Genomic DNA, 64,136 nt, shown 5'->3' on the forward strand with positions numbered 1-64,136 from the left:
TCCCTCAAGCTACCTTTTCCTGTACATCGCCCCACCACTGAGCATTACCACAAGAGATATTCCCTGAGCTCATGCAGCCTCTCATCCCCTTTTCAGCCCTGCCCTTGAGCCTTTTCTTCCTTTTTAAATAAATGAATAATATAGCAAGTAATATAGGCTAGGGGGTAGCTAAATTAAGCTAATGAATAAATTTATGGTTCACTTATGGTGAGAACACTTAAAATGTACTATTAGCATTTTTTTCTGGTATATGGTACGAATACAATGCGTATTATTGCCTGTAGTTACCAGGCTTCACTGTGGCAGAACAATTCCTACTCTCAAAAAAAAAAAAAAAAAAAAAAAAAGCCTTGTGTCCTTTGACCCTATTCTCACCCCTAGTACCCACCATTTTACACTCTAAGGGATTCTGTGACCTTGTTTTCTTTAGCTTCCACATACAAGTGAAAGCATGTGATACTTTCCTTTCTGTGCCTGACTTTTTTCATTTAGCATAACGTCCCTGGGCTCATGCCTTATGTTGCAAATGGTAGGATTTCCTTGTTTTGTGACAAATTAATATTTTGTTTTATATATACACCACAATCCTGATAACATGTTTTGGCAAGGACAGGGAGAAAATGGACCCTTTGCACAGTGTAGATGGTAATATGAATTAGCACAACTGTTGCTGAATCAATGTAAAAGTTGCTCAAAAAGTTGAAAACAGAATATCCTCCATAGCATATAATGATACTGTGAGTACACACAAAAGAGATACTTGTAATTCTATATTTACCGAAGCACTATTTACAATGGCCAAGAAGTAGAAACCCATACACTTCTAATTGAATATCTATTATGTATAAATCAAAGTGTCTGCTTTCTTCCATTCTGGTTGTAAAATACAATGCATCTTTAATTTTTATGGCTATCTCGGCTTTCAAATAAGCCTGGAAGACATTGTAGGGATGCATAGTTTCCACTTTCACCTACCACCTGCCTTTGGTATATTACAAACAAGTTCTGTTTCTCTTGACAAAGTAGAATAAATGGGCTTAAGAAGCAAGGAAGTCTCTGGGAGCTCTGAGGAGTCAGGGTTAGTTGATATTGTTGATATTCCTATAGGGTTGCAATCCCCTTCAACTCCTTCAGTCCTTCCCCTAACTCCATTGGGGTCCCCAACCTCAGTCCAATGGTTGGCTAGATTATCTGCATCTGGCTCAGTCAGCTGCTGGCAGAGCCTCTCAGAGGACAGCCATGCTAAGCTCCTGTCTGCAAGCACAACACTGCATCAGTAATAGTGTCAGGGTTTGGTGCTTGTGCAAGAGATAGATCCCAAGCTAGGCGAGTCACTGGATGGCTGTTCCTTCAGTCTCTGCTCCATTTTTGTCCCTGCATTTCCTTTAGACAGGAATAATTCAGAATCAAAAATTTTGAAGATGGGTGGGTGCCCCCATGACTCAACTGAAGGTCATGTCTATCTACTGAAGGTGGTCTTTTCAGATTCCATCTCCCCACAGTTGGACATTTTGACTAAGGTCATCCCCACTGAGTCCTGGGAGTCTCTCATATCCCAGATCTCTGGGACTTTCTAGAGGTTGCCTGTGTCCTCACGTGGACGGATCCATGGTTTCTGGCATATATGTAGCCAAGGACTGCCTTGTCTGGCCTCAATGGGAGAGGATGTGCCTAATTCTATACAGACTTGATGCCTCAAGGAAGGGGGATGCTGGGGGCAGTAAAATGTGTAGAGGAGGGAGCATCCTATCAGAAACAAAGGAGAGGGAGGATGAGGTGAAGAACTATGGGAGGGAGGACCAGGATGGGAGCAATATTTGAAATGTAAATAAATAAAATAACTTAAAGAATAAAAAGAAGCAAGGAAGTAGAAATTGTGGTGTTAGTGTTATTAAGTCAACTTATGCCTCTCTCAGGCCCTACTGTACAGTCTTTCAGCAACTTCTTCTACCCACACATAGCCTATGGTAGTCCTTAAGAAGCCTCCATCTGAGGGACTAAGGCCCTGAGAGTCCAGGGACATCTGTAGAATGACTCAAGACTGGAGGCTTGACCTTCTAAAAGAAGGAAAAAAAATTCTTTGGTAGGTTTGCCTGACTTTTACTGGATGATCATTATCCTTTGCCTACCTGCTCTATTTGAGTATAAAGAAGCCAGTAAACTAGCACTTGCCAGACACTGGAATGCACAGAAGTCTCCCAGGTTACTTTCAATGAGGCTTCTTTCTTTGTCTCAGTGCCCTCTACCCATCTCCCTGCATCCCCCTCCCTCTCCCCACCTCAGGATATGTCTTTTTCTCTGTCTCTTGCAAACTTATTCTTTTCTATCTGAGCCATCAAAATTTTTGCTAGCTGGTACATACCTGTAGTCTCAGCATATCAGAGATTGAGGCAGGAAGATTACAAAGACTTGAAGACTGCCTTGGATATCAAACACACAAAATACGAAGAAAACCAAATGAACTTCCAATGGCCCAAAATGGCAACTTTAAGAGTGAAGTGACTGGTGACAGACTTGAGAGGTCCTACACAAGGTCAGTACCTCCTGGAAGCCCACAAGCCTGTCTCTTCTGTTGGGAATTAGTCAGGTCAAGGTATCTCACACATGTGTCTCTTGAGCCTCCACTAAGGAGAGATATGCTCATGATGCTAAGAACAAAGCAATAGGCTAAGAACACTGAAGACTGTACCTTCAGGGCTGTCACAAGAAGGGAAACAGATGACATTAGTAATTATAAACGATTTTTAAAAGAAGCTGTGAATTTGGGAGAGAGCAAGGGAAGTGCATGAGAAAGATCAGAAGGAGAAAGAGGAAGAAATGAATGATGAAATTATATTATAATTTCAAAAATTCAAGTGGAAATATTTATATCACATAGTATTAAGTATCATCTAGGGCAGCAAGATGGGTCACAAGGTAAAGTTATTTGCTACACAGGCCTAGAGTTCTGAGCTCAATCTCTGAAGCCCATATAAAGAGCATACGAGAATAAAATAAAATTCAAATTAAAAAGCCCTGACAAAAACCTGTAATATCAATACACATTTTTTTCATACAAACACACAAAAATTAATTGTAAACTATTTATTCTAATATTAACTTTGTGATTTCATGGTGATTTGTGATTTTGGGAGGTGTTAATCTGGCCTTTGGATAATTGCCCTGAAAGATACAATCTTTCCCTAATGTGGAAATCCTGGAATTTTTGCACACTAATTCGACATTGCGATAATTCACCTTCGACACATCAAATTTGAAAAAATAGCACAACAGAAATTAGGGGTCGCTGGAAGTCCTTCTATAGTTTATACTTCAAATAGTGGGAATAATGAAAAATGAAATATACAACATAGTGTTGCATAAACTAACATTTACTATTTAAAACAGCAGAAACAAGGAAAATGTGGTAGAGTGTATTACAGAGACAAAAAAAGGACAACTGTGCGGAAGCAGGCCAAAGGGGCAGATGACTCACAATCCTTTCCTGCACTGTGAAGAGCTCCTAACTTTTCGTTTGCTCGCTAACTGCATGCCCTCTTCTTTTTTCACCACTGTGTACAGTTAATTTTGTTGGTATGTGCATGGGTTTGAAACTGTCCATTGAAGCATGGGTAACTACCATGGTTCACACTCCTGAAGAAAATGTACTCTCCCTCCTCCAGTCATCAACTGACAATTGCTTCTGAGGTAGGTATGGACCTTGTTAGTACCTCCTAAATCCATATGGAGATACAAAATGCTGACTGTTATGTTTTAAACAACAACTACAGTTAAAAAATGTATAACAAAACAATAAACAAACAAAAAAACCCTAATGCCTAGAATTGTTAGCCTGGTTAAGAACTCATGGACAAGGAGATTATAGGACCTAAGGAAAAATCCACCACTATTATTTTGCTAAATAGTCATAGTATCAAGCTGTCTTGAAATGCCCATCCTCCTACCTAGGTAAGTGCCTCTCCCAGCCCTCACCACCGAAGTTTCTTTTTGCAGTGAACTATGACAGTTAGTGCAGGATGCTCTCTGATGAGAACTGAGAGGGGTGAATTAATCGATGGGAGAATCTGTTAAGAGGACATGGGAAGATTGTAACAGTTAAAGGTCAGAGAGGACTGCTGCCTAAAGGTCAGACAGGACCTTTGCACTGTGAATGTAAGCAGCTGTGGTTGTCAGGCACTGTTCTTTTTGGAAATTTTTCTGTGAATACATATGCTTGGACTTGAGTATTCTCTATTAAGGTTTTCAATCTTGTGAGCAGTGTTGAAGTGCTGCTTGACACAGATTTAGCATAAACATTACTGGTACTGAGGTAAGGAAGAGGGAAGGGAGGGAGAGAGGAAGGGATGGAGGAAAGAATGAAGGAAAAGAAAAGAAAGGTAGGGAAGATCTAACTCCCTCTTCTGACTTCTTTGGGCACCAAGCATGTGTGTGGTGCACAGACTTGCACACAGCAAAACATACAAATACATCAAATAATAGAAGAAAGAAAGAAAAAGACAGACAGACAGACAGACAGACAGACAGACAGACAGACAGACAAAAAGAAAGAGCAGCAGGAAGGAAGGAAGGAAGGAAGGAAGGAAGGAAGGAAGGAAGGAAGGAAGGAAGGAAGGAAGGAAGGAAGGAAGGAAGGAAAAACAGTGCTACTAGCGGAGAGATATAATGTTCAGTTATTATACACGAGACCTGTTCTCAATCAACAGCACACCACAAGGAATAAGTTGATTTCATTGGTGAGCACACAAATGTCTTTCAACAAATTCTTAAATGAGCTCTGCTCACCACTTCATGGACTTTGAATCATTGGATTCAGCTTAGCCGATTCATGTCACTCTTAAGGGGAATGATCTTTTGTTTTGCTTTGTTTTGACCAGTATGATATTTCCATGATCCTTTCTGTGGAGGGACAAAGTAGTCCCCCATTGAATTATTTGGAAATTATTCTGTATAAAATGGAAAATACAGTCCTTATCTCTCTGAAATTCAGCTGTCAACATTTCTAATATAGTTAATATAGCTGTTATTTAAAACCTGCAAGGATTGTAGTTTTCAGGGTTTCTGCTTTCAGGATCTCAGCATCCAAGATGCTTAACCTTTCAGGACTATGATGTGAGACTGAACTACACAGCAAGACCCTGTCTTAACAACTCTCCAATATATAAGTATATCTCCTTTCTGTCAAGCTCTTAATGGACCTTTGTATTTTTCCCAGTGTTTTTTTTTAATAACAATTTTTTATACTTTTTATTAGGTATTTTCCTCACAATTTTTTACTTTAATTTTTTCTACTTATTCACTTTACATCCCTCTCACTGCCCTGTTCCCAGTAACCCCCTCCCACACTCCTTCCCTCATTCCCCCTCTCCTTCTCCTCTGAGCAGGTGGGGGCCCTCTAGGTATTCCCCCACCCTGGCACATCAAGTCTCTGTGAGGCTAGGTGCTTCCTCTCTCACTGAGGCCAGACAAGGCAGCCCAGCTAGTAGAACATATCCCACAGACAGGCAACATTTTCCAAGCCTTATTTAAAGTCCTTCACTAAACTTTCTAGTGTAAAAAGATTTTCTAGAATGTATATGTATATACATACATTCATATGTTTTCCACAATTGTGAATAAGATTTCTTAGCTATCTCTGGTTTCTGAGAAACATGCTAATTTTTGTAAAAATATTCTATACTCATCTTTGGTTCTGGTTATTGAAAATATCATAGAATCTGCAAATAATAACAATGTTCCTCATCTCTACTAAAAGATCATGTATATACATAATCTAATTTAATTTAATACTACTAATAAATTTAAAGTATTTTATTGTAGGAGGTAAGATGAGGGTTTGTGGAGGGGAAACCAGGGAGGGGGATAACATTTGAAATGTAAATAAATAAAATAGCCAATAAAATATTTTAAAAGGTATTTTATTAAATGATTCTAGTTATGTTAAGGATTTTGCTTTTAACTTATAAATTATGTTCAATACTCTACTAATTATATAAACCATTGGGTTATTCAAGACTATTTTCATATAAGTATACTCTGTACTTTGAGAATATTTTCTGATTTTGAAAGATTTTCAAAATGCTTATAAACTATTTGTATGGAGGCTTCAAATTTTCCAAGTAACTGGTATTTCCATTTTCAATTACTGTTCATGATGATGCACAGGAAATATGCATTTTCCTCTTAAAACTGGAATATGAATCATTTGGATAAAAATTCCTAAGTTAAAGAATCTAAGTTGTTTCTTTTTTTTAATATTTTGTCCATATGTCACACCCTTTGACTTCCTTTCTTTTTCAGTATGTTTTTGTTAGTTACTTTAATGTAACTAATGTAAAACTGCTTTGTTTTTCCACAGCGAGTGTTTACATTTGTATTAAATATAGAAAGTCTTCTCTTTCCCTCCAAGGATCAGAAAGATGTTTGCTAACTGCCTTTATAGTTGGAAAAAACAGCCAATTCAAAGGCATACCAGCTCAAAGAGCATGACGGCTTCACAGTGCTTTCAAAGCTCCTGGGCCCTCACTGAAATTGCTTCTTCTTCTAATGTCCACCTTGCTTCTTTACCTTGTGATATTGATATTGAATCTAAATCCAGGAAAAGCCTGCAAAAGCTAGCTAGAAATGGCCTTTCCATCATATTTACCTTCACTTTAAAGCTACTATGTGCTGCCATTAGAGTTTTATGTCTTTCATTCTTTTTGTTAAAAAATAAACATGTAACAATGGTCTACTTTGTTCTCTGGAATCTAGAAAGAGGAAAGTCCAATCTCTACCCTCACTTTATAATGCTTTTCATTTAGAATGTGCTAATAAACTACATAGTTACATATTGAACCTGCTTTAAGTGCATTTATTTGTTTACTTATTCAAAACCAAAACATATGTGCAAATAAATATGATGGGGTTGAGAGGCCAAACCTACTCCATCTTGGGACTGGCCTCTATCTTTAAAGAAAAAAAGTCTGAGAACTTGACCTGCAGCTGAACCTAAGCTGCACCCAGGTACCAGGGAAAACCCCATGGCTTGTCCTTGACCCATCCCCCAGAGTTACTCCCTAGCTACTTCCTAGCAACACTTAATCAAAGATTAGTCTGATTGTTTCAGATGTACTTTCAGCCCATTTGTGATTGTTCACAGTCTTGCTTCAGGACACCCACCTGTCATTCTGTTAGATGCTTGCCAGGCTGGACAGCCTCTCACTCACTCCCATTCCCTATAAAACCTTGTCCTGCTGAGGGTTCGAGGTTGCTCTGCCTTCCCATTTTGCTGTGTCAGGGTTGGTCAGCCAAATATTAGGTAGAGCCTGGGGAATCCTGCAGAAGAGGAGTAGGAAAGATTGGAGGAGCCAAAGAGAACAAAGAGAACAGGAGAGCCCAAACCCGAGCTTGTAATAAAGAGATACAGATGGGATTACATCCAAAATGTCTTCTTGGGTGGTCCTTTGGGGTTCACAAATGCTTCCAGGCACAACATTCATGCTCTTTGATCAGGGAAGGAACCATACTGGATATGACAAAACTTCACCAGGGATATTTTTGTTTTGTTTTGTCTTAAAGAAAAGTTCTAGCAAGATAGATGTACTCAAACCAGTGGTTTTTAAAAACACCTTTCTTATATATTATCAACAACCAGTTAGTATGACACAATGCTGTGGAGAGTTTTAAACAAGAGAATGATACGATACGCTTCATAGAGATCACATTGGGTGCTGTATAGACGATGGGACTATAAAGCTCACTAAGGCCATGAAAAGGGCTTCATCCAACAAATTATAGGTGCAGATGCAGAGACCCACAGCCAAATATTAGGTAGAGCCTGGGGAATCCTGCAGAAGAGGAGTAGGAAAGATTGGAGGAGCCAAAGAGAACAAGGACACCACAAGAAAGCCCATAGGATCAACTAACATGGACTCATAAGGGCTCACAGAGACTGAACCACCAACCAGGGAGCCTGACTAGATCTGACTTAACCCTCCGCGCACATGTAGCAGTTCTGTGACTTGATCTTCATGTGGGACATCTAACAGTGCGAGCAGGAGTCATCTCTGACTCTTTTGCCTGCTTTCTTCCTGCTAGATTGTCTCCTCCAGCCTCAATAGGAGGAGAGGTGCCTAGTCTTACTGCAACTTGATATTCCAGAGTTGGGATATCTGCCCTTTTCTGAAGATAAAGGAGAAAGAAGGAAGGAAGGGGAATAGGAAAAGTGGAGAGCACTGGGAGGAGAGAAGGGAGGAGGAACTGAGATGGAGATGAAAAATAGAAATATACAAAGAAAGAAGAAAAAAAGAAACAAGACCAGTTTTAAAGGTGAGAAAAAGTTGCTGTAGTACAGGGTTTTAATCCCAGCACTCCAGTGGAGGCAGAGGCAAGAGGATCTCTATGAGTTCCAGGACAGCCTGGTCTACATATGAGTTCCAGAACAGCTAAGGTTATACAAAAAATTGTTGCAAAAATAACAGGACACTTACACTTACAAAGGATAGTAATGGCTCTTTGGAGATACACTACAGAAGGATTCTAGATGGAATTTGGAGGCAGAACTAAAAGGATATGTCTTATGGTTGGCTGTTTGAAGTTAAGAAAAAGGAAAGTAGGTAGAGATATCCTAGGTATATTACTTCCTGCAAGTCACCAACTGACTATCTGAATTTATTAGTTGGGGCCACTTAATAAAATGCCATAAACAATAGTAATATGCTTTCTTGCATTGCTGAATGCTAGAATTCTATGGTCACAATGTCTACAGATATCATTCCTGATTAGAACTAGAGTTTGTAGCCAGCATCAAATTTCTGTATTAGCATGGCTTCTTTTGTATACACCCTACTTACTGCATTAAGACCTTCTCATATGACATCATTTAACTTTAGTTACCTCCTCAAAGATCCTCTTCTGAATACAGTAGCATTAAAAGTTTTGACATATAAATGAGAGGTTCACAATTTAGCTCATGGCTTGTGCAAGAGAAATGTTCTAGAGGATAGTCATGGGTCAAGCTTCCCATCATGCTGGTCGTTCTGAGTGTAAACGATACTCGACTTTATGCTCTGTCACACAATTCGTAAGTCTTGATTTGTGTGTTATTCTGAATATTTTGAAAAAATTCTCATGATTTTTTGTGCAAGATTGGAATGATCCCTTTGTCAGTCATATTTACACTATCCATGCTACCTGCCAAAGCAACAGGAATCATGACACAAAGAGGCACCAAGACATAGAATATAGAAAGACAGATTGATGCTGGTACTGTATAGCAAAACCTCAGGAACCTAGCTTAACATAGCACACACACACACACACACACACAATTTTCTTTGCTTTCTAAGATTTTATTTATTTACTTATCTATTTATGTATATGTGTATGTATCTTGGTGTGTGTGTGTGTGTGTGTGTGTGTGTGTGTGTGTGTGTGTGTGTATGCATACTGGTAGAACCAGAAACTACTTTCAGATTCCCTGGGGCTGGAGTTATAGGAAGCAAAGGTTAGGAAATGAATGCTTAGCTTGCTGGCAGAGCTTCAAGGATGAAGGGATGACATGGTAAGAGGTGTGGAGTAGTCACATTTGACCATATTAACACTGTGCCTCTTCCTTACAAAATTATAATACTCAGCAACAATTGGAACTTTAATGAGTTTATCTAATTCCAGTCACCTCACAAAATCACCTAAATACTATATTCAGATTGGCTTCCATCTTTTATACTTCACAGTGGTGAATACATTTAAACAGAATGAAGCACTGGGGAGCAGAAAAACTACATTGACTCCATAGCAACTTCTGCCCAAGATTTCATGAATACACTGCCATGGATCTTTAGACATTCCCTCGTGGATGAGGGAGAAATGCTGTACAGGTACAGAGGCCTAATTTTCAAATAAGACCAAAATCTGACATACTGGGTCTCAGTATTTCATGCAGGAATATTGTGAAGTTACCATTAAACAATGACACCACATTCCTAGCTAATTTCACTGGAAAGATGGCAATTCTATCTGTGAAAACATGCAGGATAATGGCAGGTATTGAATTTTTCTTCCATGCAAGTTGCAACTAAAAAGCCAGACAGGTATCTATATATTAGGGTAAAAATAAGTAGCTACAAGTAATAGTCTATATCAGGTAAAGAGGTGTGTGTGTGTGTGAGAGAGAGAGAGAGAGAGAGAGAGAGAGAGAGAGAGAGAGAGAGAGAGAGAGATCATCTAGAGTGTAAAAGAATTTAAATAAAACTAAGTTCTAAAATCTAACCCCTTTAAAATAGAGAGAAATAGTCAGCAAGGAAGAGTGACAAGAAGAAGCTTGTGGGGCAAAAATGAGAGGTAATAGAGGCAAGGAGTCACAGAAGCCAGGGGAGGAGAGAAGGGAATGTTTAGCAAATGAATCAACATTGCCAAGGGCCACAGAAAGTGGGAGTAAATGGGGGATTTGGCAACTTGTTGATTTGTATTTTCTTTGGTAAGAGCTGGTTCCATAAAGTGGTACTGAGGCTGCACATGTGTGTGTTAAGGAGTATTGTGAGCAGGAAGAGAGAAAAATGAATGAAGACGGGGCTTAGAAATGGAGTAGAGAACTGTCTAGTTAGAGGAAAGCACATGGATGTCGAAGAATGTTGTATTTTAAGGTAAGGGACATGAACACCATGCTTGCATACTGACTGGACTGGTGAAATAGGAAGGGGGATTATGGTGCTGCAGAGGAAGTTAAATAGAATAGACTGAGATCCAGAATGTATATAAAGATATTACTGTTAGGAAGAAAACTTCTTTTAGCATGAGGAATGATTGAGTACAAAAGAAGGTCAAAAGGAAAAAAAAGAAAAAAATAGTCCCACTAAAGAGATTCTGAAGCAACTCCTGTCCCATACTTCTGACTTCTAAATTGAACATAAGAAATGGAAGGCACAGGGACTGGAAAGACTCAACACATGAATATCTTGGGCAAAGAAGAGTGCCTACTTGAGACTATAGGCTATGTGATTTGTTCATCAAGATTTGCAATTCTCTCTCTTCACATGGAGACTCTGAGAGCAGACTGCTGGTTTCATCCAATGCTGGATATTTGCTTATCAACTGGAGCACAAGCAAGGAGGGCAAATGACTGACTGTGGTAAAAGAACAGAATGTCTGAAAAGGCTGAGAGCAGAACACATGGGAAATGTTACCTGAAAAGGTCACAAGGGAGGCCACTGAAGAGCTGCAATTCCGATACTGTACACAAGGGGGCAAAAGATGACCAGAAATGAGTCTGGCCACACCCTATTTTGGGGAATCTTTTATCCAGAGCATTTCCGGTCCTACTGGCCACTCTAAACATCCCTTGAACTTCAAGGTGCATGGAGATGCTTACTAACCTGGATTCATTGCTGATACCACCCAATGGCTGATATTTGGTGTGGTGTGGTGTGGTGTGTTGTGCTGTGCTGTGCTGTGTTGTGCTGTGCTGTGCTATGATGTGTTGTGCAGTGGTATGCTGTGGTAGTGTAATGGTATGGTGTGGTAGGCAAGAACAGAATAAGGTATGAGCATCAAGAAACAATAGGAACCTTCATCTGTGCCTGTCGTGAGCTCTTTGCCCATGTGTGGGCTATTCCTAGACTCTAACTGTAAAATAACCACAGAAAGCACACAATGAGTGTTCTTAAACACCTCAAGCTATGGGAAGTTGGTGTGAAGATGAAACTTAATTTATATGCTGGTCTTAAAAAGCCATCAGACCTATTACGTAAGGCTGAGACCATGGTATATAGCATCATGGGCTGGACCTAACTCAGAGCACTCCTGGAACCAAATGTACAAAGCCCTTCAAATGTGTTCTTGCAGAAGAAGGGAGCCACTAGCTAGTAAATCTTCCCTAATGTCTTGTTGCCAGGCCTAAGATGAACATAGGCTGATGAGGCAACGTAAAATCTACTTCTCATTTTTGCCTTTATTGCTCATTCATTTACTATTTACCTATTCCTTCATGCATGACAGGAGAGGAGGCAAACGGGCATGTCCTAGGTCAGTGATTCTCAACCTTCCTAATGTAGTGACCCCCAACCAAAAATTATTTTTGTAATTTTGATACTGTTGTGAATGGTAATGTAAATATCTTATATGCACATGGTCTTAGACAACCCCTGTAAAAGGGTTGTTCTACTCCCAAAGAGGTCATAACCCAGAAAGTTGAGAAGCACTGTCCTAGGTGATAGATGGGAGAAAATGGAGGAGTATTGGTAACTGAGAGACTGGGAAAGGCTGTTTCTGAGAAAAGAAAGTACAATGGTTAGAGGAGGGAACCAAGAGAGAAGATCCAATTGGATCAAGAAAAATAGAGGCGACTGTGTGACCAATTAGGAGGGGCTGGTCTCACAGCAGCTCAGGAGGCTGCAGGCTAACTTCAAGATGACAAACATTTGTTTGTTCATTAGTTCCTAGGATCCTGGAGTCCTTTGGAATACCGATAAAGCCCCTGCTGTCTGTTATCCTTTCCCCTGTGATCCCATGAATCAACAAAGAGATTCTCAGGTGGTCCAGGTCAAAAGTCCAAGTATTGTTCTCCTAAATCTAGAATGGACTTGGTGGGCACCAACTATCAGTAGGTGAGGAATGTGGAATAGCATAGCAGCACTAAGCCAGATAAACCACACCACCTGTCCTGGGAAATTTACTATGCACAAGGACTCCACACAGACTTGCCTAGCAGACCCAAACGCTCAGGTTTAAATCACTCCATGATATTGGCCCTCTCCTTAAACCTAGATCCTATTTCCTTGCTGTAGTCATACCCCATGCCAAGTCAGATGAATTTCCAGCTGCTCTCTCACCTACTTGTCCCACAGGCTGGAACTTGGATTATACAAACACTTGAATTCACTATTCTAAATACTGCAATTTGTCTGTCCTGTCTGTTGACCTTTGCCTGTCTGCATTTGACATGTTTGATTCTGTAGGGTTGTGGGGTTCGTTTCATCAACAAGGTGGCTATGTGGTTAATTACCCTTTGACTTTTGGGGTCAGGGCCTCCATCTGAGCAGGAAACACCCATGGCTCCAGAAGTTTCAGGCATCTTGTCATTTAACTGTCATTGTCAATCTTTCACCCTTCTATCACCCCCATCTCTTTGCAGTCTCAGGAGTTGTGTGGGCTGTGGAGAAACTTCCAAAGGCTAACTGGAGCCATCAAAGTGTTGGTAATGTGTATGGCTGTCTCATCTACCAAGTCTCAGTAGCTCCCTAGTGTCATCAGATTATACCTATCCCAGGGATCAGAACTCTGATGGTAGGGGTCCCTCCCTGAGGAGGAAACCTGAGCCCTGCTGCTTTAGGTTCACACACTTAGGATGAGTTACACTTGAGCCACATAGACTGGGCAGAGGTGGAACACTTTCTTGTTGAACCTATCAGCTTCTGTCAAGTGGTCTAGACCATTCTTGATTTCTCACTTGCTCTTGACTCAAGTCACTGATTTTCTTTTCTTTTTTTTTTTAATATTTTTATTAGGCATTTTCTTCAATTACATTTCCAATGCTATCCCAAAAGTCCCCCATACGCCCCCACTCCCCTACCCACACACTCCCACTTTTTGGCCCTGGCGTTCCCCTGTACTGGGGCATATAAAGTTTGCATGTCCAAAGGGCCTCTTTCCAGTGATGGCCGACTAGGCCATCTTTTGATACATATGCAGTTAGCAAAACACATGAAACTGAAGAACGAAGACACTTTGCCCCTTCTTAGAATTGGGAACAAAACATCCATGGAAGGAGTTACAGAGACAAAGTTTGGAGCTGAGACAAAAGGATGGACCATCTAGAGACTGCCATATCCAGGGATCCATCCCATAATCAGCTTCTAAACGCTGACACCATTGCATACACTAGCAAGATTTTGCTGAAAGGACCCTGATATAGCTGTCTCTTGTGAGACTATGCCGGGGCCTAGCAAACACAGAAGTGGATGCTCACAGTCAGCTATTGGATGGATCACATGCCCCCCAATGGAGGAGCTAGAGAGTGTACCCAAGGAGCTGAAGGGGTCTGCAACCCTATAGGTGGAACAACATTATGAACTAACCAGTACCCCGGAGCTCTTGACTCTAGCTGCCACTGATTTTCTTTGTGAAACATTTTCCTGGTGTCAACTAAGCACTGGGTTCACAAAGACATTCACCTTGAATATTTGTGGAAAGCCAGTTAAGTTCTGCAAGGTCCTAAGTTTTTGGAGCTATGGGAACATCTACAGTCTGATCCAACCTCTCCCCATTGTGGGCGCAGTTTAGAAGAGCAGCTATGCACATACAGCTGAACAGAGTCAGGAGAGTCCAAGAGAGCCAGGGAGCTCTTCCCACCTGGCTTCTGCAGTGTGGGCAAAGGTGCAGTTGTGTTGGATGGTGTTTTGCTGGGGCAAACATGTGAAGGAGTGTTTTCCTGAAGCTGACACAGGTGTGAAAGGCTAAGGCAGACAACTGAAGGAATGTTTCACCTAAGCAGACACAGGAGGAAGGATGATCTGCTAAAACAAGCATGGGAAAGGACACATGATGAAGGATTCTTTGCTAACAGGCATGCATTAGTCTGCCTTACACTGCATAGTTGAGCTGCATTTGACTGGACTCCATAGAGAGAAATACACACACACACACACACACACACACACACACACAAAAAAAAAAAAAAAAAAAAAAAACTTCTGGTGGTGTGCTGCAGTTTCTTGTCTCTTCTGAGGACTCGAGCTGATTGGTAGGGTGATGTCAGCTGAGACAGATATAAAAAGGACTGGACAGTGACAGGAGCTGAGCTTGGCTTGCTTATAGAGAGAGCTAGCTGTGCAACACTTGTGGATCTCCTGTCTTTGCTGATCTTCGCTTACCTGAGAGAGGCACAGCTGAGAACTTCTCCTTGCATCCCTCCAGGTCCCTCCTGCTGACTTGTGCCAAGGCTAAGGCCTGGCTGTCTCATGTCACCACTGTTGCTAACCCTATTCTACCTAACTGGACTTCTGGTGTATCTGTGAAGTATTTGCGAATGAATTGAGCTGCTGCTTCCTGCTAACCTGTGAACTGAACTGCCTATTTCCAGACAGCACAGATGGGAGTTGCTCTAAAGAACTTTTCTAAATCTTTTTTTTTTTCCTTTTCTTTCAAGACAGGATTTCTCTGTGTAGTCCTGGCTGTCTTGGAACTCACTTTGTAGACCAGGCTGGCCTCAAACTCAGAAAACTGCCTGCCTCTGCCTCCCAAGTGCTGGGATTAAAGGCGTATGCTACCATGCCCGGCCAAAGATCCTTTCTAAGCAGGTCCACATGCCCCACTCCATGTATTCTTTCTTTTCCACTACTTCTAGTGGATGTTGGGCTACAAGGGAGGTTAAAGCATTTAAGTTAAAAGTTGGCGTTTGAAAAATTAAAGTTAAAACAACCAATGAAAGTCTGCGTCCCAAGAAAATCAACCCTCCCTCTCCCTCTCCCAGGAGCCATCTGAGTGGTGCCTGAGGTTGAAAGTTTTGGACCCGGAACCACTCAGTGAAGATGTGTAATTACGGTAGCAGTAGTAGTCCCACATCAGCTAGGGCAAGATGTGGCTTCTGACCATACAGATAAAATCCTCTAGCAGACTAGCAGGCTCTCGTTTCAGTTAGTCTGAAGTCAAGTGCCAGAGAGCCTGAGGTGAGGATTACAATAGAGTATAAAACACTCAACATAGACCTTCCTTTGACAGTGTCAGAGTCTCAGCAGGTAGGAGGAGTGAAGAGCTCTCTGGAGCACATCAGGGGTTCAGGAACAAGGCTTGAAATCACAGTGGGTATAATGGTTATTACTATGGAACATGTGCCCAGATCTGTTAGGGTGAACAGTACTTACATGCTAGAATGTTCCAAGGCTACCTTCCCTTTCATTGTTTTAAGATACACTTCAAAATATTGCTCACTACATAATACAATACCCTGGGTGCTGTGTTGGATGGTGTGAAAGGAGTTGAAGCTGATAGTTTTAATAACACTTTATTATTATAAAATGCATTTGGGAATAGGGATGCTTATGAATGTTTAATGCCAGAGAAAACTGTTAAATATGCAGCCATAAAACTGTGCGTACTTAATGTTCCATTATATACAAGTCAAGCCTTGTCTTGTGTATGGGGGATTGAGTAGGTAGGGAAGTAACACTGACGGTCTGGAAGCTCGGCTCTGCTTCATCTTTTCACCTGCACAAGCCACACAGAAGTGCAATGCTTGACCTTTCCCAGATAGCTGAATTGAACTTGGTCCCCTGTTGAAAAGGTAAACAAATTCAAAGTGATCCAACTTGGGGCCACCTTATTGTCATTGTTGCTAAGAACAAAGACCCAGAGGGGATCAGAGCTGCCTGCTTTGAATCTTGGGGCTACTGACTACCACTCTGAAGACAGTAGAGGAAGGCTAGGGCTTCCTCTCCACTTTCTCCAATCTAGAGGGGTTTGCAGCCTTTCCTGTGGTGTGGAAAGGAGGATCAGCATGTCAGGCCAGCTCAAGCTGTTGACTCCAGTGCTCACAAGCTTCTACTTCCCCTCGGCTGGTATGAGCTGGGCAGATGTAGCAAGGGAAACAGCCAAACCAGGAAACTCGACATGTCTCATCATTTACCCAACAACCTAATAATGTGAAGGCAACTGTGCTCAGATGTCCCAGGGCTGTTCCAGGAGGAACCACCAAGAACAGCCACATTCTAAACAGTGAAGGAAAGCAATCATCCCCACAGGTGGCCTCTGGGCTCCTGGAATTCTCATGCCTCTCTCTCTGAGACTTGCTCAATCTGACTGCTGCATTCAGCAGTCCTGTGCTTTGTGAGTAAAGTGTCCTGTTCTTCCATGACCTATTCTGCAGCAGAAGACCAAGTACTAAAGTCACTTTCCAAATACAGAGCTTTACTTATGATTGTGAGAACTATACCTGATGTATAGGAAGCCAACAGGAACTCCAAAGTCACTCTGGTACCAGGGTGGTGGAGTAGCTATCAAAAGCCACTGCCATACTCCTGTCCTCAGAACCATAATCACCTCTCAGAGACCTTATCTCCTAATCCATCACATTGGAGGTTAAGGACCCCAGTGAATTTAGGGAGCACAGAAACATCCCTTTTCTAACACTCTGGTATAAACCATATGCCTGGAGGTGTGTCAGACTACTCTTGGTCGTTTCCTTGGTTTGTTTACTTTAAGAGTAAGGTGGAGACAGCACACACATAAAAACAAACGAACCAAACGAAAAGGCTCCACTCAGGAGAAGTGCCTAGACTCATAGCCACACACAAGAGTAGCAGCCAGTGATATTTGTAAGTGTGGCAAAAAATGCTAATACAATAGGAAAAAGGTATTGCATGAGATGTTTAGCTCTAGAACATGGGCTCTTCATCAGGACATAAGCATGGTCCAGCAAGTCAGTAATATACTTAGGATATCAAAGTCAACCACACAGACACAAGACTTGTGGTGAAGCATAGTTTTTATTAAGTAAAGATGTACACTATTTTGAACAGATATTAGTTTCTCACAATTGGATACCCATTTAACATAGGGTATGAAGTATCACGGAGCTACAGAAGAGAGGTAGAAATAAATCAAAAAACAAGGGCCCAGAATTTGGGGGAAGGGCATGATAGAACAGCTTTTCCCCCATGCATTGTACAGTTTTGTAGTATTTTTAACATTGTCAAGAAAATATATAGGGCCCTGGCATTCTGCCCACTAAAGTCAGCTTGCCACAATGAAAGCACATATGCATATACACAAAGTGGTATTTGGCAAGCAGGGCCAGGGAATACTTGTTATCTATCACACACCAAGTTGGATGTAACAGTCTACTTCTGCAGCACTATTTCCACAAACTATGCTTGAGAATAACCACAACCTTAATTTACAAGTAACGGAATATAACCCACCCACCCTCTCCCAAAGGGACTCTGACCATTTTGTATGTCCCTTTCCCACACAGACCATGGAGGTCTGTCTTAAGCCTCATCTTCCCCTCATGGGCGAGGATTGGTGTCCTCTTCAGCCTGAAAGTAGCCAATGTGATCTTGTCCAGGGGGAAGAAAGCGTGGCCTGTTCTCTCTTCCGTGGTCAGAAGAGGCATTCTGAAATAAAAAAGGGTGGGGGGGGGAGAGTGGTGAACTTAAATACTTGGCTACAGTTCTTCCACTAGGTAATCTATGCTGGGGAAGACAGAAAGTAGGATTTTACTTTAGAACCACCCATCTAGCTCAGTTATATACAGATCCCAGTAGACAATGGCTTTACTCAGCAGTGAGTTCTACATGTGTAACTTCCTCAAATTGATAATGCTTCAAGTCTGCATTTCAAACACAGACTATATTTCTGTGGTGTTTCCCTTATGAAGAAGAGGCCCAGAATCATTCTAAATTCAAAATAAAAAGCTATAGAATATCTCCACTCTATAATATTGATTCTCTCTTTGGCTGTAAACCCAAGAGTGGGCCTTTATTCTATAGATGCATCAAATTTTCTGAGGATTCCAGGCCAGGCATTTTTAAGTCAAGACTGTGAGATGATTGAGAACCCTAACCCTAAGCCTGATGATTGAGAAGTACTTACACGTGGCATTGCTGATGGGTGGCATGCTGCTGCTGATACTTGTGACACTGATACTTGATGTGAAGTTGTCGATGGTTGACGTGTTACTGCAGATGCTTGATGTGATACTGCAGATGCTTGGTATGATGGTAAAGATGCTTGGCATGACGGTAAAGATATTTGACGTGACGGTAAAGATACTTGACATGACGGTAAAGATACTTGACATGATGGTAAAGATGCTTGGTATGATGGTAAAGATGCTTGGTATGATGGTAAAGATGCTTGGCATGATGGGAAAGATACTTGGCATGATGCTTGGCATGATGCTGTCAATGTTTGATGTGATGCTGCCATTTCTTGGCATGATCTTGATGAGTGATGCAGAACTGGAGGAGCATGATCAACAGGATCCTCCCAATGTCTGTAAGAGAAGAAATTTGGAGCAGTGACGTAAGTCAAAGAATGATGGCTCATGAGAAATTGTCCATGCTACATATAATCTGATCCGGGTTTATATATTATTGGCTCTTCACAGCATGTAACAAACATCTTACATCTACCTCCCTAGTTTGCATAGCCAATGCCTTCATTCCAGAAAAGTTAAAGAATGGGCATGAAACTGGGAAGTTACTCAGCTGTGGTTAATAAAGTCTTCTCTACAAACACCCTGTGCTGAGAATCTAAACTTGAGCAATGAAGCCAAATGATTTCAAGGTTTATATTTGAAGTCTCTAGCTTTGAGGTTGTCTTGTCTAGGCTTTATGTGTGAAAGATCCTCCATTCGAGCAGTAGGTTCTCAGATAGGCACTACACAGCCAGGAACAAGGGGGAAATGCAGTGGCCTTCACCCTTCTTCCCATTCAATCTATCTCTTACCTATGCATCTCATTTTGTGAACGCTCAGAGTTATTTCCAAAAAAATTCATGGCGCGTGGCCCCACGTCATCAATAACAGTCACCACCTGTAAAAACCAACATGGTTATTGTGAAAAGATACAGGTGCCATACATCTCCTTCTTGACATCTCAGGCTTGGACCACCCCTGTACCTGCTCTCGTGGACGATATACACGAGGTCCTTGTCCTTGCCCAGTTTGTTGCTGCCCCGGCCGTTCATATGGTAAGTTTCGAAGCAACTCAATACGTTGGGCCAACTCATATTCACATTGTTCTTGCTCTCGGTCCTGCAGGTATTGATGTGTCAAAAAAAAAAAAAACCATAAAAGTAACTCGATGTCTTACAAAGCACCACTATCCCCAAGAAATGAACTTAACATTCAAATGAATTAAAAAATTATATAAGTCTGGTCTCTGTCCTAAGGGCTATTGGAACTACTGACTGCTTCGATAGCACACTATTCACAGACATGCCCCTGGGTTACAGACTTCTAAGAATCCAAAATACCCACACAATCATGTGTATATTATCTAACCTGTATTCAGGTCTACCTGGAACAGATAGTTTTCACTTTCTGGGGCAACTCAACTATAACAGATGGAGTAGGCTAACCAAATAAACCAAGCAATCCAACTTCTTAAGAAAATGAAATCTCCTTTCAGTTATAAAGGTAAAATGAACTTTCCATACCTCCTCTTCGATATCTATGTAAGAAGGCAGCTCATCGTGGAAGGATCGGCTGATACTCAGATCATACACCTGTGTCATTACTCGTGGGCCACTGAGTTGAGCAAACCTTTCCCCCAAAAGTGGACGATGGAATTGATATGTTCTCCTTGGCTGCATTGTAAGGACACAAAATTACAAAGACCTGCTGTTAGTCCTTGCTTTTTCTTTTTCTTTTTCTTTCTTTTCTTTTTTTTTTTTTTGGCTTTTAAATCATATTTATTGTTTCAGTCCTAAGAAGCAACATTTTTATTATTCTTATTTTTATGAATTAAAAAGATATATATACAGTTTGATAGCTTTAAGTAGCTTACCAGAAGTGGGAGTGGGTGGGTAGGGGATTGGTAGGGAGGGTCTGGGGAACTTTTGGGATAGCATTGGAAATGTAGATGAAGAAAATACCTAATTAAAAAGATTTTTAAAAAAAGAAATTCAGCATCATCTTTGGCTGCAAAGAAAGTTCCAGAAAAACTGGCATACATGAGTCCCTGTCTCAAAAATAAAATAAATAAAAGATAAACATATGTATTTGTGCAAATACCAACAAATAAACATAACATCATATATGAGGTTTTTCTTTACAAAACAGGGCTTTTCTGGATACATTATCATCCGACTACAACTTACTCTTGGCACTTAACAAAACAACAGCTACTCTGGTAAACAGCTATACACTAGCATAACCAGAAATCATTCCAGATCTGCTTGCTTTTTCTTAATGCACCAAACACAGTGAACATGGAGAGGGATTGCCTACTCAAGCCCACAGGAAACCCCAGTTATATAGATGCTACATTGGCTTCTGCTAAGACCTGCCTGGACTCTCACCTCCTGTACATAGCTAGATTGCAGACCTATTACTGGTTATTTAAAGAATTTAAAACCATATCTACACTGAGAATTTAACTGTGTACTAATTCAAAACAAAGAAAAAAACCCCAAAACATTTCAGTTTAAGGACTTTTTAAAAAGGATAAATGTATTCACATAAATTTCCTTATAAATAGTTCAAAGAAATTTCATGGTACTCCAAAAAAATCCCTGAAAGGCAAGAGGTCTTTTCAAAAATGAAGACACCAAGGCTCAGGAATTTGCCATCGTCATACTGCTACGGCTAAATTAAAACACCTATCTATATTTTATGTTTTCATTCTATGAAGATTGCTTTGGACATTGGGGATGGGGTACCTGCTTTTTGGACTAGTAAGAGAGACAAACCATTCTCCATAACTGATATAAACTCATTTCCTTGCTTGACCATCCTGTATATTTAAGAACCCTATCTTTAAAAAAAATCATTATCCAACATGGTTATATCCATAATCACAAGGATAGAATAGATGTAGCCCAGAAGAGGGAAATAATCCTAGCTTATGCTGCTGTTTTCTGAGGGGAAGGTTGGTATAAATTTTCAAAAAAGCTGTCTTCTCTTAAGATGGTTAGCATTCATCCACACATGAGGAAAATCAGGACCAGTAGAAATCCAGAATTTTCATACCAGCTCAACTTCCTACTTGCATCAAATATTCTCTGAAGCACAAAACATTCTTGTATATTTGAAAAGTTAGTATATTAGTAACTATAAAGTATTCCTGGGCAAACAAAGTGAATTTAAGCTTGACAATGTTAGACATACCAAAAAATGCATTTTAAAAGACTTTCAGATGTACCTCAGCATTACCGGCCCACAAATTTATACGTACTATGGGTTCCACCACAGCCTCTGGGCGCACAGCCCGCAATGGTGTGGTTGGACATAATGGGACAGCCTCAGGTGCCTTTTGATCTTCTTGTTCTTGGACCTTAATGGCTTCTTGGATCTTCGGGTCATTCTTCTCTTCAGTATCTTCTATTATTATACAGCTGTCATCATCATCGTCTGAAGAAGCATCCTGACGTGCAGAATCTTCATCAATTACATTTTCTTTAATAGTGCAGACCTTTGTCTCTTCCAAGGGTTTCTTCACATCCTCTTCAGTGAATTCTCCTTGTTCTAGAGAGGCCTCTTCTTCTTGGCTGTCAATAAGGAGGAATTCTGGACCCACTTCAAATTCCATGTCCTGGGGCTCGAGCATGTTTTTTGGCTCTATCACATACCCCTGTCCAGATGTAGGGGCTAAGGAAGGAAGCACAGAGGAGATTATGACAAAACAGTAAAATGTGGCAAACAAACAAACAAAAAGCAAGTGAATAATAGGAATTCAATAGGAAGGAGAATTGGCACATTTCTAGTCAGGATTTCTAGAATGTATAAGACTAGTGACTGCTAGCCAGGTGTGGTGGCTCACACCTTTAATCCCAGCACTTGGGAGGCAGAGGCAGGTGGATTTCTGAGTTCGAGGCCAGCCTGGTCTACAGAGTGAGTTCCAGGACAGCCAGGGCTATACAGAGAAACCTTGTCTCAAAAAAACAAAATAGATAAATAAATAAATAATAAAAAAATAAAAAATATGTGATTACTGTTTTGTTTTACAAAGAGTTACCATTAAGACATTGCCTTGAGTCTCAGGGAAAAAAGAAAAAACTTTGGAGTTTTAAACATTATTGAGATAAAAAACAAACAAACAAACAAACAAACAAACAAACTAGTGATTGCTTGAACCTGTAAGGAGATCTTTACTTTTATTGCTCTGAAATCATCTCCAAAACTTTACAGGAAATGAGCAAAGTTGGATTTGATACATATGACCTATGATTTCATACCATTATAAACTGAGCACTATCTCTTTTTTGGCATTTTTATTAGATATTTTCTTCATTTACATTTCAAATGCTAGCCCCAAAGCCCCCTATTCCCTCCCCGTGGTACATTTACACAATGGAGTACTATTCAGCTATTAAAAACAATGAATTTATGAAATTCTTAGGCAAATGGATGGATCTGGAGGATATCATTCTAAGTGAGGTAACCCAATCACAAAAGAACACCTATGATATGCACTCACTGATAAACGGATATTAGTCCAGAAACAGAGGCTATCCAAGATACAATTTGCAAAACACTATCTTTATTTTAAACCTTGACACCACCTTGAAGGTCATCCCATGTCTTTAGACCACATCCCAATAGCTAGTTGTACCTACTTGCTGCTGGTGTAGTTGTAATATCTGTAGATGTTGTAGTATCTGTAGATGGAGTACTTGAACTTGTCCTCACACAGGGGCTTATACTTGTGCTTGCACTTCCGTCTGTGCTTATGCTTGAGTGAGACAGTGGCCTGACCTGTAATTCAAATGGGGTTAGCCAAGTGGCTGGCTGAACATCTACAATCTTGACCTAAATTTCCAACAGAAGATAACACATTTCACTAACAAGATAGAATAAGACAGATATAATAAGAAAAACAGGCAGACCCCCAAACCTTAGACATACTTTAAAATATACTTTAATAATTGAAGAACAAACACAAAATCCTTACACACACACACACACACACACACACACACACCTAAATATCCTTAAAAATATTGTTGGAGGTACTAAGCCTCAAAGAGGCAGTTCCTACAACATGCAAAGTAGGCTTCAAACACACAAAAAAAGTCAAGTATGGGCTACTTAATGTTTTAGGCAGATTAAATGGGAAATATCACTAAGTATTTTGGCTGTAGAATAAAAGAGAAGTGTAGGGCACTAGAACTTCTAGGGTTAAGGCTATAGAGCCTTAAAGAATAAAAGAATCCAATGATGTCAGTTTTTCCCCTAAGGCTGCTTATATTTTAGTCAAATGTTACTTTAAATCACTTATAGATGCTCAACTTAGGATCAGGCGAAGCACAGGGACTATTCTAAGCATGACAATTACAGTAAGAAAAAAATGTCAGAAACTGCCATGCTCATGAGACACTTATTGAAATTAAAGTCTTTCTATCTTGACAATGCACATTAACTAAATAAAAACATTACAGGAATAAAGGCCCATGGTTCTACTCAGTGACTGTCAATGTACATACTTCTGTGCCTGATTCAGGACATTCCTCCACATTCACAACTTCAGTCTGAGCCTGAGCATGTCTTTGCATTTCACTTCTTTGGCGTCGTTTTAGAGGATGTTCCTCCACATTCGCAAATTCAGCCTGAGCCTGAGTACGTCTTTGCATTTCACTTCTTTGGCGTCGTTTTAGAAGCCTTAATAAAGCCATAAAGAAACCATTATTAACATGTGTACTGGAAGGGGACTGAAGAAAGAAATGTTACGAGCAGGCTTACCAGCTGTGAACTCTTTGATCAACAAAATGCCTGGCATGGCAAGACATGCCCATGTTTGCAATCATGGCATTAATGTTATGGGGGCAACCAACCAATTTCTGAATGGATTGATGGCCATACCACAGGAGGAAATACAGAGGAACTGATCTAGGAAGCTTTAGGAAGAGAAGTTGTAGATATCTGATCTAAATAATTGTTTGAAATTCTTTAAGAATTAATAAAATATATTAAAATATATTAAAAATCTACTTTGTATAATGATGTGTATGTATGGAAATGCCAGAAGTAAATCCACTACTTTGTATACCTAACTTTAAAATGTCCTGTGTCTTAGAATTAGAAGTATGATTCTATGGAAAAACACTTAGCCAACATATTTAAAGTCCTGATTTTAAATCTTAATCTTGTCTTGCAAAAGACAAGAACACACAAAACAAGGCTTTTGTTTGGGAGTTCAAGCAACAAAGACACCATTATCAGTACAAAATATGAGAGGCTGAAGTATAGTAATAAGTGAGACTTTTAAAAATAAACAAGTAAGATAACCTAACATTAAATGTGGTAAATGATATCTGTGAGATTCTGATTGCATAAAAGGAGATAAAACAGAAAAAGCCAGGTAATGAATTACTTTATCCATTTGCATATATTACTTGGCATGAAATGTATGACATTTACTCTCACTGGTTTGATTTTCAGTGTGAAATAATTTAAACACGTTATTTACAATAGTTAATACTTAAGAATTCTAAGATAACACACATACACATATATGTATGCATATATTTGCAACACACATGCTGGTTTCCGTTTGGAGGCAAGATCTACGTATCCCAGGCTAGCCTTAAACTCAGTATGTGATCAAGGAAGACCTTAGAGTTTTGCTATTGGGGCGGAACACTGACTTCTCTTTCAGAGGCCCTAGGTTCAATTCCCAGCTCACACATGGACCCTACACCTGTCTGTAAGTCCAGTTCCAGTATCTCACACCACTTTTTAGCCTCCATTTGCACTGCAAATATGTGGTGCACAGACATACATGCAGGCAAAATACAGACACAGAACTGTTTTTAAAATCGGTCTACATGCCTCCACCTCTCAACTCTGATATCACAGGCATATACTACTAGGTTTATGCTAGGCAAGTACTCTGTCAACTGAGCTACATTCCCTGCGTGTGGAGAAATGCTTTTTAAAAAATAAACCAAACTCACATTGCACAGAATTCAATTAAAGCTTTCAATTCAATGACTTCTGGTACATTCAGATCATACAATGATCATAATATTTTTAGTTCCCTTTGAATTTTTAGTCCTTTTATATTTACGTATTTATTTATACGCTGGTGACTGAACTCTGGGCAAGTACTAAGATAAATGTTGCAGTTGCTGGGCAAGCACTAAGATAAATCTCCAACCCCAAGACAGTTTGAGAACATTTTCATAGCCCGAAAAGATAGTCTACTGTTCTAACCATTCCTCGCTGTCCCCATTCACTCTGCACACAATACCTGGCCTGAGGCAACCTCTAATTCACCTTCCGTCTCTGCTGAATTCTCGGTTGTGAATTTTCAGACGAGCAGAATTCAAAGTTAGTCTAGGCAGGCTTCTCAGCCCGCAGGGTTCGCAGCCTGCAGGGTTCGCAGCCTGCGGGCTTCGGAGCCTTCGCCGACTTGCAATTGTACGCTTCGGAGTCTTCGACAAAAGTACAAAACCCGGACTCCTCCTTGTTTTCAATTTGAACCAATCGCTGAAGAGTGAAAACTTCACGTCATCCAGGACTTTTTCTAAATCCCGTGCCTCAGCTGCATAATTTTGTTACTTTTTATCCATCTGTTCCCAGTCGTGGATTTTTTAAGGTAGTAAGGAGCCTGGGACCTCTGGCTCTCCCATGCACCTTAGACGTTTCACCTTAAATTTACTTGGCCTGGCACCTGGCAGAACTACCTTAAAGCCAAGCTTGGGTTTCTTTTGAAAGCTTAAGGCAATTTTTTGCCTTTGAATTGCCGTGCAGGCTGTGTACAGTGGCCTGCTCTTGTAATCCCAGCACTTGGGAGGCAGAGTCAGGAGGATCTCTGTGAGTTTGAAGCCAGCCTGCTTTACATAGTGAGTTCCAGGAAAGCCAGTAATCAGCTTTCTCGCTCTCTCGTGCTCTCTCTCTCTTGCCGAAGCATACAATTGCAAGTCTGCGAAGGCTCCGAAGCCCGCAGGCTGCGAACCCTGCTCTTGCTCATGCTCTCTCTCTTGCTGTCTCTCATTCTCTCACTGTCTTGCTCTAGCTTTCTTGCTCTCTTTCACTCTCTGTCGCTCTCTTACACTCGCTCTTTTGCTTGCTCGCTCTTGCTCTCTCACTCTCTTGCTCTCTTGTGCTTGCTCTCTCTTGCTCTCTCGTTCTTGCTCGTGTTCTCTCGTTCTTTCTCTCTCTCGCTCTCTCTCTTGCTCTCTTGCACTCGTGCTCTCTCTCTCCTCTCTCCCCCCTCTTCCTCCTTCTCTCCCTTTCCTCTACCTCCTCCTCGCCCTTTTCCCTCTACTCTCTCTCACACACACACAAACTGACAGACAAAAAAAGTGACCTTCATTAGACATCTTTATACATGACAGCAAGTGAATGTTTTTGTTCCATTGCCCTATTTTTAAAAATTATTTATTCATTTAGTTATTCATTTAGAGTGGTGTGTGTGTGTGAGTGTGTGGGCGCGCACGCGCATGTGTCCATTAATGTATGTCACTTGTGTGGAGGACAGAGGAAAACTTTCAGGAATCAGGCCTCTCTTTCTGCCGTGTGTGTTCCAAGAATTTGGGCTCACAACCTCCGATGTATATTATATGCTCTTTTCTGTCATTTTTTTCTAGGACCATTATTGAACTAATCTAGGAAATGATGCAACAGACAATAGTTACACGATTCCTTCCATACATTAAAATAGCTGGAAATGGTATTGGTGGTGCATGCAAACACACATACAAATGGGAGGTAGGTAGATGATAGGTAGATAGATAGATAGATAGATAGATAGATAGATAAAAGGGAGATAGGCAGACAGGCAAGGAAAATTCTGTAGTTTTAAACATAATTTGAGTATTTTTAAAAATTAAAAAAAGTCATTAATCTGTGTTTATTCTGTTGGGAACAATGAATTGTATTAAATGATAAGGTAGGTTCCGAACAGCAAATTGGTCATTTTTAGATTCATTAAAATTCCTAGATAATCTTTCTTATTTTGGCTTTATTTAACAACAACAAAAAAAGTTTCAGCACTGTATTACTTACAGCTATGATACCTCTTACCTGCGTTGTCGTATAGGATTCGATTCAACAGCTATAACATTTGTTTGAATCTTAATAGGATGTGCCTGCAAAAATTAGCATATTAGTTGTCATCATTTTGGCATCTCTGAGAATCAAACCTACAGCTTTGAACAGAGTAGAGTTACACCTTCTCCTAGCCCCATAATTGGCAATTAAGTGTATCTATATGCTAGAAAAGCTTGACATTTATAGCATGTATTACATATTCAAGTTACAACTAACCCAAATGTCATGTCAGTGTGAGGAAGATGCTGGGTTTACAAGTATGAAAACAAGGTATGTATGTACAGTGGTTTAGCCCAACACTAGTAAATCTAGCAATTTCACTTTGATTCAAGTTCACTGCTCATTATTTTATACCAGCAGACTCTAAAGACTCATCTGACTGCTATCTCTGTTCTCTTGAAATTTGTTTTCCAAAATATCAACTGGTATAGATACAATGTCCTAGAGGCCCTGAGAGAAAAACTGGAGGAAATCACAACTAGACTTCGTGGTGCCATGATGGAGACTAGTGGAATATGGGTGGACCAAGCAAGGTTTGTTTTCTCTTTCTCAGAAAATGAAACAAAACTTAGGGCTGAGTCCTATGCCTTAGATGTCTACATTCTTGTGGTAAATGATGGAACTCAGATCCCTGAGGGTTAGTATGAAGGAAGAATGAATGGGGCAATCAAATCTGACAACTGCCTTCAGTATTCTCCTCTATACAACTTTCCTCACGTTCTTCAATATGGAGAATAGGTTTATTCTAAAATTGAATCTAGGAGTGATCTACTATGCCATCACAATAGAAACATGGTCCACAGGCCAAATAGAGTTCTTTATCTAGGCTGCAAACACTAACAAGTTTACAATACTAGGCCTATATCCCTTCATTCCAAATCCTGGAGTTTCCATCCCCATGACTACAATCAGTTCAGATTCCTGCCGTTCACATCTGGTTGCCTCCATTCTTGTTTCTTTATGTGTGTTCCACCTACAAAGCAGCCTAGTGATTTCAGTCCAGATCATACTCACCCTCTGATTTCCAGTGTACTTGGCATAAATTCCAATGTATTAATTACTACAGTGAGCAAAGTTCTGTACAATCTATCTCCTGCATGTCTCCATGATCCCCTTCCCTCTTTCCCCTTTTTGCATCACATAACCAATTTTATTCCTTCAACTCTCCAAAATGAGGTCAATTCACTCTCAATATAGATTGCCTTTTTTATCCTTGGGGGTACCCTATTCAAAACAGAAATCACCAACTCACTTCCTTATGACACCTGTCATCAGTGCTTTGTCTATTGGCTGCCTGTATGTATTCCCCTGGTACTTACCACAGTATCTAGGACATGAAAAGTATCATATGTTATTGAAACTATAAACTAAAGGATTTTCAATCTACCACATGCTTTTTAATAACTAGCTTTTCCTTTAAGCTGTAAAAAGCCTTTACAATTAACAACATAAAGGTGTAGGTGGGGGAGGACAGAGCTGTCAATACATGAAAATTTGCTTTATAACAGAAATATACAAGTTGTTCTTTCCTTACTGGATACTGAGTGTATATGTACTGATGCCCAGTAGCTGAAAGTGAAAATGATGTGCCCTTCAATGTGGGCGATAGATACAGCTTACTCACTGACTCATCCGGTGTACGAAGAACAGAAATATTTCCTACAAGATAGTACTGTTGCTCCCATAACAGCCTTGAAGTAGAAGACTGAATGTTTCTGCTGTTATGACCACAATTCCGGAAAAACATGAATGACTCTAGGGGTGACAGACACAATGGCAATTAAATTAGAAGCTATATTGGCTAAGCAAGCTGGCAGACAACTGCCACATCACAATGCTATTTGCCACCTCAGTGACATTTTTCAAGATTCTGAACCATGGGCTTCTCATCTTCTTTCCCTTCCACCTAAGCTCCCCAGATTCCCCAGATGATCACCGCCAAAATATGAGGCATTCATACTGAAAATCAATGTGAGTTTGTGCTGATGTCAATCTTTGGCTGTTGCCCTATGGACTCTTGTGTTAGTCTCTAAAAGAAATGTGTGTGCATGTGTTTGCATGTGCGTGTGTGTACATGCATCTGTCCAAGTGATTTTTAACGATGTTTCAGTTGTAATGTTCAAGAAAGAAACATGAGAAATATTTTAACAAGCATTTGAGTACCTGAAGCACAAAGTATACCTTAATTCTGATTAACTCAGATGTTTTATGGCTCTGAAGCAATTAATTTTAATTGTGTATCTTGATTTCTCAGCTTGTACTTCCTTAACCCTCAACAACTAGGTCCCATAGCACATGTGACATAAATTTTATCTATTGAAATTTTTAGAGAAATGACTTCTTTTCCCAAGTCAGTGTGTAGAGCTTTAGTGTTAGTATTCTATTGAATGGTCCTTGATAGGATGTTAGAATTCTAAACTCCAGTTAATCTAATCTGTGGTGTGGATTGAAAACTACAAAATATATCTATAACTAACTCAAGTTATTCATGAAGTTCCCTTTAAGCTATTCAGTGCATTAAACCTTTTTTTGAATAGGTTTTTAAATTTATTTTGTTTTGTAAAAGGAGACATCCTCTACCAATATAATCATCCATGTTTCTATGTGACCCCACCCTATAAATTTCACTATTATTTTTAAATGATTAATGTAGCCAGAAATTGTGAGTGTAGCAGTATCAGAGATTTTACAAATGACAATAATACAAGAATAAGTATGCTAATAGTCAGGGAATACAAAACTCATGAACATCATGTAAATATCATCAGCTGGATTGCTTACCATCATAAGAATCCTGTAGGTACAAGATGAATTTCACATACTCATATATTTCTCTCCCCTGGTACTTGGCTCTATAACGATGTCTGCCATGGCCACTCTGACCTACATTTTCTTTTTTTATATAACAGCAAAATTCGATTAGACTTCCCACTAAAGAGAGCAAGATACAAATAAAGTTATATAGTCGGATGGAATATTTCAGATGGTAATAGTCTTCCTAGTCAAGACACCATTTTAAAAAACTCAATTTCCTTTCCATGAACGCTGGCACTCACAGAGATATCATTGTTATATCTGTAGAATAAGGCACTAGCCAGAACATAAAACACTGGTATTTATATAGCACTACTAAAATTAGAGAAATGCTGCTGTAGTTAGACTTTAGGGTAAAGGAAAAGACAAGGTGGGAGTAATTTTTCAATAAAATTCTTTGAGAAATTCATATATGCATGTGATATATTTTGATCATATTTATGTCCTGCTCCCTCCGACTTCTCTCAGATTCAGTGCCATCTCCACTCAGTCTTTCCCAACTTTGTGTCCCCCAAAATATACAATTCTAATGTGTGCTACCCATATCCTTCCAATAGAGCAATAGTTCTCAGCCGTTTGGGGGTAGAACAACTTTTTCATAGTAGTCACCTAAGACCATGTACTCATCAGATATTTACATTACCACTCATAACAGTAACAAAATGACAGTTAAGAAGAAGCAATGAAAATGAATGCATGGTTGGGGGTCACCACAGCATGAGGAACTGTATTAGAGGCTCTCAGCATTTGGAAGGTTGAGGAGCACTACTAGAGCATGGTCAGTCTGCCAGGGACCATAGCCTTAAAAAAAACTCACTCATCCTCTCCCAGCATTCATCAGCTCTCTTCAACTCCTTGTCTGAGAGTGAGGGCCCATGAGCTCCTCCCTACTTCTCCAGAGGAAATATTTTTTTTAACTGTTAGAAATGTAGTATTTGAAACTATAGGCCATAAACTTAAATGAATATATTATCAGCAGTTACACTATTTTTTTATTATTATTAAGGGGTAAGAGAGCAAGAAATTGTTCAGCTGAGTATTTATTACTTGCCCCTCAAAAATCAAAAATTAAAAAGAAAACAAAGCCATGTGTACATACCTAGGGCTGTCAATGGAAGATTAAAAATGATCTTCTCAGATACTTCATCCTTTTGCTCATCAAGAACAAAATTTAATAGACTCTTCCCCATAATATCTTCCTAGGGAGAGGGAGAAAGGACAGATTTTTGTTTTCTATACTAATACCAACCAATAGTCTGCCTTGTATCTTTACCATATGAGTTGAGTGCTGCCCATGCCATTTATGGCTATAGGTGCTATGCTTCAGGCAGTTTGCATTGCCCTCTAGCAATTACTCCACGTTACAATCCACTCTGGCTACAGTTCTCCTGTGCATTATCTCCCTCAAGCAGTCGGATCCTTCCCTGCCCATTTCAGAGACCACAGATGCTGGAATCTTCACCCTGCCTTGTTTCCCTCTGTGCTGTGAGCCTAGAAAAAATATCTCAGCTTCTCAGCCATAGTGTTGGGTCCTATCTTGATCCAAGCAAGTGAATGTAGATGGGCAAACGCCACACCACCATGCTTTCCAGTGACTATTCAACTCTGATGGAAAGCCTTTCCCTGACTCTGCACTTTTACACTCTTTGATGTGAATCCTTTCACTTTTGCACATTCTAGTCCCAAGCCCTCTCTACATTTTAACCTGACCTTTTTATTTCTGTGAAAAGTTCAATCCTTCCCCCTGTACCATAAAGAAATACTTATTTTTTCAATAAAAATGTTTTCATTGGTTCATTTATAAAATGGAATGTCCTGAGTCCAAGAACAACCTGGGGCTAAATAAGGAGTTTTAGAGCAGGCTGAACTATAGAATACTACCTTATCTTGCCAAGGAAGGAAGGAAGGAAGGAAGGAAGAAAAAGAAAGAAAGGAAGAAAGAGAGAGAAGAAGGAAGGAAGGAAGGAAGGAAGGAAGGAAGGAAGGAAGGAAGGAAGGAAGGAAGGAAGGAAGGAAGAAAAAAGAAGGAAAGAAAGCCATGGTGAAACCCAACTATTTTGTATGTTATTTTTAAGTTTTTAAATGTACAAAAGGTTAAAAATTAAAAATTCAACAAATTTGATGTGAAATATAAAATAACAAGAGGTGTCACCTAATCTTCCATTGGTAGAACGAAGGGGATATTATTATAAAAAGAATTCAGAGGGCTGGAGATTAGCTCAGTTTGTATATACTCACCTGATATCGACAAGCCCCTGCTTTAAATCAAGCACAAGTACTCAGTTATACAGAAGAAGAAAGGAATTTTCCCTGCTTAGTGAGACTCTTAACAAGAAGCATGTTTTATTTTTCTGCCAGAGACTTCATCTTAATCACATGTCAGAGAAGTGAATAAGGCACAGGAAAAAGTAAAAGCCTTTTCAGGAATCCCAGGTTGTTTTTTTTTTGTTTGTTTTTTTTTTTTTTTGACTTAACACTGAAACTAGTGGAGAAGATGATGTAACAGAGTCATAACTGGACACCAATGAGTTATATGAGGCTAAAAAGAAATTACTCATGAACAATAATCCAGAATGACCCATTTCCCCAAAAGCTGCAAGAACTTACTGGACAGTAGCCAAGAAGAGGTGACACATTCTGGGATACAAAAACAACTTTTCCATGTATGTTCAGTACAATCAAAATATTTTCCAAAGACTAATAAAGACAGAATAATAACATAATTAGAGGAACAATAATAAAATGATAGTTTTATTTAATAGAACACAGAAAATGTATTTCATTTCTTACATGTCAATAAAGTAGGCACATAATTAAAATTCTATTATTCTGCCCCCTACACGGAATCTACTTAACGTTAAGCATGAGATATTTATCAAATGATGTGTCACTTAGACAAACAAATTTCAGTGTGCCCAAAATTAACACTAAACTTTTCATCACATGCTAGGAAGAATCATTTCTGAGTATAGATTGTCATATTTTAGCATGTTTAATATTTAAATGCTAAAAAAATTTTAAAGACACATTCATTTATACTTAGCCTGGTGTTCTACTTGTAAATATGGTTAGTGCTATATGTTATGTTTATTTGTTGGTATTTGCACAAATACATATGTTTATGTTTTATTTTATTCCCCAATCCACCCACTCCCTCTTCCTGGCCCTGGCGTTCCCCTATACTGGGGCATAGAGCCTTCAAAGGACCAAGGGCCTCTCCTCCCATTGATGCCCGACAAGGCCATCCTCTGCTAGATGTGCAGCTGGAGCCATGAGTCCCACATGTGTACTCTTTGGTTGGTGGTTTAATCCCAGGGAGCTCTGGAGGTACTGGTTAGTTCATATTGTTGTTCCTCCTATGGGGCTGCAAACTCCAGCTCCTTAGTTCCTTTCTCTAGGTCCTTCAGTAGGGACCCTGTGGAAAAGCACAAACTTATTTTTTTTTATTTTGTGTGTATAAGTGTTTTTCCCTGCATATATGTCTGTGCATGATGGGTATGCCTGGTACCCATACAGGCCAGAAGAAGGCATCAGATCCTCTGAACCTGGAGATACAGACAATTGTAAACTGGTGAGTGATGGGAATTAAACCCATGTCTTCTGCAAGAACAGCTAGTACTCTTAAGTGGTTATCCATAGCTCTATAACATAATCATTAATTAACCAAATGATTAGTGTCAAATATTCTCTTATTACCTGTTGTGGTTTGGAACTGGTTTGAGTGTATCCTCACCCAAAAGTTCATTAAAAAGTGAAGATATTTTAGCACATAAATAGCAACTGACCAGCTCCTAGAATCATTATGTGTTAATCAAAAAATTTATGCTTCTTTTCCTGGTGTCAGGGTACTGAATCAAGGATTCCTCATATGCTAGAGAAGTGCTTTTACTGAGCTAATACCCCCAGCTACAATTGGAAAACAAAAACTTCAACTTTTTTTATGAGTCAAAATAATGACTCAAGCTGTCCTTGTTTCTACAGACCATAAAATTATTACTTTTTTTAATTTTGTGCTTAAAAACAGCTGTTATCATACTTATGGCATGAAAAAGTTCTCTAAGAAAAAGTTTTCCAGGGAAACTTACTAACACCTGCCAGAAGCTAAAACACAGTAGAGGAGCGATTTACCAGTTTCACAGCATACAGCCTGCACATGTGCCTACAACTATCCCTGCAGTTTATAGTCAGCTTCTAGAATAGTTTAAATATGCATTTGGTTTCATAAACTATTGACAGATTTCAAATGGTATATCTTGGAACCTCTTCACAACACAAACTTCACTATATGATACCTACCTTTTTTTGTAAAAGGGCTTGAAAGGATAAAAGATGTCTTCATGTGACTTAGGTTTCCATCTAAGAATGTGTATTGTTATAACATTTGTTGTATTATTGTTTGAAGACCTGTGCTTTTCCAACTGTGCTTTGAAAAGTGATGTAGTGCATCTTGCATTTTATGTGATCCACATGTAAACAACGTAAAAAAAACAACTAAAAGGACCCTTACCTGAAGAGCCATCTTATGGTATTCCTCATAGGTATTAAAAACAGGAACTTCGTTATATTCATAACTTGCTTGTACACTTAATGTTCCTTTGCATAAAAGAAATGACAGGTGTTATATTAAAATAATTATTGATATTAGATTCCTCAAGCTTATGGTCTAGAGAAATATTTTATTATTTTGTAAGTGGGTGCTTATGTGTTCCATAGCTCATGTGTAGAGACTCAAAGACAACTTTTGGGGTTGATTCTCTCCTTCCATCTTTATGTAGGCTCTGTGGATTGAACTCAGGTCATCAGGCTTGCATGTCATGTGCATTTAACCACTGAACCAGTTCTCATAAAGCAATGATGAAATTGAAAATCACCTAACAACTTATCGTGTTCCTTTTGCTTCTATCAAAACTCAGGATCTACAATATGGCAGACGAGGTTAAGAACTCTTCATAGACCCATACTTCCAGTCCATAGCTGAAAGTTAAAATTGTACTCTTTTCATTTCTGGACAAAGGTCTTTCACTGGAGGATCTTCAATCCTCAACAACCATCATAGTCCTTCCTCCTGTTCCCCAGGTCTGCTCAGTGTGCAGCACACCTAAGCTTGTCCTCTGCCTGTCCTCACAGCCCTCTTCATTGACCTGAATCAGTAAAGGGATTCAGTAATACAGCCTCCCACTTCAATGCTTTCATCTAAATAGGAATTTGCTCCTCTACTCACAAGAAAAAGAGATTCCTCTTGTTCTGGGTGATTCTGATCTGAGGGAAGGGGTTTCATAGCATGCCCTCAGACTGTTGTCTTTTGGGCGGAGGAGTTCAAGTGTCTTCACTAATGAGGCAATGAGAACAGAGAGTGTGTAGAATTGGTGCAGTAGGATGAAGAGTGCTAGCAGCTATAGCCTTTTTGAAGGGTTGAAGAAGAAATGCAATGTGAGGGAATGGACATGGCCTAGAAAATATTTTGAAAAGGTTAGCCACAAAGAGGGCATAGAATCAGGGAAAGTTCTAGAGGAATAATGAAGTTAAGAAAATAGTTGTTTCATCTAAGATTAAGACAGTATGATTATATATTTATGGGCATCACATGTCCTTAGCTAAATGTGTTCCATTGACTTATAAGTCCACATAGACATTACTATTGTCCATTTATGCTTCTAGTAAGTTCTATTCTTATAAAAGCTTCAGGAATATTTTATGCATTGAATATATCTCTCTTTCCCCCAAAACCTTGTAAGTGGAGAGAAACAAACCATGTAGCCAAAGATATGTCAAGGTCTCCTCCAACCAATACTCCCTCTCTCCTAAGCCACTTGAAGCATGGTAAGGACTGTGATGCTCTCAAGTCAGCAATGGCACAAGGAAGACATGGACCTAAGTCAAACCTCTTTGAGAAGATCCAGAGGCAATAGCAGACTTATTATATCTTGTGGGAAATGCTCTAGGTCTCTCTCTAGATGGTCCATATCCAAGTCTATCCATCATTTTCTGAAGTTTCTTGAGCAAATTGCAGAGATCTTCATGTGTCGGTCTCTTGCATGGATTAGAGGTACGCCTAATTATCAGAGAAATAAAAGTGAGCTTTATGTATGGTAAAGCTGAGGCTAATTATTCATATGGTGCCCCAATAGGAAGACTAGGATGAGAGAAAGACAGACCTTTTCATTAATTAAACACCCAATGTCTTGATTATACACAAATAACTACTGCGGCAGGATATGTCAGAAAATGGCCTTAATCCCAATACTCAAGTGGGATGGCAGGAGGATTGTGGATTTGATTCGTGTCTTGGGCTAAATATCATGAGCTAGTCTCCAAGATAAATAATAAATGAACAAGCAAACAAATAAGTTCTATTTCTATTAAAACAGTGAAATTAAAGTAAATGTCCCCACCCTCTGACTGTGAGACTGTTAAAAGTAGAGGTCAATCCATTTCCATGTCTTCCCAGTATAGCCCATACAATGTCTGACACTATTGTTTAGCAATCACTTAAATTAAACCCGAAATAGCTTGTGTGAAATGGCAAGGCTTTGCTTCCCTTCTGTTCTCATCTGCTTTAATAGTAATTCTGACTAGGTCTTCCAACGAAATTGGGTCTAGGAGAATAGAAAACCCAAGGAAGAGAGCAAATACCCTTTAGAGAAACAAGTTTCCCTGAGAAAGTTTATTTGTCTAGATCTGAAATAACAACAGAGGTCATGGCAGAAAGCTTTGCGAATTGCATTGTGAATTCCTACCTCCTCATTTTTTGGTGTGTATTTCTCTCCATTTTTTCAAGTCAGGTAAAATGTGGATTCTAAAATCAAATAAGATCAATATTTTACTAAGTAAACATCTTTCTACAATCTATAGTGTCTTCTTGCTATAGCCCTCTTATGTCTATCTAACTATATGCCTGATAAGTATCATATGTCTATTTTTGCGTGTATTTTGTAGTTATCTTGTGTCTATCTTCCATCAATGGATCTCCTACACTGCAGCTATTCTGAGACTATCTTCCATTTATGGATCATCTATCCCCTAGCTATCGTGTGCCCTTGTTCCATCAAGGAATCATCTATGTGCTAGATAGCCTGTGTCTATCTCTGCCATATTCCCTCTACCTATCAGGTGTTTAACTTTCAACTACCAATAGTTCTCATGTGTCTATATTATTTCTATTATTTTCTATCTTCTACACACCCTATGCCTATCATCAATATATCTATTGCCTGTTTCCTTAATAATCTGCTATATGCCTTCTATCCAACTATAATCTATTCCCTAATAATCCTAATGTGTCTATCTTTCATCTATTAATTATCTACATTCCAGCTATCCTGTATCTATGCTGTAGATCGCCTGTCTACTATCTATCCTTTATCTTCTCATTGTGCCACATCTACCAACTATTCCTTAGCTATCTTGTCTTTATTATACTATCAGCTATCCTCTAGCTATCTTGAGTCTCCAGACAATGCATGCATACTTTTAACTACCAGAAAACTCTAATCTCTGTTATCTATCTATCTATCTATCTATCTATCTATCTATCTACTTACCTACCTACCTATCTATTTATCTATCAACAATCTAGCATTCCTGTGTCTATCTTCCATCTATCATCTACTCTCTAGATATCCTTTGCTATCTTCCATATATCTATAATCTATCCTCTAGTATACTGAAACTCCATACCATCAATGTATCATTTATCATCTAGCTACCCTGAATCTCTGTGATCTATCTATCATTTATCCTCTAGCTATCTTCCATCCATAGATTATCATCTATCCTGAAGCTATTCAGGGTCTATATTTCATCCATGGATCATTTATCTTCTAGCTGCCCTGAGTATCTCTCATCTATCTATCTATCTATCTATCTATCTATCTATCTATCTATCTATCTATCTATCATCAATCATCTAGCTTTCCTTTATATATTCCAACTATCTATCATATATCATCTAACTATCCTATGTCTATACTCCATCCATCTATACATCATCTATCCTCTTGCAATCCTGTATCTCTATACCACTGATATAGAACTTATCCTCTATCTTCCCTGAATCCCTATAATCTAACTATCATCTATCTTCTGGGTACACTCTGTCTGGCTTCTAGCCATATATCTAATATCTATCCTCCAGGTATCCTGTGTCTCTATAACATCCATAGATCATGGATCTACTAGCTTCCCTGCATCTGTTTATCTATCTATTTATGTATCTATGTATCTATGTATGTATGTATGTATGTATGTATCTATCTATCTATCTATCTATCTATCTATCTATCTATCTATCTATCTACCTATCTATCTATCTATCTATCTATCTATCTAACAATCTATCTATCTATCTATCTATCTATAATCCACTAGCTCCCCTGTGTATGTATTCCATCTATGAAAAATCCTTTAGCTATCCTGTGTCTTCAATCCTTATATTGATCATCTATTCTTTAGCTATCCTGTATCTCTACACAATTTATATATAACTTTTCCTCTAGCTACACTGAATTTCTTTGATATGTCTATCACTGTTTCTCCATCTATGCTGTGCCTGACTTAAATCCATCTACCATCGATCCTCTAGCCATTCTGTGTATCTATACCATGCATGAATCATTTATCTTCTAATTCCCCTGCACCCTGCTTATCTATCTTTCTTCCATCCTTTCTTCTCTTCTTTCTTCTCTTCTTTCTTTCTTTCTTTCTTTCTTTCTTTCTTTCTTTCTCTCTCTTCCTTCCTTCCTTCCTTCCTTCCTTCCTTTCTTTCTTTCTTTTTCTTCCTTCCTTCCTTCCTTCCTTCCTTTCTATCTTTCTTCCTACCAAACTATGTGCCTACATATCTACCATCAATCCTCTCACATTCCTGTATCTGTCTCACATCCCTCTATCATCTTTATCCTGTAGTTATCCTGTGCTCATCTTCCATCTGTCATTTATTCTCTATCTACACTGTGTCTCTTTACCATTGATGCATCATTTATCATCTAGCAACCCTGAATCACTGTGATATCTATCTATGTATCATTTATACATCTATTTATCTATCTATATACTGATCCATCTATCATCTAGCTATCCTATGTATCTATACTATCCATGAATCATTTATCATTTAGTTACCCTGCATCCTGCTTACCTGTCTATGTATCTATCTATGTATCTATCTATGTATCTATCTATGTATCTATCTATGTATCTATCTATGTATCTATCTATGTATCTATCTATGTATCTATCTATCTATCTATCTATCTATCTATCTATCTATCTATCTATCTATCTATCTATCATCTATTGTCTAGCTATCCTGTGTATCTATACCAACCATGAATCATTTATCATCTAGTTCCCCTGCATCCTGCTTACCTGTCTGTCTGTCTGTCTGTCTGTGTGTCTTTTATCTATTTTTCTTTTTAGCTACCAACCTACGTACCTACCTATCATCAAGACTCTCATTTCCTGTGTCTTTCCCACATCTTTCTATCATTTATCCTCTAACTATCCTGTGCCTCTCCCATCTGTCTGTCAGCTATCCTCTAGCTACCCTGTGTCTCCTTGCCATCGATGCATCATTTATCGTCTAGCTATCCTGAATCTCTGGGTTCTATCTATCATCTATCTATCTATCTATCTATCTATCTATCTATCTATCTATCATCTATCTATCTATGTATCATCTATCGTCTAGCTATCCAGGATAACTATACTATCCATGAATGATTTATCATCTAGTTCCCCTGCATCCTGCTTACCTATCTGTCTGTCTGTCTGTCTGTCTGTCTGTCTCTCTTTTATCTAGTATCTATCTATCTATCTATCTATCTATCTATCTATCTATCTATCTATCTATCTATCTATTTTTCTTTCTAGCTACCAACCTATGTACCTACCTATCATCAAGCCTCTCACTTTCCTGTGTCTGTCCCACATTTTGCTATCATCTATCCTCTAGCTATCCTGTGCCTCTCCCATCTATCTGTCATCCATCCTCTAGCTAGCCTGTGTCTCCTTGCCATCACTGCATCATTTATCATCTAGCTATCCTGAATATCTGAGTTCTATCTATCTATCTATCTATCTATCTATCTATCTATCTATCTATCTATATCATCAATCGTCTAGTTATCCTTGGTATCTATACTATCCATGAATCATTTATCATCTAGTTCCCCTGCATCCTGCTTACCTGTCTGTCTGTCTGTCTGTCTGTCTGTCTGTCTGTCTTTTATCTATTTATCTATCTTTCTATTTTTCTTTCTAGCTACCAACCTATGTACCTACATATCATCAATCCTCTCACTTTCCTGTGTCTGTCCCACATCTTTCTATCATCTATTCTCTAACTATCCTGTGCCTCTCCCATCTATCTGTCATCTATCCTCTAGCGAGCCTGTGTCTCCTTGCCATCAATGCATCATTTATCATCTAGCTATCCTCAATCTCTGTGTTCTATCTATCTATCTATCTATCTATCTATCTATCTATCTATCTATCATCTATCATCTACCTATCCTGGGTATCTACACTATCCATGAATCATTTATCATTTAGTTCCCCTGTATCCTGCTTACCTACCTACCTGTCTGTCTGTCTTTTATCTATCTTTCTATTTTTCTTTCTAGCTACCAACCTATGTACCTACATATCATCAATCCTCTCACTTTCCTGTGTCTGTCCCACATCTTTCTATCATCTATCCTCTAACTATCCTGTGCCTCTCCCATCTATCTGTCATCTATCCTCTAGCTAGCCTGTGTCTCCTTGCCATCAATACATCATTTATCGTCTAGCTATCCTGAATCTCTGGGTTCTATCTATCTATCTATCTATCTATCTATCTATCTATCTATCTATCTATCTATCATCTATCGTCTAGCTATCCTGGGTATCTATACTATCCATGAATGATTTTTCATCTAGTTCCCCTGTATCCTGCTTACCTATCTGTCTGTCTATCTGTCTGACTGTCTTTTATCTATCTTTCTATTTTTCTTTCTAGCTACCAACCTATGTACCTACCTATCATCAAGCCTCTCACTTTCCTTTGTCTTTCCCACACCTTTCTATCATCTATCCTCTAGCTACCCTGTGTCTGCTTGCCATCGATGCATCATTTATCGTCTAGCTATCCTGAATCTCTGGGTTCTATCTATCTATCTATCTATCTATCTATCTATCTATCTATCATCATTCGCCTAGCTATCCTGGGTATCTATACTATCCATAAATGATTTTTCATCTAGTTCCCCTGCATCCTGCTTACCTATCTGTCTGTCTATCTGTCTTTTATCTATCTTTCTATTTTTCTTTCTAGCTACCAACCTATGTACCTACCTATCAAGCCTCTCACTTTCCTTTGTCTTTCCCACACCTTTCTATCATCTATCCTCTAGCTATCCCGTGCCTCTCCCATCTGTCTGTCATCTATCCTCTAGCTACCCTGTGTCTCCTTGCCATCGATGCATCATTTATCGTCTAGCTATCCTGAATCTCTGGGTTCTCTCTCTCTCTCTCTCTCTCTCTCTCTCTCTCTCTCTCTCTCTCTCTCTCTCTCTCTCTCTCTCTCTCTCTCTCTCATCTATCGTCTAGTTATCCTGGGTATCTATACTATGCATGAATGATTTATCATCTAGTTACCCTGCATCCTGCTTACCTGTCTGTCTATCTGTCTGTCTGACTGTCTTTTATCTATCTTTCTATTTTTCTTTCTAGCTACCAACCTATGTACCTACATATCATCAATCCTCTCACTTTCCTGTGTCTGTCCCACATCTTTCTATCATCTATCCTCTAGCTATCCTGTGCCTCTCCCATCTATCTGTCATCTATCCTCTAGCTAGCCTGTGTCTCCTTGCCATCAGCACATCATTTATCGTCTAGCTATCCTGAATCTCTGAGTTCTATCTATCTATCTATCTATCTATCTATCTATCTATCTATCTATCTTTCTTTCTATCATCTATTGTCTAGCTATCCTGGGTATCTATACTATGCATGAATGATTTGTCATCTAGTTCCCCTGCATCCTGCTTACCTATCTGTCTGTCTTCCTCTAACTATCCTGTGCCTCTCCCATCTATCTGTCATTTATCCTCTAGCTAGCCTGTGTCTCCTTGCCATCAATGCATCATTTATCATCTAGCTATCCTCAATCTCTGTGTTCTATCTATCTATCTATCTATCTATCTATCTATCTATCATCTATCATCTACCTATCCTGGGTATCTACACTATCCATGAATCATTTATCATTTAGTTCCCCTGTATCCTGCTTACCTACCTACCTGTCTGTCTGTCTTTTATCTATCTTTCTATTTTTCTTTCTAGCTACCAACCTATGTACCTACATATCATCAATCCTCTCACTTTCCTGTGTCTGTCCCACATCTTTCTATCATCTATCCTCTAACTATCCTGTGCCTCTCCCATCTATCTGTCATCTATCCTCTAGCTAGCCTGTGTCTCCTTGCCATCAATACATCATTTATCGTCTAGCTATCCTGAATCTCTGGGTTCTATCTATCTATCTATCTATCTATCTATCTATCTATCATCTATCGTCTAGCTATCCTGAGTATCTATACTATCCATGAATGATTTTTCATCTAGTTCCCCTGTATCCTGCTTACCTATCTGTCTGTCTATCTGTCTGACTGTCTTTTATCTATCTTTCTATTTTTCTTTCTAGCTACCAACCTATGTACCTACCTATCATCAAGCCTCTCACTTTCCTTTGTCTTTCCCACACCTTTCTATCATCTATCCTCTAGCTACCCTGTGTCTGCTTGCCATCGATGCATCATTTATCGTCTAGCTATCCTGAATCTCTGGGTTCTATCTATCTATCTATCTATCTATCTATCTATCTATCTATCTATCATCATTCGCCTAGCTATCCTGGGTATCTATACTATCCATAAATGATTTTTCATCTAGTTCCCCTGCATCCTGCTTACCTATCTGTCTGTCTATCTGTCTTTTATCTATCTTTCTATTTTTCTTTCTAGCTACCAACCTATGTACCTACCTATCAAGCCTCTCACTTTCCTTTGTCTTTCCCACACCTTTCTATCATCTATCCTCTAGCTATCCCGTGCCTCTCCCATCTGTCTGTCATCTATCCTCTAGCTACCCTGTGTCTCCTTGCCATCGATGCATCATTTATCGTCTAGCTATCCTGAATCTCTGGGTTCTCTCTCTCTCTCTCTCTCTCTCTCTCTCTCTCTCTCTCTCTCTCTCTCTCTCTCTCATCTATCGTCTAGTTATCCTGGGTATCTATACTATGCATGAATGATTTATCATCTAGTTACCCTGCATCCTGCTTACCTGTCTGTCTATCTGTCTGTCTGACTGTCTTTTATCTATCTTTCTATTTTTCTTTCTAGCTACCAACCTATGTACCTACATATCATCAATCCTCTCACTTTCCTGTGTCTGTCCCACATCTTTCTATCATCTATCCTCTAGCTATCCTGTGCCTCTCCCATCTATCTGTCATCTATCCTCTAGCTAGCCTGTGTCTCCTTGCCATCAGCACATCATTTATCGTCTAGCTATCCTGAATCTCTGAGTTCTATCTATCTATCTATCTATCTATCTATCTATCTATCTATCTTTCTTTCTATCATCTATTGTCTAGCTATCCTGGGTATCTATACTATGCATGAATGATTTGTCATCTAGTTCCCCTGCATCCTGCTTACCTATCTGTCTGTCTTCCTCTAACTATCCTGTGCCTCTCCCATCTATCTGTCATTTATCCTCTAGCTAGCCTGTGTCTCCTTGCCATCAATGCATCATTTATCATCTAGCTATCCTGAATCTCTGGGTTCTATCTATCTATCTATCTGTCTATCATCTATCGTCTAGCTATCCTTGGTATCCATACTATCCATGAATCATTTATCATCTAGTTCCTCTGCATCCTGCTTATCTGTCTGTCTGTCTGTCTGTCTCTATCTATCTATCTATCTATCTATCTAGCTAGCTAGCTAGCTAGCTAGCTATCTTTCTATCTATCATCTATTGTCTAGCTATCCTGGGTATCTATACTATGCATGAATGATTTGTCATCTAGTTCCCCTGCATCCTGCTTACCTATCTGTCTGTCTTCCTCTAACTATCCTGTGCCTCTCCCATCTATCTGTCATTTATCCTCTAGCTAGCCTGTGTCTCCTTGCCATCAATGCATCATTTATCATCTAGCTATCCTGAATCTCTGGGTTCTATCTATCTATCTATCTATCTATCTATCTATCTATCTATCTGTCTGTCTATCATCTATCGTCTAGCTATCCTTGGTATCCATACTATCCATGAATCATTTATCATCTAGTTCCTCTGCATCCTGCTTACCTGTCTGTCTGTCTGTCTGTCTCTATCTAGCTAGCTAGCTAGCTAGCTATCTAGCTATCTATTTTTCTTTCTAGCTACCAACCTATGTACCTACCTATCATCAAGACTCTCACATTCCTGTGTCTTTCCCACACCTTTCTATCATCTATTCTCTAGCTATCCTGTGCCTCCCCCATCTATCTGTCATCTATCCTCTAGCTAGCCTGTGTCTCCTTGCCATCAATGCATCATTTATCGTCTAGCTATCCTGAATCTCTGGGTTCTATCTATCTATCTATCTATCTATCTATCTATCTATCATCTATCATCTAGCTATCCTGGGTAGCTATACTATCCACGAATCATTTATCATTTAGTTCCCCTCTATCCTGCTTACCTACCTGTCTGTCTGTCTGTCTTTATCTATCTTTCTATTTTTCTTTCTAGCTACCAACCTATGTACCTACCTATCATCAATCCTCTCACTTTCCTGTGTCTGTCCCACATCTTTCTATCATCTATCCTCTAACTATCCTGTGCCTCTCCCATCTATCTGTCATCTATCCTCTAGCTAGCCTGTGTCTCCTTACCATCAATGCATCATTTATCATCTAGCTACCCTGAATCTTCATGATATCTATCTTTCTATCATCTATCCTCTAGCTATCCTATGCCTATACTTCGTACATCTATACATCATCTATCCTCTTGAAATCCTGTATCTCTATACCATTGATATAGAACTTGTCCTCTATCTTCCCTGAATCCCTATAATCTAGCTATCATCTATCCTCTGGGTACACTCTGTCTGGCTTCTAGCCATATATCTAATATCTATCCTCCAGGTATCCTGTGTCTCTATAACATCCATGGATCATTGATCTACTAGTTACCCTGCCTCTCTGTTTATATATATATATATATATATATATATATATATATATATATATATATATATATCATCTATCATTTATCTATCTTTCATCTATCACCAATCTATCTATCCCTCTATCTATCTATCTATCTATCTGTCTCTCATCTATCATTTATCTATCTTTCATCTATCATATATATATCTATCTATCTATCCCTCTATCTATCTACAATCCTCTAGCTCTCCTATGTATGTCTTCCATCGATTATCAGTCCTCTAGCCATCCTGTTCCTGTCTTCCATCTATGTGTCATCTATCCTCTAGCTATCCTGTGTCTGTGTTCCATTTATCATCTATCGTCTAGCTATCCTGTTTCTGTCTTCTATGTATCTATCATCTGTCTCCTAACTACCCTTTGTCTCTCTGCCATGTCTCTACCATCTATCCTTTACCTGTCCTCTGTCTGTCTACAATCCATATATCATTTATCCTCTGGACACCACCTATCTCTCCTGCATCTATCCTTAACTTCGAGCTGCCCTGGTGTCTTTCTTTCGTATAATTACCCTCTTTCCTTTACCTATTCATTGTCTATCTCCTATTAATCTATCACTTATCCTCTAGAAGCTAAAGTATGGCTATTTTGTCTGTCTTCCGTCTATCTATCATCTATCTTCTAGTTATCCTATGTCTATCTTCTCTCTGTCTATTCTTTAACATCTATCCAGTGTCTATGTCCCATCTCTATGTCACCTCTGGTGTCTCTATCTCCATCTTTTTATCATCTGTCCTTTAGTTCATATATCATCATTTGCTCTCTTTTCTACCCTCTACCTATTCTGTGTCTATAATCAAATCCCTTTACCGTTTATCCCATGTCTCTCCCGTATCATATATGAAATTATCACATCCACAGTTTACTGTTGGTGAGCTCACCATTCCTATTTCAATGATTGGGACAAGATTAAACAGGAAATAATATGGGATTTTGCCCTTACAACAGAGCTCCAAGTTACTTAAACTTACCTCTCCACTCACTCAAAGTCAAATGGTATTATGTTTACTGTATCCTGGCAACTATAGAATATACACCGATTATGAGATTGGTTGAGAACATAAGACTCACTGGCTATGATTGGTCCTAAAAGGCAAGGCTGTGATTGGTCAAAACACAAATTTCTGTGGTGGCTGTGATTCATCTAAAATAAAAAGTTAAATGACTGTGATTGGTCCTAAGAGTCAACATTGTGATTTGTCCAAGCGTAATCCTTAGTGAATGTGATTGGTGGTTAGTGGCAAGGCTTTGATTGGCCTAAAATATAAGCCTCAATGACTGTGACTGGTTCTACAAGGCAGAGCAGTTGGGCTCAATGTGTTTGTAGGAAGACATTCACCAGTTGCTGCTTTTCATTTCCTGGTTTGTATCACCAGTCCCAATAAAAGATTTCTCTTTAAAATTCTTTTAAATATATCTATATCTGTATATATCATTACTTTTATTTTATGTAAATTTTTGCCTGAATGTATATGTGTGTACCATGTGCATGTCTGATACATGTGGAGGTCAGAAAAATACGTTGTATCTCCTTCAATTTGAGTTACAAATAGTTGTAAGCCATTAAATAGATTCTGGGAACCAAGCCTAGGTCATATACTGGAGCAACGAGTGTTCCTAACCACAGATCCATTTCTTCATCCCCCTCAATTTTCTTGCCTCCTCTTCATAATATGAGCTAAGATATTAACTCAGGAATTAATCATCAGAGGTATGAGAGAAAGAGAAGAGACAGGAAAGCACAGTGGCAGCTGAGGTGTCAGCAGACTGAACTATGAAAGCAGCAAGGTAGGTGTCTGCACAGCTGCAGAAACAATAGCTGAAGAATGACTATGGCAGAAAGAAGGGAAGAAGAAGAACAGCAACAGGAGCTGGAATGGACCTGGGGCTGAAGAAGTGTTCCCAGTCTTCAGCTAAGAGCTCTAATCCTGGTTGGTGTTCATAGCTAAGAAATTCCCTACTTCCTATGTATATATATATATATATATATATATATATATATATATATATATATATATATATCCATATATGTATGTCCTAGAAAACTGGCTGCTTCCAAAGGCTGAGATATTTCAATTTCCATCCCTGCCTTAGAGCTGCAAATCTAACCACAGAGGAAAACTGAAGATACTCCGATTCCTAGGCTCATTTAATAATTGTAACACTTATAGGGCTAAAGGTCTCAATATCAGAGGCCTGTTCAAGAACTGCACTACTAGAGGGTGTCACTTCCTGCCCCTCAGTTTACTGTGGATATTTTCATTTTTAATTTTTTGTTTTATTCATTTGCTTTGACCTAAAATGTGAATGCCATTTAAATTAGCTGCCCCCTCAACTCACAATAAGACCTTAAACTCCAGATCCTCCTGCCTCCAGCTCCCAAATATTGGGATTAGAGGTCTCTGCCATCATATGCATGGCTGAGACAGAACCTAAATGAACCATATCACTAGCTCAATATTTTACGATTAATTCATGAATTTTTTTACCATTCATCTAGCTGTGGAAAATAAAGAGCCCCAAATCCCTACAATAATTGAAGAATAAGAGTATACAGCAGAATGGTTTTTTACTTACTAGATATCAAGGGTTGTTATAAAGCTCCAGTACTCAGGCTGTTGGACAACAATGAAGACATGTAAAATATAATGGAACAGAAGTGAAAACACAGCAACAGAACTATATATGAAATAAAATTTTATTTATAATAAAAAGGATTATAATTCTGAGGCTTATGCCATTAAAAGAAAGGCAAAGTTTATAGTTACTATTGTTTTATATCCTAGGGTAAGCAGGCTTCCTAAAAAAAAATAACTTACTGTGAAATCACAGTACTATAAATACAATTTGCTAAACGCATGAAACTCAAGAAGAATGAAGATCAAAGTGTGGACACTGTGCCCCTTCTTAGAATTGGGAACAAAACACCCATGGAAGGAGTTACAGAGACAAAGTTTGGAGCTGTGACGAAAGGATGGACCATCTAGAGACTGCCATATCCTGGGATCCATCCCATAATCAGCCTCCAAACGCTGACACCATTGCATTCACTAGCAAGATTTTGCTGAAAGGACCCAGATATAGCTGTCTCTTGTGAGACTATGCCGGGGCCTAGCAAACTCAGAAGTGGATGCTCACAGTCAGCTATTGGATGTATCACAGGGCTCCCAATGGAGGAGCTAGAGAAAGTAGGAGCTAAAGGGATCTGCAACCCTATAGGTGGAACAACATTATGAACTAACCAGTACCCCGGAGCTCTTGACTCTAGCTGCATATGTATCAAAAGATGGCCTAGTAGGCCATCACTGGAAAGAGAGGCCCATTGGACACACAAACTTTATATGCCCCAGTACAGGGGAACGTCAGGGCCAAAAAAATGGGAATGGGTGGGTAGGGAAGTGGGGGGGGGGGGAGGGTATGGGGGACTTTTGGGATAGCATTGGAAATGTAATTGAGGAAAATATATAATAAAAAAATATTAAAAAAATTTTAAAAAGTAGTGTTTTACTAGTTCATCTTACATGTTATTTTTTAAACTGTTTTTTACTGGCATTTAGTGCACATTTTAAATTTTTTTAATTAGGTATTTATTTCATTTACATTTCCAATGCTATCCCCAAAGCTCCCCACACCCTCCCCCACACACTCCCCCACCCATCCACTTCCACTTCTTGGCTCTGGTGTTCCCCTGTATTGAGGCAAATAAAGTTTGCATGACCAATGGGCCTCTCTTTCCACTGATGGCCGACTAGGCTATCTTCTGATGCAACAAATGGTGCTGCCACAACTGGTGGTTATCATGTAGAAGAATGGGAATTGATCCATTCCTATCTCCTTGTACTAAGGTCAAATCTAAGTGGATTAAGGAACTCCACATAAAACCAGAGACACTGAAACTTATAGTGGAGAAAGTGGGAAAAAGCCTCGAAGATATGGGCACAGGGGGAAAATTCCTGAACAGAACACCAATGGCTTGTACTGTAAGATCGAGAATCAACAAATGGGACCTCATAAAATTGCAAAGCTTCTGTAAGGCAAAAGACACCGTCAATAAGACAAAAAGGCCACCAACAGATTGGGAAAGAATCTTTATCAATCCTAAATCAGATAGGGGACTAATATTCAATATATATATATATATATATATATATATATATATATATATATATATATAAAGAACTCAAGAAGGTGGACTCCAGAAAAGCAAATAACCCCATTAAAAAATGGGGCTCGGAGCTAAACAAAGAATTCTCACCTGAGGAATACCGAATGGCTGAGAAGCACCTGAAAAAAATGTTCAACATCCTTAGTCATCAGGGAAATGCAAATCAAAACAACCCTGAGATTCCATCTTATACCAGTCAGAATGGCAAAGATCAAAAACTCAGGTGACAGCAGATGCTGGCAAGGATGTGGAGAATCACTTGTATGTTTCCCAGTATGCCAGTGGTGTCAGTGTTTGCAATAAGGTTCAAAGTCGAAAGAATCATCAAAATGAATCTGTTTCAAACTTCAAGTTTGCCTCTCTACTCTGTCTCCATGACAACCTCAACCTTCTCTAAAACAAGTCATCTGCTGATCACATTTGATCACCGCTAACACTTCTGACACATACACCAAGGGCCATATCTGGGGTGTGTGTAAGGCATAGAAGTTTTGTCAACATCTTTTGTCAACTGGAACAAACATTCCAGTACTACATGACACCAAAAGTGTGATTTTTAATAGGAGTCAAAGTAAGCACATCTTGAGGACGATCACTGGCCCTTTTAGTTTGAAATGAGGACCATTATGTTAACTCTTCCACAAAGCTCAGTGTAAAATAGGTTCCACTCTAGGCACCTGCAAGTGGGAGAAAATAGATGAGTACAAACAGAACACAAGACTGACCGCTGCACTCGAATCTAAGCAAGTAGGAAAGTGTCTCACCATTAAGAGCATAAATTCAAGGGCTTTACTTACATTGCTGATGGCTCATGATCTATGAAGTCTCTATAAATTCAAATCAATCCTTGAACTCTTCTCCCTTGGCTTGTTCTAAGGATTTATGAAATTGAATTTTCTGTGAGAAATGTCTATCCTTGTGGCTATCTTCAGTTTGCAATAGAGTAACATATTTTCAGGACTAGGAGTCGGAAATCTCCCTTTTTTCTCCCCTCCAGATTACATTCATTTCAGGGAGAAGCACAACATTCGGAACACTCTGGTATATTCTAAAGTGCAGTGGGTGAATGAAGTTTAGACACTCGTGTATGCTGGGCAAGTGCTCTACCACTGAGCTTCACCCTAAAAAACTTTCTGTATCTTTAATCAATGCAGAGGCTACAGATTGTTTGTCAAGAATCTGTTATTAGTCTTGAATTTGGAATAATTTGTACTTGGCTTGACTTTTCAACTCTTCCTCTCTATGTTTGGGTGATCTTTGCTGAATTTCTTCTTCTTAATGAGTCTTAATTCACTACCTAATCTATAATGTACATAAAGCAGCTAGACTTGCAGCAGCTTCTCAGGGGGGTGTGACTTGGAGAGTGTCAGTAGCAGTCTAAAATCACAAAGACTGGCAAGAAGAAACACTTACCTCTGAAGAGGAAGTGACAGAAAAGTCATGGATGTGCAGAGAGGTTTTATGAGAAGAATGAGCAAGCCAGTAGTCTGTGTCTACAGAGAAAGCCGGCTGGATAAGTTATATTATCAATTGTTGGTGTCTCGTGTCTGGCTACAGAGTTATATTATCAAAATGAGTTCTATGTCCTCATAATGAGCAACATATGAACCTCAAGGGGTAGTGACTTGCACCAATGATACTCCGTCCCCTACAAAACCAATGAGCAGTAGTAATGAAAGGAGAAGATGAGTAGACAAACATTTCCCTGGGATTTTGCTAGCTCCATGTTGGGTAAGGCTCCACTAAGGATATTGGCCAGAAAACATTAACTGAAGTATTCATCCATGGTGTGCTATACAAGGAACTCAGAGTATGGGTGCAGGAGGACACAATGAAAAAAAATGGTCAGCTGTCAAGGGACTGGCTGAAATGTAGAGGCTAAGAACAGGGTATTAAAAGACAAACAATACAACAATCAGATTATCTGGGCAAAATTGAGAGAATTAAGTTGAAAATGACATAAAGCTTCTTGGTAGTGACAATATGAGAGAGAGAGAGAGAGAGAGAGAGAGAGAGAGAGAGAGAAAGAGAGAGAGAGAGAAACTTAAGGGTTCTTTGGAAAGCCAGAGCCAGTTGTGTCAGATGGTGTTTTACAGGAATTTTTCCTTAAAGCAGACACAGATAAAAGGCAAAGGCAGACTTGTGAAGGATTGTTTTTCTAAAGCAGACCCTGGAGAAAGAATGTTCTGCTAAAGCAAGCATGTGAAAGGACACATGATGAAGGGTTCTTTGCTAATGACACACATGTATTGGTCTGCCTTACATTGTGTAGTTGAGCTGCATTTGTGAAGATTCCATAGAGAGAAAAGCACCAAAAACCTTCTGGTAGTGTGCGGCAGTTTCTTGCAACTTCTGCAGACTTGGGCTGATTGGCAGAGTGATGTCAGCTGAGACAAACACATGTGCTGAGGCAACACACGTACTGAGGCAAGACCAGTGAAGGACATGGGATGTTTGGAGGGTATAAATAGGACTTAATGGACAGTGAAAGAGGCTGAGCTAGGCTTACTTATAGAGGTAGTTGTGCAATGCTTGTGAGTTTCGAGTCTTCCCTGATCTTAGCTTGTGCCCCCTGAGAGAGGCACAGCAAAGAACTTCCGGCTTTCCTCCTGGTCCTTCCTGCTGACTCAAGCCAAGGCTAAGGCCTGGTTGTCTCTGCTAGGTAGTGCCACTGCTGCTGATTCGTGTTTGCTGTCCTGACTCCAAGGAACTGGACTCCTGGTGCACCCGTGAAGTGGTTGTGAGTGGATTGATCTACTGCTGTCTGCTAACTGATGAACTGAACTGATGATTTCCAGACAACACAGACAGGAGTTGCTCCAAAGAACCCTTCTGAACAGGTCCACTTCCCCGGTATCCATTCTTTTCCACTACCTTTGATAGGTGGTAGGCTACAAAGGAGGTTAAAGCATTTAAGAAATATCACTAAAAATAGGTTTTGAAGAATTAAAGTTACAGAGAAAGAGGGGGGAGAGGGAGAGGGAGAGGGAGAGGGAGAATGACAGACAGAATGACAGAGAGAGACAGAGAGTCAGAGACAAAGAGAGACAGAGAGACAGAGATTGCCCTCTCTGGTCCCTGAATGGAAGGCAATGGTTACTAGTCAGTGCTCTCTGACCCAGGGAGAGCTGCTGTTGCTCTGGGGTAGCTGGAATCCCAAGCAGATATTGTTATTCCTCCAATGAATGCCACTCTGCTCAGCCAGACTGACAAGAGATGAGGAGAATTCTATGGACTCAATGGGCAATAATGGCCAGAAAGTGTTTAAAATATTGACATTGAATTGGAGAGAAAAGCAGAAAGGATTAAGAGAAAAGCAGAATATAGAGATGGATACATCTCTGAATATTACTCTAGTTCCAGTATTTTTTTAAACCTCTACATACTTACAATAACTTCAGAAGATGATCACTATACAAAATTACAGAATTTTCTGTGCATTCTTAAGGATCAACTGTTTAGACTGAGAGAAACATACACATATTTTTATAAACCTCTGCTTAAGTAAATAAAAATAGTATATCAAATATCAATACGATTTCAGAATTTTTTTTACATTTCTAGAGAAAATTCAGGACGTCATTTCATAAACTTGAATGAAGTCATATTCTGCTATTCATAAAAAGCTTATTAAAAATACTTAATCAGTGAGAAAAACTAAAATGTTTACAGTTCTCAAGTAGACAAAAAATGATGTTAAACTATAACAAACCAACTCTGGAAACTTCCAATTGATTTCCAATCAAATTTTCTTCAAAAACTAGAGCTCATAACCGTATTTACTTATCTCAAGGTTCAATAACTTAGCAATAAATAAAGGCACCTACAGCCAATCCTGAAGACAAACAATACCTTCCTCTTTTCTCACATAGGGGGATGAAACCCAGACATTTCAGCTCATTTCCTAAAATCAGAGTCAGTGTGGCAAGTGGCACCACCTGTGCATACCTCACTGTGCTAGCTTTTCTCTCTTTCTTTCTTTCTTTCTTTCTTTCTTTCTTTCTTTCTTTCTTTCTTTCTTTCTCTTTCTTTCTTTTGTTGGTAAAGTGGTTTTATTTCAATATGGATGTCTTTTTTATTAGATATATTCTTCATTTACATTTCAAATGGGATCCTGAAAGTCCCCTATACCCTCCCCGTGCCCTGCTCCTCAACCCACCCACTCCTGCTTCCTGGCCCTGGCATTCCCCTGTACTGGGGCATAGAATCTTCGCAAGACCAAGGGCCTCTCCTCCCAGTAATGGCTGACTAGGCCATCTTATGCTACATATGCAGCTAGAGACACGAGCTCTGGGGGTACTGGTTAGTTCATATTGTTGTTCCTTCTATAGGGTTGCAGACTCCTTCAGCTCCTTGGGTACTTTCTCTAGTTCCTACATTGGGGGCCCTGTGTTCCATCCAATAGATGACTATGAGCATTCACTTCTGTATTTGCCAGGCACTGGCATAGCCTCACAAGGGACAGCTACATCAGGGTCCTGATAGCAAAATCTTGCTGGCATATGCAATAGTGTCTGGGTTTGGTGGCTGTTTATGGGATGGATCCCCAGGTGGGGCAGTCTTGCATGGTCCTCTAGCATAGTCAGCTCATAAGATGCTTTCAATTGAAGCTGGACATGTCACACACTGTCACCCACCCACATTCCTTACATCACTTCAAATTCCATCTGTAAGCTTTGTAGTCCACTGAGAATAAGCAGAAAACCCCCATGTTTCTTCTGTTTCTGGTTCTCTTAGCTATCAACAAAACACTGCTGAACTGTAGCTTTACATTTATGTCTGATAGCCTTTCTGCAACTGATCATGTTCTTAAAAGTCATCAAAACCCATAAATGTGCTGACAGCATGTCTGTAAACACACAAACGTGTTAAGTTGGAAAAATGAGGGGATGGCTTTCATCATGCTGAAAGCCTTGTCCCTTGACAACCATACAGAAACACAGTCCTTAAATATCTGAGAATCCCTGGTCTGTAGCAAAGAGTGACACAACCTTGAATTTCAAGATTCTAGACAGTGTTGAGGCTAAAGAAAAATATGAAAGTACATTCCATCCCGACTTTTGATTCTAACCTTGTCTTCTCACACATCCCTACTCTATTGGTTGACTTCCAAGCATTCCCTTCTCTTTTCTCTAGCCCAGACCTCCACCAAGAGCCCCTGTGGTCATTTGCTGTTGCCATCAAATAGGCCATTATGTGCAAGGGACTGCTAGATTATAATCCTGATCACAAATGATTTGTATAGAAATAACAATTTTCTCTTAAAGCCATATAATACTTCTTTGTTCTATATAAAGCAGGCCAAGTGTCCTGTCATTCTGTAGAACTACTTCAGTTAATTAATCCACCAGTTGATGAATCTGGGCCCAGTTTTGTGGTATGCCAGTTGGCATCATAGGTAGCAGTTTTATCCCCTATGTCAGGGAATTTCCTTTTGACTTAGCCCTTCATCCTGTTAGTGGGGCAAGAAGTAAAATGTTATCTTCTGTATCTACTTAAAGCTAAAAGTATGGCATCATTATCAGGGCCCAGGAAGGCTGAAAGAGACTAGTCAAAGACTGGGCAATGGCTCATTTATCAGAAGCATCTGGTTAGCTGAGCCAGCTTAAGACAGGAAGTAATCACCTCGGCTGAACAGGTTTACATCAGCTTTCAGTGAGTCTAGAGCTCAGCAGTTGGCAGTCCACAGGTGATCACGATCACATGAAAATCTGCTGCAACAAGTGTAGACTATGACAAAAGTTAAAGTTTAGAAACTTAAGATGAATATCTTACATGTGTAACTTTTGGGTTCATAGTCCTAGTATTTGGAGGATGGAAGGAATCCAAAGACCAGGAGCGATATCTCATTCCCAGGAACAGACAGGTGTGATGCTGTAGGCTGTAGTTATCTGGAATTCGTTTGACCTGTGACACAGGGAGACCCAAGTCTTATGATTTCTTTGATTCCATTAAGTTTTCATGAATTTTTAGTTTACAAAATTTTTTTTCTAGATATACTAGCATTAATCTGTACTAAAATCCAAATTGTGAAATAACTGCAGTAGATTTATACCTCTTTAGTCCTAGCAAAAACTATTTGGATTAAAAAGCATGAACATTTTTCTCTGTCCAGAGAGCCAGATTTATGTTTTAGCCCTGTGACAAGTATCTTTAAGACTATATTTAGAAAACAACCAAGGAAACTTTAAAATCTGGATCTTACGACTGAATGGTAAATAGCCCTCTGCCAGCTTATCAGAACTCCATTGATCAATGGTAAAACTCTGAACTTTTGAAATCTTAGTATAAAAGTGTCATAGAAGGGGAAAGAAATCTGAAGCACTACCAATTTTCACATACCTTAAATCATTTTTTATACTTTTAGAACATATATTCACATATTTTAAATCATTTTCTGAGATCCTCAAAACTTAATTAAGCTTTTACATTCTCGGACTTTTAGATACCTTAGGGCATATTCTTAGAACTTCAGCACGGCTTTGAACCTTTTTCTTTCTAGCTAATCACTTACATAGTGCAGCATTATAAACTATAACAGTTTTATGTAACTCAGTTTACCAAAATAGCTACTGCTTAACAATGTTAGCAAAGACAAGGAGGTTAGACATAAATTCTTAAGTCAGTCTTTGATAGCATGAATACCCTTAGATAATGAGAGACGTTCTCTATGCCAAGGGTTTTCAACTTTTCCAATGCTGCAACCCTTCAACAGTTTCCCATGTTGTGGTCATCCCCCAACCACAAAATCTTTCTGATTGCTCCTTCACAACTGCAATTTTGCCATTTTCTTGAATTGTAATACAAACATGCAGGCTTCCTTAGGTTACCCCTAGGAAGGAGTTCTTTGATATTTGGTGCTCATGGTCCTACCTTTTAACCTTGTATTTATCTATTTCTAAAGATCACATATTAATAAAGATATTATAATAAAGTATCTTATAAATTTAAAATGTCTGAAAGTCATAAGCTTAAATATTTAAAAGCTGATCCTTACAAATATCCAGTTTTTTTTCAAAATTTTTATTAGATATTTTCTTCGTTTACATTTCAAATGCTATCCCGAAAGTCCCCTATACATTCCCCCCACCCAGCTCCCCTAGCCACCCACTCTCACAAAAAATTAACATATATCAACTGAGTGTTCTAGTAATGTTAGAATGAAGTACCTTTGTTATTTCAAGAGTGAAGACAGAGGGTACAAGGCAAAACCAAGCTCCAACAGTGTAAACAACCTATTGTCTCTAAAATCAATACAATCTAAGTGATACTTATGTTACAAAGATTGGCTGTCAGCAAGATGTACTCTTGTATATGAATGCATGGAGGTTCCATTTCAATATCTTATTAAACATGCATTGCTTTTAAATCCTATCTCTTATAAACCTTGTTTTTTTTTAAGACAGGACAGTTGTTAACATACAAAAATTCTATACCAATTTAAACATATCTGTAGAGACCTGTTGTCTCCCTGGTTAACCCATATCACACCCACAGGCTTGCTTTTAACCAAGATAGTGGTGAAGGCATAGGACATTCATCCCCTCCAACAAAGACAGTTGCCAGCAGCATGGCTGTCCAAAGATGGTGGTGAAGACATATGACATCTGCCCTCTCCAACTGTAGCCAAGATGGAAATAAGCCATGCAGCTGTCTAAAAATGGCAGCAAGCCATGAGTTGCTTATATTCCAGAATGGAATCATGACACATGGTTCCTTTAAGATTACCTATGCACAAACTTAATCATCAACTCCATGTTACAAGTTTTACATTAACTTTTTCTTACAGATATTTCAGATTTTTAACCATATCCAGTAAATAAGCCAATAATTTCTTGGTTTGTTTTGTTTTGTTTGTCACAGTTTTGATCCTGGACGTAGACTTTAAAAGCATGCCTGGGTCTGAAAACGAGTGAGCCAAACCTAATTCCAAAGCCAGCTTTTTTAAAAGGTAGAACAGCATAAAACAACTTTAATATTAGTCATGTCCACATCAGAGAGCCATCGTAAGCAGGTATATGGCCCGTTGTGCACAGACCCACCATATCCCACTTCTCCAAAGCTTTAGTTTCAGGAGTGACTTTTGGGACACCATATCAGTCCTGGCATTTGTCTATCTAGTTACCCCAAGTCAGAACATATAGCGATGGGTACATCCATAAGATGAGACACAGAGACAAAATGACAATGGATGGAAAACATAGAGCCAACAACAACAGAAAACATGAGACAAAGATATTAACAATTGGAGTCCTCTACTTCAGAAGTTCACCAGTCTGACCCAGAGAAATTTTCTTTTAGCTTTCTTGTATAATCCAGACACTAGGAACCAATTAGGCTTAGACTCCCTGAGACCTCCTTAGCTCCCAAATCCACACTGAGACTATCCAAATCATCAGCTTGACTTCCAGTGTCATGTAATACCCCTATATTTCCTTAGCTCTGTTTTGTAAGCCTAGGCATTGGAATCATATTGATTGCCGAGGTGCCAGGCTTCTCAGAGAACAAAACTTTGTAGCTCAGCTTCCAGAGTCACAGGAGTGTTCTCAGGGCTCCAGTGTCAGAAACGAGACTCTCGTGGCTCTGGTTGAACTCCACCAATTAATCAGAATTGACCAGTGGGCCACAAGGTGTTTCCCTTTGTCCTGGAGTAAGGATTGGTGGGCTTCATCAGCCCCTCTATGTCCCCATATAAGATACCCCTATAACCAGAATCCAGAAACCAGGCAGACAAATGTCACAGGAAGCTAACTAACTTAAAAAAAAAAAAAAAAAGGTTTCAATATATCTATGAGGGTGGCCCTAGCTAAGACCCTTAGCAATAGGGATATGGAACCTGAACTGGGCAACTCCTACAACCAGGCAAGATTTCTAATGGAGATACTGGGACACCAACCCAACCACAAAACGTTCAACCTATAATTTGTCCTGACTACAAAATGTGTGCAAAGGTAAACATGGAGCAGAGAATGAATGGCCAACCAATGACTGATCCTATTTAATATGCCATGAGGAGCTCACCCCTAAGACTATTAATGATATTATGCTATACTTGAAGACAGAAACCTAGCATAACTGTGATCAGAGAGTCTTTACCCAGAAAGCCTTTAGGTAAACAGATGCAAACAGATGCAGAGATCCACAGTTGGAGTTGGGCAATTCTGTATAAGAGGGAAGAGAAAGAGACTGGGAAGAGAGGAGGGAGGGGAAGCTGCCACTGGATGTGAAGGAACTATCACACACACACACACACACACACACACACACACATATATATATATATATATATATATATAGAGAGAGAGAGAGAGAGTGCATAAATTTGGGGTGGAATAGAATGGTCTTTATTTTTTTTTAAAAAAAAATTGTATTTACTTAGAAGCATTCAGAATGTCAACAAAACAGCCGCAATTTTTTTTTTTTTTTTGCAATTACAGAGTGGTATTCAGTTAACAGAACAACAATTATCTTCGTATAAGCTGCATCAGAGACAACTGAAGATGAAAAAAAATAAAACCAAAGGAAAAAAACCAAACTACTGTCCCCATATATAACTATTTTGTGCTGTGTACCAACAAGAACCTGCTTTAAATTTCCATGCCAATTTACAACCCCCAGACTGTACCAGGCAAGGTTAGTGGCTATTGAAAATACCACCAGGACAGGGCTATCTAAAGACACATTCGGTAGTGTGTTAACTATATAAAACAAGACACTGTACAGTTTAAAAACAAATCTTACACAGCCTTACATTTCAATTTTTTTCTTTAAAAGGAGTGAGTTGTGTACAGGGGGGTTAAATGCTTTATAGACAAGAAAAAAAACTACGCTAGAACCAACTTATTCATCATCTTCTTCATCTTCATCTTCCTCCTCTTCCTCATCTTCTTCATCCTCATCATCATCTTCCTCTTCCTTCTTTTTCTTGCTCTTTTCAGCCTTGACCACCCCCTTTTTCGCTGCATCAGGTTTTCCTTTAGCTCTGTAGGCAGCAATATCCTTCTCGTACTTCTCCTTCAGCTTGGCAGCTTTCTTCTCATAGGGCTGCTTGCCATCTGCTGCAGTGTTGTTCCACATCTCTCCTAGTTTCTTTGCAACATCACCAATGGATAAGCCAGGATGCTCGCCTTTGATTTTGGGGTGGTACTCAGAACAGAACAAGAAGAAGGTTGAAGGAGGCCTCTTGGGTGCATTGGGGTCCTTGAACTTCTTTTTGGTCTCCCCTTTGGGGGGGATGTAGGTTTTCATTTCTCTTTCATAGAGTCTTGTCAGCCTTTGCCATATCTTCAAATTTCCCCTTTTCTTTAGCAGACATGGTCTTCCACCTCTCTGAACACTTCTTGGAGAACTCTGAGAAGTTGACAGAAGCATCCGGGTGCTTCTTCTTGTGCTCCTCCCGGCAAGTTTGCACAAAGAATGCATATGAGGACATTTTGCCTCTCGGCTTCTTAGGATCTCCTTTGCCCATGTTTAGTTGATTTTCCTCCGCGAGGCACAGAGTCGCCCAGTGCCCGTCCGGCTCGCGCTTGCCCCGGCGCTGTCTCTATGGAGCTCAATGTACTGCAATGGCTGTCAGAATGGTCTTTCTTATCTAATCCTGAGATTTACCAGAGAAAAAATACCACTTTGAGGTTTTGAGGGTTTTTTGTTTGTTTGTTTGTTTGTTTGTTTGTTTGTTTGTTTGTTGTTTTGTTTTTTACCATTTTGAGCTAAATTGAATCAAGGTTTAATTAAACACTGACCAAGATGAGCTTTGGTCATGATGACTCTCTGTACTTCCCAGCTGAGTGCCTGGAGACATGTTTTGTAAGAGAGAGCTATTTAAGGATTTAAAGACAAATTCATATAGCCACCAAATTTTCCCATGTGACATTTTTACTTTCCAGGAATTACAACTTCCAGCATCCCAAAAAGTTACCTGGTCCTTTAGTGAGTGGAGCTTACAGATTAATTTCGAGTTTTACCCAATACATCTGGTAAGAACTTAAATGAATCTTGAAATTCAAAGTATACCTTAAAGGGAAACAAGCTTGGAGGGACAATACCAATGATTAAACATCTGAAGCCAAGAAAAACAGCAGCAAATAAGCATACATTGACAGAAAATAAATACGAAGCAAGTCCCTACATATATCATCACCACACAAGTGTACAGCAACCAAATCAGTACATTTATGCGTGATACTCAGGCTCTTTCTCAGCACCTATGAGATGTTTCACAATCATTGGAAAGCCCAATTCTAGAGGATGTAATGCCCTCTTCTCCAAGGATTTCAGATGTACATGTGATGCTCATATACACATGCAGGCAGAACATGAATATATGCAATATAAAAAATAATCTGAAAAATTAAATAAGAATCTAAATCCTCATCCTCTTTAATCCACTTTCTCTGCCACGTGAAGGTTACTAAATCCTGCACTAAAGTACAGAGCTCAGCACAACATAGATTTTTTTACATGAAAAATACATAGAAGTCACATGGTGAGAATTGTTCCCTTCAGAGATATTCATGTAGGACAATAAAACACATGGATTCATGGACCTGTAAGTACCATTAATACCTTTTGGCATAATTATGGTGGCTACCTACTAATGATGGGATGGCTTAATTATATTGCAGCTAGAGGAATTTAATCTATCTCATTATTTCATTTTGTTAAAAAAGCAAGTAAGAAAATATCAGTGGGGGCTGGCAAGATGACTCAGTGAAGAAAGATGTTTGCCTGAGGATCTGAGTTTCATCTACGAAGCATGTCTGATGGAAGGAAAGAACTGACTCCTGGAATTTTCCCTCTGATCTCTGTGGGTACATGGGCAGGCAACAGAGCACACATGGGAAAAAACACATAGGCAGGCAGGCAGGCACACATAGATGGACACGCACACACATACAATCAAAAAGAAAAGGAATGCAAGCTTCCCCTAATTCAATGATGAAAATTATTCCTGCAGTTCTTTCCTCAGCTTGGACACAGAAAAAAAATATGTTTTCTCAGCAATAAGAGATAGGAAACTCCTTACTCGGCATTTTAAACTAAATGGGAAACATACAACTATTTGCAGAGTTATTCACAATATAATTTTCTCTATCCTATTATTTACTTTTGTTGAAACTGTAAATTAAAAAATTAGTAACGGGGACAGAAGAGCTGGCTTGGTAGTTAAATGTACTTTCTGTCCATCCTGATAATCTGAAACCAATGCCCAGAACCACACAGTAGGAAAAAAAAACTCAAAAGCTGTCTTCTAACATTCATACATATATCATTGTGTACACATGTGCGTGCACATGTGCATGCATGCACACACACATACAATCACCCCCCTTAAAAATAAATAAAAACCAAATAATAATGTAGACTTCCCCTAATTAAATGATGAAATTTATTCCTATGAATCATTTTAGTATTGAATGAATTCTAGGAACAGAAGAGCAGGCAACGTCTTTTGAACTGCCAGCTTTACCGTTGGCAATCTTCATAACCTGGTCATGCCAGATTTCACAGATATTTTATTCAACCTGATAAAAATTTACAAGTTCATTTGGGTCTTTCAATTTTGAAAACTAAAAGAGCTCAATTTCTGGAAACGTTAATTTTAACAGAGTCTAAGTATACAACTCCTTGCTCTGCGATTCTCCTCCAGTCTGAGCACTCCCTTTTCCTTACCTGGAAGTCTACACACTTCAATGCTGTTTTGTTACTTTAGTTAAATTACAAAGTCCTTACAAATGGCTTTATAGAACTACCAACTACATCACTATGTACAAGCACAGTGTGAATTTACAGGGTAAGTTTAAGGACTGAAAATCAAAACAACAAATATGAAACATCACTTGATTTCTCTAGCTACAAAAATAGTTTATGCAAGTGCTATTAAATGAAAGCTTTTGTTTCCTCAACACAGACTGGAAAGCTACAGTGGCAAGCCATTACCTTCAGCAAAAGCTCCTCCAATCAGGTCCAGACCATGAGTTTCCTTTATACATTGATAAGAAATTTAAAACAACATGTGTACCTCCCTGGAACCCATATTAGTTGTGCGCCTCAAAAAAATAGGTTATTCTACCATTTTTTCAAAGAGTCAGATTGCTTACTTCAGGAAACTTCATTCGGATTTTCCTCACATACACTATGACTCCATTAAAAACAAGCAAAACGAAGAAAAAAACACATCAAACAAAAACTAAAGCACAGCAGACAGCAAAACATCTTAAATAAGTCCTTAGATTTTTGCAAATTATCTCCTAAATTACATACACCATAATTCTATCCACTAAGCCACACTCCTCTACAACTACCAAAGCTTGCTCAGTCAGCTATGGAGCAGACCTTGAATGTATTAAGAGACTCACCCATCACCCATCTCTAATCATGTCTAACATTGTTACTTCTCATGCCCCCAAGAACATTTCTAAAGTTTGGTTTACTAGAAGAGTCAGATTGTATCTATAAGTAGCTGATCTCACCAAATACGCATGACTCCAAATCTAAGGCCTAGAATCTAAGCATCGCTGGTTCAGACACAGAGGGATGCCCTGGATGACACCTCTTATCTCAGAGTACAGTTTGAAGTCAAGGCTCAGTCTGAACTACTTCAGGCTTTGCAGTTTACCAATAATACTGGTTGAAGCCTTCTGGGATTTATGAACTCAACAGCTCCCAAGATGCAAATTAAGGTGGATAATTCCTCTACCCATATCCTCAGGTGATGGAGTGAATAAACTAAAAGAAAATGCTTCTTCAAATGGACAAGAGATTAAAACAACAACAACAACAACAAACTTCTGCTAGTTCTCAGGTGTAAATTTCCATCACAGGCACTCCCCCATTTTCTAGACCCTGAGGACACTAGCTAAAAGTCAGCACTAGGGCTCAGATGCAGGTTTGCACGGAGAGCTAAAAGGATCTGCAGAATCTCCAGGTGGAAAACCAACTTGAATTCAGTACCAAAATGTGGGTCAAAATGGAGCAAGGATATATTAATGTTTTATCATTAATAAAAAACAAATTCACAACAATGCTAAGGCCACCCTCTCAGACCAACAGGGCAGTCACTAAACAGGCTTTAATGTTAAAACAAGCTCAGAAACTTTATTTCTAAGGTGCATGTTGTGTGAGTTGTAAAGAACAGTGTTTAGTAGCTGTGTATACAAAGGGTATTAAGTCTGAGACAGAGAGGGAGCCCATGGCGAAAGAAGAA

The 64,136-nt window shown here is 39.2% G+C and overlaps 1 protein-coding gene across 1 annotated transcript; it reads right to left on the reverse strand.

Moving 5' to 3' along the window:
• Nucleotides 1-17,448: 17,448 nt before the first annotated feature.
• Pasd1 (PAS domain containing repressor 1) lies at nucleotides 17,449-37,303 on the reverse strand. The gene is made up of 16 exons (XM_021153456.1): nucleotides 37,243-37,303; nucleotides 36,388-36,557; nucleotides 35,013-35,098; nucleotides 33,113-33,202; nucleotides 31,605-31,704; nucleotides 30,473-30,622; nucleotides 29,316-29,446; nucleotides 27,665-27,729; nucleotides 24,121-24,295; nucleotides 23,254-23,392; nucleotides 21,873-22,285; nucleotides 20,134-20,283; nucleotides 19,595-19,729; nucleotides 19,423-19,508; nucleotides 18,565-18,967; nucleotides 17,449-18,086 (listed from the first exon to the last, which is right to left on the reverse strand). The coding sequence occupies exons 1-16, from the start codon at nucleotides 37,272-37,274 to the stop codon at nucleotides 17,979-17,981; spliced, it is 2,433 nt and encodes an 810-aa protein (XP_021009115.1). The 5' UTR covers nucleotides 37,275-37,303; the 3' UTR covers nucleotides 17,449-17,978.
• Between the last annotated feature and the right edge of the window lie 26,833 nt (nucleotides 37,304-64,136).

This window comes from Mus caroli, unplaced genomic scaffold, assembly GCF_978045245.1.
Source record: "Mus caroli unplaced genomic scaffold, Mus_caroli_1 scaffold_5, whole genome shotgun sequence".
Lineage (NCBI taxonomy): Eukaryota > Metazoa > Chordata > Mammalia > Rodentia > Muridae > Mus > Mus caroli.

What these genes read in the sequence shown, in the direction of transcription:
- Pasd1 (XM_021153456.1), bottom strand. Translation starts at nt 37,274, where the DNA reads ATGGAGAGAAATACACACCAAAAAATGAGGAG. An exon ending in CTCTTCTTGGCTACTGTCCA is followed by an intron (nt 31,705 to 33,112) that starts GTAAGTTCTTGC and finishes CCCTCTCCCTAG; the next exon opens with GAAGATATTATGGGGAAGAG. An exon ending in AGGCTGTGGTGGAACCCATA is followed by an intron (nt 20,284 to 21,872) that starts GTACGTATAAAT and finishes CTTACAATGCAG; the next exon opens with CCAAGGAGAACATATCAATT.